Consider the following 72,089-nt stretch of genomic DNA (forward strand, 5'->3'; position numbering starts at 1 on the left):
CACCACCATAAGTCAGGTCTCCTTCCATCACCATTTACTCCCCATATACCCTTTTCTTTCTTCCCCCACCCCCCTTTTCCTCTGGTAATTACCATAATTATATAGGTTTCAGGTGTACATGTCTATAATACACCATCTATATATTGTATTGTGTGTTCACCACCCCAAGTCGAGTCTCCTTCCATCACCATTTACCCCCCCTATATCCTTTTCTTTCTTTTCCCACCCCCTTTCCCTCTGGTAATCACTGTGCTGTTGTCTGTGTATGTGTTGGTTTCTTTTGTTGTTGTTTAATCCCTTCACCTCTTCACTCAGCTCTGCAACACCCCTACCCTTTGACAGCTGTTCTCTCTCTATGAGTAAGTTGACACATAAAATTAAGTAATTATCACAGCCTATGTCATGAATCAAAAATCTTTTATTTTGTAATTTTATCAAATTTTAGTCTCAGTTTAAAAATCAGAGATTTAAGTCCATTTATATAGCTGATTATGGTACATTGGAATTATTGCAGGATTTTATGTACATTTATTTGTTTCTTAGCTTATCAGTTTTTCTACATATAGGTATTCTGTTGCTTGAGATGTTAATTATGGTGTGATTACATTTGGCCTAGGTAATTTCTCATGTAAATTTGCAAGGAAAATACATATGTAATAAATATACTGAAAGACTACAAAATATCTATGAATTTTTTTATTTTGCTCTCATTCATTGTAATTATTTGGCTCTGTACAAAAGTACGGGTTCTTGGTCCAAAATGCCTTCTCCTCAAAGTTTACATTGCTGGTTCTACTGTCCTCAAGTCCTGTGTTTCAGATGAGTAGTCAGATGTCCATTCTTGTGAAATATCTGTTAGGGAAGCAGTGACTCTTGTTATTGAAGGTACATGGATTCAAGTCTAGTTAAACTTAAGATATGGGGAGGAGTGCACATCAGAGGCCATGATGGTACTCACTGACATTCACAGGACAACGAAAATCAAGATCAAAATCTACATTTTATAGACAGAATAAAATTGGAGAAAGAAATGAATGTCTTTGATTGTAATGCTTTTTAGGGTTAAATTCTATAGCAGAAACCAATATCAACAATCATTTTAATGTAAATTACATGTATCATTCAAGAACTTTGAGTGGATGAAGAGATATATACAGAGAAGCAAAGATTTTGGCTTAAATATCACACAAGTCACAAAATTTGAGCACTGCTTACTATAAGCCTGAAGTCTATCATTTAGCTAAGGGAGTGGAGTCTCTCCTAAGACAGATGTAGTTCAAATCCACATTGGGATAGTTAGAATACATTTGTTAAGGGAGTTAAATGGTTTGGAAGTGAAATGTTAACTCAAATATCACAGCTATGACTCATTCCTTTGGCATTGCAATTCTAGAAAAGTAAGCCTGACAGCTTTGCAATTGCTTGACTTAGATCAGTGGTTCTCAACCTTCCTAATGCCGTGACCCTTTAATACAGTTGCTCATGTTGTGGTGACCCCCAACCATAAAATTATTTTCGTTGCTACTTCATAACTGTAATTTTGCTACTGTTATGAATCTTAATGTAAATATCTGATATGCAGGATGTATTTTCATTGTTACAAATTGAACATAATTAAAGCATAGTGATTAATCACGAAAACAATATGTAATTATATATGTGTTTTCCGATGGTCTTAGGCGACCCCTGTGAAAGGGTCATTCGACCCCCAAAGGGGTCGTGACCCACAGGTTGAGAACCGCTGACTTAGATAGAAACAAGCCAGGACAAGACACATACTTTGGCCCCTTTCATAAAAGAAACCCCCCAATTCAAGGGCTTAGAGCAGTAGTGGGTATTTGGACACCACCAAATTATGACCAATTGGAATTTATCTAATTCTTTCTTAGACAGAAGGGAAAGCCCTGAGCAGTGGCAAGAAGGAGATGAAATGAGCCTGTTAGAATGAGTACAGCCCTTGTCTGGCTTTTATGCTGTTACTTCTGCTCTTTTCTGTTGGCAGGGACTCCTACATGGAAATTGCTCATTGGATGGTATGCTACCTCTCCCTGTTCTCGTGCCTTCATTATCACCTCTGGCAGGAAGCAGAGCCTAAATATAAACCTCTCTTGGGGAAAACACACATTTGTCCGACCTTTCATGCCCTTGTCCTAATTTCCTTTCTGATAGCTTGCCCTATTTGTGTGAGCCATCCTTCACAGTGGAATGGTCAAGTTAAAGGGAAAGTCTTTGCTGAACTTACAGATCTAAGTTATTTGGTGCCATTTTAGTTTATGGTCTGAGGCTTAACTTAAATTTAAATAGCAGTAGGGCCAATATACACTTATTGAAGTTAACTCTTTTTTAGAGAAAGTTTTTAATACTAAGGAGTGGCAATTTCCTTAGCCATGTTTATGTTCATCATTTCCCTTGGGATATTATTGGTGTAATACGTGGATAGTAAATAATAAGATGCAGGCATTCAGATCCTGTAACTACCCAAATGTCTTCACCTTTTTCTATTCCCAATACTAGAATGGGGGTAAATGCTTACAAAAAAGACTAAAATTTAGGGATCTAAGACCCACGTCATAGAAAAAACCTCTAGAACTAAATACCAAACTTAAGCAAAATGAGAAAAGTTGCAATCAGTGGGATTTTTTTCAAGGTTTTATTCACAGGCCTGGAAGGCAGCTTAGATATAGTCTCTATTCTTTCTCACTATATGACCTCCAGGTCCCTAAATGGACTACATTGATTTAAAGAATGTTCCAAAATTCATGCAAGATTTAAATTTTACACCATTAGCTATCAAAACATGATAATCCAGTTTTTTGTGCCTAAATTGCAAGATATGGATGTGGACGACATGTGGTTTCAACAAGACGGTGCCACATGCCATACAGCCCGAGAAACAATTCAATTACTGCATGAGTCATTTCCTAGTCATGTAATTTCCCGTTTTGGTGATCAGAATTGGCCACCCAGATTGTGCGATTTAACGCCGTTGGACTTTTTTCTTTGGGTTTTTTTGAAGTCTAAGGTTTATGCCAACAAGCCCATGACCACCCACACCTTGAAGGAGGAAATTGAGTGCTGTATCAATGAAATTAAGCCACATTTATGCAAAAAGGTCAGGGAAAATTTCAACAAAAGAGTGCATATGTGCCAGCAAAGCCGTGGATGCCATTTACCCAATATGCTATTCCATACATAAACCTATACTGTATACTTTATGAATCAATAAAACATTTGCAATTTGTAATTATAAACCTGTGTCTTCTATCAAAATTACTTCTTGCATGAATTTTGGGACACCCTTTATTAGTCTGAGACAAGAAAAATGATTAAATAATTAATTAGGATTTGGAGCCACGGCACTCAAAAAAGTATAAAATATGTTTTCATTGGCTGCTCTGGCTCTTAGCCTATTACATCTGTCTTTTTTTTTTTTACTTATATTGATTCAAACATGGGAATTGCTTATGATATAGATGGTATGATACCCTTCCCTATACATGTGCCTTCATTACCATATCATAAGTTTTAGTTGAAGGAAGAGTTCCACCAAAATGTCAAAGGGAACCTTCCTTGTTATTCTGCAGCAAACTTTCTACAATTAATTGGTCACCAGCTAGGCATGGTTGGGCTGAGGTCTTTCTCTGGTGCTGCCCAGTCTGTGATGTAAATGTTAAAGCCTCCATTCCCACACGAATGTGTTCTATCAACGAAGGAGGACTTGGTAATGTAATGGGATGAGCATTTAGCAAGGCATGAGGTAATTGCTAATGTTCCCATTCTGCTTGCTGATATAGAAGAAAAATGTGGATAAGCTTATTTGACCTTATAACAGAATTTTCAGAGTGCAGGTTAACCACACAAGGGATTCAAGTGGAGGTATCCTATCTAATAAAAGTTAAATATGCAAATTGACCATCACTCCAACACACAAGATGGCCATCCCCATGTAGACACAAGATGGCCACCACAAGATGGCCAAGAGGGGAGGGCAGTTGGGGGGGATGAGGCCTGCAGGGGAGGGCAGTTAGGGGCAATTGGGCCGGCAGGGAGGGCAGTTTGGGGGGACCAGGCTGGCAAGGGAGGGCAGTTAGGGGTAATCAGGCTGGCAGGGAAGTGGTTAGGGGGTGATCAGACTGGCAGGCAGAAGAGGTTAGGGGCAATCAGGCAGGCAGGCAGGAGAGCGGTTGGGAGCCAGCAGTCCTGGATTGTGAGAGGGATGTCCAACTGGCCGTTTAGGCCCAATCCCGGTGGGCAGTCACACATCCCTCTAGGGGTCCCAGATTGGAGAGGGTGCAAGTTGGGCTGAGGGACACACCCCCCACCCCATGCACGAATTTCATGCACCAGGCCTCTAGTAGGTGATAATATCATCAGAGCTCCCACCCTCGCCATCTCGCTTACCTTTCAGGGTATAAAGGAGACCAAAAATGAGTAGGGTGAAAAATGCCATCAGTGAACCTAGGATCAAACACATATCACACATCCAAGTACTATAAAATGGGGCTAGGCCATCCAAAACAGAGTCTGGAAAAGAGAAAAATTTAAAATATATGTGTATATATTTTAAACAAAACCAAATAAAGACTGGAAAATATGCACAAATAAAGAAAACATATCCCACTTAACAAGGGGAAGGAGGAGCACTGACAAAGGAAAATCTGTCTTCTAGCCCTCATTTACTTGTGAGTGTTTTTCCTGGGCCTAATTTGGAATTGCAACTCCAGGCATTATGACGGGATAAGACTTGGTAGTTTAGATGAGCCAGAGGGTGCATGGAATTTGGGCTGAGCCATGAGTGCACACCATGAGGTGTCTACTCATATATCCAGAGGTAACTGAGAACACACTCTCATTTGTTTTCATACACTTGGTTAGGAGCTGCAGAGACAAAATGTTCCAGAAGCATCCTAGAGATAATAAATTGGACCTCTGAGCATTTGGATAAAACAAAATTGTCTGTAATTGCAGCTCAGTGGTGGAAGACTAAATTTGAATATGCAATGTGTACTGGATATGACCATGATATGGAAAGAGCTCAAATTCAATCCACTGAAGTAACAAATGGACAAACGAAGATGAAGGAGACATGATACTAAATTCAAGACTGTAAAATCCTTTTATTGCAATGAGGCCCTAGAAGGACTAGACAGAAGTTAGACATGGTAGTTTTCATTTCATTAATGTAAAACATGGTCACTAAAATGTAAGCTCCAGAAGATCAGGGCCTTTTAATATTTTGTTCATTGTTGAATCCCCAGTATTTAGAAATGTGCCTGGCACATAGTAAGCCCTTATTAAATATATGTTAAATGAATTAGAACTATAAAGACAACATTCATCAGAAATCAGAAACAAGTTTAGATATTTCAATTAAGAGATAAAATCTTATAAAATACCCATATATATTTCAAAAATTGAAAGAGACAATCCAGAAAATATCTGCAGGCCAGAAAAAAAAAATTTAAGTAACATGAGAAATAGCACATATGAAAAAGTCTGGCTTGCAAGAAAGAATAAAGATAAAGAAATTGTAAATATATGGATAAATATAAATAAACTAGAGGCCTGGTGTGCAAATTTGTGCACAGGTGGGGTCTGGCTGGACAGGCCTGCCCCAATGGGGGCCAATCAGGCGGGGGGGGGGGGGGGCACAGTGATTGGCCAGGGGGCCTCACCCCCAACCAGGGTGGGGATGCCCATAGGGGCTGGGATGGCTGGGGGGAGGGGCTGTGGGAGGTTGGGGCCACCGATCAAGGCCCTGATCGAGCAGGTTGGCCACCAGAGTGCACATCATAGTGACCGGTTGTTCCAGTCGTTCCATTCGTTCTGTTGTTCCGGTCGCTTGGCTTTTATATATATAGATAATGCTATATAAAATAATCTTAATATATAAAGAGGTAATATGCAAATTAGGCCCAGACGCCATAACAGGAAGACCATTCACAGGGTGGGCACTCCAGGTCTAAGCGCCATTTCGTCCTGTCCAGGCAGACTCCCCCCGTTGCCCACAGCCAAATCCCAATGCAGACCTGGGGTTTACTACTTTACTGGAGCTGCTCCCCACACCCCACCCCCTGCCCCAGGACCCTGCTGCCCACTGCAGGGCGCCCGGGCAGCATTCTGACAGGTGGGCAGCCCAGGAGAGCCAAGTGGAGCGGAGGCTGCAGGGAACCACGGAGGGGCAGGGCCACAGGAGCCAAGCTCCCTGGGGTCTGAGGAGAGCGCCTGAAGGAAAAGGAAGCTTCCACAGCGAAGCGGCTGGCCGGAGCCGCAGCCAGGGGTTCGGCAGGTGCACAGACAGGCCCCTGCCTGAGGGGCGGCTCCCAGGTTTTGTGGCTTTGGTGAAGCAGCTGGCCAGGAGGCGGGCAGCCCAAGGGGCACAGAGCGGCGCCAATGCGGGGTGCACTGGAGGGGGCTCGGGCCAGAGCAGGGGGCCAGCGGGCGGGGATCTGCCTCGCCCAAGGAAAGCGAGGTTCTGCAGTGGCCCCAAGATGCGGGAAACAAGAGGTTATGACTGCCTGCATGGAAGGACGCCCAGGTGGAGTGGCGCAGACCCGCAGCCCTGAGGCAGGGGTTGAGGGGCGGCGCCACCTCACTGCAGGGGTGCCACACTGCTGCTTACCCCACTGTGGCAGTTCCGGTGAATCTGCCGGTGCTAACTGGGCCTGGCCACGGCCTGTACATTTGAGAGACCGCCACTCCTGCTCCAGCCTTGGCCCCAAAGCAAGCCCATGCCCTCCCCGCCCCCAGTTGCCGCCATGCCCCACTGTGGCATGTGCCTGAAGGGTGAGCAACACAAAAGAAAGATTGGAAGGAACCTGTAAAGCTATTGTCACTTAAATAGGGAATATAGTCAACAGTGTTGTAATGATGGTATGATGCCAGGTGGGTACTGGAAATGTCGGGGAACACTTTGTAAAGTATATGATTGTCTAACCACTATTCTGTAACTAATATAAAACCTGAAACTAATACAAAGTAATATTGAAAGTAAAGAAATGATAATAAGAGTGAAATTTTTATAAATTTCAAAGTTTAAACAAAAGCTGTAAAGGAAGGAAAGGGGAGAATAAAAATAGCGTTTTTCATTTTACCACTTTATTGTCTTTTCAGTACATGAAAAAGACAGTTGTCTTTATATGGTGCTTTTATACTTTTCTAAGTCATTATCTCATTTGATGTTCAGGGCAACTTAGACAAGATAATTATTTCCTCCACTATTCAAAGAAAGGAAATCTTGGTGTCTGGACCCAATGATTCAATCATCAAGCCCTTATTGTAAAGCAGGGTTAGTGAAATTTTCTGTGAAGGGTCATATCTATACTAATAAAAGCCTTGGGGGTGATCAGGCCAGTAGGGGAGCGGTTAGCAGCCAGTGGTCCCGGATTGTGAGAGGGATGTCCTAGTGCTGGCAGTCAGACATCCCCTGAAGGATCTGATATTGGAGAGGGTGCAGGCTGGGTTGAGGAACTCCTCCCACCCCTGTGCATGAATTTCATGCACCGGGACACTAGTAATTATAATAATCTTGTATGAGGCTTAAACAACATAGAATTAAAATTTCCAATAACCATAGTTTATAACTCCATGGAGTTAAATATTAATAAGGTGTTCCAGGTACTTTTTTTTCTTACTCTAAATATCATTTATTGTGCATGTATCTTGTGAACTGATTTGAGTATTTCTGTTTCATAAAAATAAACTTTTCACATATACCAATGTAACAATCCCAGAATATTCTACATTCTAGAGATTAGCAATTACACAAAAGCAACTGTGAGAAGGTGATGATTTAGCTTGATTATATCCTGATCTTAATATTTTACAAGGGTATTTTTTTCACTAAGGAATAGAAATCTGGATTACAATGTTTGCTAACCAAACAGTTTTTCTTTGTCTTTTTTTTCTTCACACCTTGCTGTATTATATCAACAGAGTGCTTTAAGATTTTGACCTTCAATTCAGTTATGCAACATTTTACCATCTCCCTTTGTTCTCTAAAAACAGTGTCATAAAATACATTCCCTTGGAGGTGATATCTATATAGCATAACTTTTGCTCTTTGTATTGCTACTCTGAGGGAACAGGGAAGGAAATGTGTCATCACACATTTGTTACTTTCAATTGCAACTTCATATGTGGTATTTTACAAGAATTTTTTACCCTTTTCCCCATCAAAGTTTCAAATCTCCCTAGTAGTGAGCTTGACATATACATGAATCTCATTCCACTTTCCACTTCTCACTGTTACATAGGTAGCTGGGATATTCTAATAAAATCTCCCAGCATCTACAGCATATCAAAGAATGATAAACTAATAAAATGTCATAGTTACATCATTTGGGTGATAAATATATAAGAAAGTTATTTAAAAATACATCATATCACACAAAATGGTTTGCTTAAAATATTTTTGAAGAAATTGTTTATCATGCTAAAAACAAATCAGTTTTAATGTCAATACTCTTTATTTATAATTGACATTTACAATAATAAATTTTTTTAAATATATTTTATTGATTTTTTACAGAGAGGAAGGGAGAGAGACAGAGAGTCAGAAACATCGATGAGAGAGAAACATCGATCAGCTGCCTCCTGCACATCTCCTACTGGGGATGTGCCCGCAACCCAGGTACATGCCCTTGACCGGAATCAAACCTGGGACCTTTCAGTCCGCAAGCCGACGCTCTATCCACTGAGCCAAACCGGTTTCGGCTACAATAATAAAATTTTACTTCATCAGTTTAATCATTACAATTAAAAAAATCAAATGTTTTGGCCTGGCCAGTATGACTCAGTGGCTGAGCATCCACCCATGAATCAGGAGGTCACAGTTTGACTCCCGGTCATGGGCAGAGATCAACAATTCTTCTCATCATTGATGTCTCCTCCTCTCTCTCCCTCTCCCTTCCTCCCTCAAATCAACAAAAAAACTATTTTTAAAAAATCAAATTTTTGAAAACAAATAGAAATTGGAGAATTCTGTGTTTTGGGTAAAGCACAAGATGTAATTTCTTCACCTATGAATGGGACTACTATGCACTTCTCATTTTGCGAAGGCTGAATAGTCAGCATATGTAAAGCACACAGCAGCTGTGCGCATGCAGTTCTCTCTTCTCTCACTTGCTCAGCACCCATGGATTGTTTCATTCGGAAAGAGGTCATGGAGCTCTGTGACCTATGGAGTCATCAAAGGCCCTTTTGGAATTCACAGTCTTTGAGGGAATAGACTTGTTGGAAGACAAAACAGTCCAACTTATATTATTTATAAAAGGATGTTGAAATAAATGGAAGCAGAATGTAGCTTCTCAGAAGAGATGGCATGAAATCTGTATCTTTAAAGGTAAATAGAGATTTTCAGGTTGAGAATATTATTTGTTAAATATTCCAAATGATGGTTGGTAGATAAATATAGATTTTTAATAGATGATAGATAGATAGATAGATAGATAGATAGATAGATAGATAGATAGTTGTTGCAGCACATATATTGTTATCAGAGAGTTGTTTAGGGTAGTCAGATTTCCCCATACTGTTGGAAAAAGAATGCCATCTTATACATTCTTACATATTACTACTTTCTAGTTAACTTTGACTGGGTTGTCTTCTCGGCTCATTTGTTTGTTAAGATTTGAGGGTTGGGTTTGTAACTGGAGATGCAAATATATGTAATCAGCTTTGTTTGGCGCCAGTTCAGTAATAGATTTGAAAAATCCCTCCCAAATAATAAAGTGATCCTTTTGTTTGCCTTGTCATTGTCTTATGTAAATAATTCCCAGCAACTACAAGTAAATGAAAGATATTGCTAATTCTCAGATACTATCATAATAAGGTACATGATATACTATAATTACAGTTCTAAATAGCATATAAGTATATAGGCAAAATGATAGCTTTCAATAGTTTTGAAACTGAATAGGAAATAAAATAAGTAAAATTATGATTTTAGATTTTTTTCATTAATTTTTCAAAGATCCATAACTCAAAAATGTTTTGAATCATGGGTTTAAAGCCAACCTATAGGTGACATCAGTAATTGTGTTTTGTAAATGAGTGTCTGGACTTCATAATTTTGAATGAAATGTCCATAAGATCTGAAGGAATGTGTCTTTTCCCTTGGTACACAAGCAACTATCACCATGAGTAGTGGCAGACAGACACCATCAGTGCAGTCTAAAACTCTGGGCCTCTAACAGTTCAGGGAACAGAATCTGAAGAATTAGATGTCACCTGACCTCAGACTCCTCTTCTTGTTGTTGCTTTAAAGGTCACTCAGCTTTATGAAAATACCTCCTAGTGAAGAGGGTACCAGCCAAAGAAGAGATGACCTAAAAAAATCTCACTTTTCTAGTTTCACTTACCTTTATCCCGCAGATGCCAGTAGACAGGAAAGATGCTAGCATGCATCAGGAATGGTAAACACTCAAACACAATTTTAAAAAAAATGTGACAGTTTTTTTGTATATCTGAAAAAGAGTCAAAGAGAGAATTAAGAAGGAGGAATTTAGGGATACAGTGGAATAACAACAATGTATCCCTAGATACAGGAAAAAATTTTAAAGGTCTCAATGCTATGTCTACTTAGAGTTATTCATCCTCTGTCAGAGCTCAGGCATTTAGGCTAGGGACAGAGCAGGGTTAGGAAGAATGACCTCTTCTTACTTCTCCCCATTTTGTGCAGCATGTAATCAGACTGGAAATAAGATCTAGAAAGAGTAGGGCCCTGGTCACTATAATCTGTAAATACTTAAGGGCCTAAAGTTTATGGGACCAACAAAATACTAGTGTTGGGAAACTCTGTGCTAGTTCAGACAACAAAAGTGCCCTGGAAGCCAAGAATTTTATAAATGTAAAGGCCTTAAGTTATAATGCAAGGCTCTTCTCCACAGCATCCCTGCTATTCAGACAATCTTTACTTCAATATTATTTTCTAGGGAGCTTACTGAAATGTGAGAAATATCATTTCAAGGCTGGAAAAACACTTCTTATTAAACTACTAGAGGTCCAGTGCATGAATTTGTGCATCAGTGGGGTCCTTCAGCCTGGCCTGTGGGATCGGGCCAAAACCAGCTCTCTGACATACCCTGAGGGGTCCTGGATTGTGAGAAGGCACAGGCCAGGTTGAAGAACCCCACCAGTGCACAATTGGGGCCAGGGAGGAACGCAGGAGGTTGGCCAGCCAGGGAGGGACCACGGGAGGCCTCCAGGATGTGTCTGGCCCATCTTGCTCAGTCCCGAATTGGCCCAGACCCCAGCAGCAAGCTAACCTACTGGTTGGAGCGTCTGCCCCCTGGTGATCAAGGCATGTCATAGTGAGTGGTTGAGCGGCCTTAGCATATCATTAGCATATTACACTTTGATTGGTAAAACAGATGACTGGATGACCGGAAACTTAGCATATTTGGCTTTTATTATATAGAATAATTTCCTATATCAAGCTATATAAAGAAAAGTTTCATTTGCTGATTCATAACATTCCTAGAGGAAAATGACAAGATTGTTGAGTAATTCTAAGACATATATTGCAAATAAAATAACTATAAATACTTGGCTTAGAACAGAGAAAATCCAGAAAGGAATGTGGTTTTTGTTTCTATTTTGTACAGAATCCCAAACAAGATGAACCTAAAGAGGCCCACACCAAGACACATTTCAATTAAAATGCAAAAGGTTAAAGACAAAGAGAGTATCTTAAAAGCAGCAAAAGAAAAGTAGTAAGTTACCTACAAAGGAGCTTCCATAAGACATTCAGATGATTTCTCAAAAGAAACTTTGCAGGCCAGGAAGGATTGGCAAGAAATATTCAAAGCAAGACTCAAAAAAGATGGCGGCTGGCAGGACAGAAATGAGGGAGAGGAAGTGTGTGAGTGAGGGGATGAAAGGAGAGTGTGTGGGTGCGTGTGGTGTGTGTGTGAGTGAGTAAGGGACAGTTAAATCCAACAGGAGCAGCAGGGGCTGGCAGACCAGGCCCTTTTGGACAGAGAGAGGCTACCACCGCTGCGGGCACTCTCCAGACTGCGGGACTCAGGCACGGAACCCACACCATCTTGAAGGGGAGAACGGCCACTTCTAGGAACTCATCAGCACCACCACCCAGACAGGCCTTGGACACTGCCCACGACCCGGCAGGCACTCCAGCCAAAATCCTGCTGCCCCACCTGCAGACCCATGGACCCTAGGACCTCCACCTCCAAGGGTGCACCACTCCTGCAGCAGTAAGTGCAACTTCCCCCTTCCCCAGCCACAGACCTCTGGATATCACAGACACGTGTCTCCAGTGCACAGGCCTCCTGGGCACACCACTCCATAGGCAGCTCTTGGGAGCCACTGTGAGCCCCTGCTGGGTGTGATTTTGTACAGACAAGGGTGAGCTGCCCCACAGTAGAAATTCTGAATTCCCTCTTCCTGAATAACTGCCCACAGACACCCCAGCTGCGCAACTTCAGCACCAGGGCCCCTCAGAGTGCATCAGAGCTCTGCGCTGGCAAACGCACTGCCACAGTCGCACATTTCCAGTGAGCAGGCCCCCTGAGCCATCGACCCACAGGGCACTCTTGGGAACAGCTGTGAGCCCCCGCTGGGTGTGATCTTGGACAAACAGGAATGCACTCACCTGGCAGTTGAAATTCTGAATTCACTCATCCTGGATACCTGCCCACAGACACCTCAATTGCACGGTTTCAGTGCCAGGGATCATCAGATTGCTTCAGCGCGCCATGCTGGCAAACACACTGTGGGTGCCCCTGTGAGCCACCACCACAGGCGCAGCAGCAAAAACTGAGTTTTCACACCCCACAGATGCAGAACTCTGAACACTACAGTCACACGCTTTTTCAGGGCATAGGCCTCCCAAGCACACCACTACACAGGCAGCCCTTGGGCGCCGCTGTGAGCCCCCGATGGGCACGCACTTATACAAACAGGGTCACACTGCTGGGCTATAGAAACTCTGAATTCACTCATCTGGGATACCTGCCCACAGACACTGCAATCACGTGGCTTCAGTGCCAGGGCCCTTCAGAGTGCATCATTACACCCTGCTGGCAAATGCACCGCAGGTGTCCCTGGGAGCCGCCACTGGGGGCATGCATATCCAACCACAGAGGCAGCAGCAAAAGCTGAATCTGCTCACAACTACAGAACTCTGGATACCACAGTTACGCCTTTCCAGAGTGCAGGCCTTCTGAGCCCCACCACCCAAACAGATGGCTCCTGGGTGCCACTCTGAGTCCCCACTGGGCACATGCACTTTCAATCAAGGGCACAAGACAGCAAAAATTGGGGTACCCCCCTCCATGGCTGCTGACTTCTAGACACAGCAGTAGCGCCTTTCCAGCTTGCAGGCCTACATCAAGAGAACCCAAATAGCTCAAGTAAGGAGCTACACTAGATTACTAAGCCCAGGTGCCCTTAGAAATCACACTAGTAGCACCATCCCCAAAAGAACCAGAGTAGCAAAGCAATTGGATCTACAGTTAAAAAGTTACAGCAAAACATGGGAAGACAAAAAAGCAATCCCCAAAGGAAAGAAAAAGACAAATCACCAGAAAGGGAGTTAAATGAACTGGAGGCTAGTAACATGTCAGAGAAAGAATTCAGAGTAATGGTTATAAGGATGCTCAAATGGCTGGATGACAAATACACACAACTCAATGACAAATACACACAACTCAACGAGAATTATAAGGAGCTGACTGAGAATGTCACCAACATGAAAAGGAACCAAGAGGAAATGAAGAATGACATAGCTGCAAAAAAGAACACAATGGAAGGCTTAAACAGTAGACTAGAAGAGGCTGAGGACCACATCAGCGAATTAGAAGACAAGGTAGAAAAAACACACAAACACAGCAGCAACTGAAAAGAAAATTTAAAAAGCAAAAGGAGAGCCTAAGGGAGCTTTGGGACAACACAAAATGGAACAACATTCACATAATAGGGGTACCAGAAGAGGAAAAGAAGCAAGGAACAGGAAACCTGCTTAAAGAAATAATGACAGAAAACTTCCTTGATATTGGCAAGAAAAAACTACACAAGTCCAAGAAGCACATAGAGTCCCAAACAAGATGAACCCTAAAAGACTGAAACCAAGACACATCATAATTAAATTGGCAAACACCAATGACAAAGTAAGAATCTTAAAGGCTGCCAGAGAGAGACAGAAAGTTACCTACAAGGGATCTCCTATTAGAATATCAACTGATTCATCAACAGAAACACACCAGGCCAGAAGGGAATGGAATGACATATACAAAGTCATGCAAAGCAAGAGACTGAATCCAAGAATACTATACCCAGCAAAGCTATCATTCAAAATTGAAGGTGGAATCAGGAGCTTTACAGACAAAACAGGGCTAAGAGAGCTTATTACCACCAAGACAGCAATGCAAGAAATGCTAAAGGGACTCTGTAAAAAGAAGAAACAGAAACGCAAGAAGAAACACAAACATTAAGAATAAAAATGATGACAAACAAGTACTTATCAATAATAACATTAAATGTAAATGGATTAAATGCTCCAATCAAAAGACATAGGGTAGCTGAATGGATAAGAAAACATGACCCATATATTTGTTGTCTGCAAGAGACCCACCTCAAAACAAAGGGTTCACACAGACTGAAGGTGAAGGGATAGAAAAAAGTTTTTCAGGCAAATGGAAATGAGAAAAAAGCTGGGGTTGCGATACTTATATCTGACAAAATAGACCTCAAAGTAAAGGCCATAACATGAGATAAGGAAGGCCACTACATAATACTAAAGGGAGCAATTCAACAAGAAGATATAACTCTGGTAAAGATATATGCACCCAATACAGGAGCACCAAAATACATAAAACAACTTCTGGAAGATATCAAGGGAGAGATCAATAGCAATACAGTCATAGTAGGGGACTTTAATACCCCACTGACACCACTGGATAAATCCTCTAAACAAAAAATCAGTAAAGAAACAGCAATCCTAAATGACTCACTAGATCAGATGGACTTAATTGACATCTTCAGAATATTTCACCCCAAAGCTACAGAATATACATTCTTTTCCAGTGCACATGGGACATTTTCAAAGATAGACCACATATTAGGACACAGGTAAAGTTTCTTCAAATTTAAGAGGATAAAAATATATCAAGCATCTTCTCAGATCACAATGGCATAAAACTAGAAATCAACTACAATAAAAACAATAAAAAAATATCCAACACTTGGAGGCTAATTAGCATGCTATTAAACAATGCTTCGGTTACCAAAGAGATCAAAGAAGAAATAAAAAGCATCCTGGAAACAAATGACATTGAAAACACAACAATCTAAAATCTATGGGACACAATGAAAGCAGTCCTGAGAGGGAAGTTCATAGCTCTACAGTCTTACCTCAAAAACAAACAAACAAAAAAACACACAAGAAAAACTGTTAATAAACTATCTAACCTTGCAACTTAAAGAATTAGAAAGCGAGCAACAAGAAAAGCCCACAGGATCCAGAAGGAAGGAAATAATAAAGATCAGAGCAGAAATAAACAAAATAGAGACCAAAAAAACAATAGAAAAGATCAATGAAACCAAGAGCTGGTTCTTTGAAAGGATAAACAAGATTGGTGAACCTCTAGCCAGGCTCACTAAGAAACAAAGAGAGAGGACCCAAATAAAGAATGAAAGAGGTGAAGTAAAAACTGACCCCACTAATATACAAAGGATTTTTCTCTACTCCAACAAACTGGGCAACCTCAACGAAATGGACACATTCCAAGAAAAATACAAAATCTCAGATATCAGCCGAAGCAATATCTTCACCGACACAGCTCCTAGGGCAATGGAAACTAAAGAGAAAATAAACAAATGGGACTACATCAAAATAAAAAGCTTCTGCACAGCAAAAAAAAAAAAAAAAAAAAAAAATCATCAACAAAACAACAAGAAAACCCACTACATAGGAGAACATATTTGCCAATAACATCTCCAATAAGGGTTTAATCTACAACATTTACAGGGAATTCATACAACTTACCAAAAGGAAGATTAACAAACCAATCAAAAAATGGGCGATGAACCTGAATAGATACTTTTTGAAAGAAGACATAAGGAGGGCCAAGAGGCATATGAAAATATGCTCAAAATCACTAATCATCCAAGAGAGGCAAATCGAAACAATAATGAGGTACTATCTCACACCTGTCAGAATGGTTATCATCAACCAATCAACAAATGACAAATGCTAGCAAGGATGTGGAGAAAAAGGAACCCTCATGCACTGCTGGTGGGAATGCAGACTGGTGCAGCCACTGTGGAGAACAGTATGGAGTTTTCTCAAAAAACTAAAAATGGAACTTCCATTTGACACAGTAATCTCACTTCTAGGAATATATCCCAAGAAACCAGAACACCAGTCAGAAAGGATATATGCACCCCTATGTTCATAGCAGCACAATTTACAATAGCTAAATTTAGAACCAGCCTAAGTGTCCATCATCAGATGAGTGGATTAAAAAAGTTTGGCACATCTACACAATGGAATACTATGCTGCTGCAAAAGGAAGTATCTCCTATCATTTGCAACAGCATGGATGGAGCTGGAGAGCATTATGCTAAGTGAAATAAGTCAGTTAGAATAAGATAAATATCATATGATTTCACTCATTTGTGGATTATAATGAACAAAATAAACCAATGAACAAAAACAGATCTAGAGACAGAGAAGCATCAATCAGATGCTTAAACTTCAGAGGGAAGGTAAGGGAGGGTGGGGGCAAGGGGGAGAGATCAACCAAAGGACTTGTATGCATGCATATAAGCATAAGCGATGGACACCGACAACAGGGGGTGAGGATGAGGGCAGGACTGGGGGAATGGGGGGACAAGGGGGAAAAGGACACATTTGTAATACCTTAATCAATAAAGAAAAAAATATATATTCAAAGCAATGAAAAGCAACATTCTACAACCAAGATTACTCTATCCAGAAAAACTATCATTAAGACTGTAAGGACAGATAAAGAGCTTTCCAGATAAGAAAAAGCTAAAGCAGTTCATCACCATCAAACCAGTATTACTAGAAACATTAGCAGGGGTCCTCAAACTATGGCCCGTGGGCCACATGCAAATACAAATATTGTATTTGTTCCCGTTTTGGGGTTTTTTTTTTACTTCAAAATAAGATATGTGCAGTATGCATAGGAATTTGATCATAGTTTTTTTTAAACTATAGTCCGGCCCTCCAATGGTCTGAGGGACAGAGAACTGGCCCCCTGTTTATAAAGTCTGAGGACCCCTGCATTAAAGGGTCTTCTTTAAGAAGAAGAAAAAAATTTTAAATATGAATAGTAAAGTGGCAATAAATACATATCTATCGACAACTACTTTAAATACAAATGGATTAAATACTCCAATCAAAAGACATATGGAGGCTGGAATGAATAACAAAACAAGACCCTTTCATATGATGTCTACAAAAGACTCACTTCAGAACAAAAGACACACACAGACTAAAAGTAAAAGGATGGAAAAAGGTATTTTATGAAAATGGAAACACACAAACAAAAGCTGGGGTAGCAATTCTTACACCAAGCAAAATAGATCTAAAATAAATAAATAAATAAATAAACAAGCAAGCAGAACAGAAGTAAACTCATAGATGGCTGCCAGAAGGGAAGGGGGTTGGAGGATAGTGAAGGGATTAAGAAGTACAGATTGGTAGTTACAGAATAGTTATGGGGATATAAAGCACAGTATATGAAATATAGTCAATAGTATTATAATAACTATGGTGTCAGATGGGTACTAGATTTATCATGGTGATCCCTTATTGAGTTATAGAATGTCTAATCATTGGATTGTACATGTGAAGATAATATAATTTGCATGTCAACTATAATTGAAAAATTAAAAAAAATATTTAAAGTAAAAAAATATACAAGTCAGGCAGAAAAAAATACTGTGTTTGTTAAGTCAAGAAATACCAGCAATTACAAACAGGAAAGTTCAAAAAGGAAGAATTTTCTCATATTACACTAAAAATTAGGTCTATGAAGGCAAAGACTTTTGGCTCCCACCTCCTTACTGTATTGTCAATATCTGGAATAGTGGCTAGTATCTAGGAGGTGCTCAATATAAATTTGTTGGATAAATGAATAAATAAGTCAAACTGTCTAATAAGTTAGTGACCTCCCCATCACTCCAAGAATGCAAAGGCGTCTTGATACCCATATACAACATGAAGAAGAGCACAATGGTTGGAGCAAACTGTTTGGCATTTAAAATATCTAGGCTCCAATTCTGACTCCATATTTATAGGTTGTTTGAGCTTGAACAATTCACCTAAAAATTCGGATTCTTAATTTCTTCATCTAAAAGTGTTGAAAATAAATAGAACCTACTGCCGGGAGCCGGTCCATGCTTGCTGTTTCAAAGGACCTGGCATATATGGCATACTGTTCTTAAAGTGTTTGCTCACCTTCTTGGCACTATGTGTTTTAACCAAGGTCTCCTCTCTGAGAAAGGTTGTTTCCCCAGGTAGGGATTTTCCCTTGAAGTTAGGGAGGGAATAAAACCCCTCAACTAAGTGCCAGGCGGGTAATTAATCACTTTAACTATGAACAATCATGCTTAAGCTACATAATCTTTACACCCTGGAATGGAGATAAGAAACGCCCTAACCTTTGTAATAGAGATTGATAGGATTGAATCAACTGTTATAAATACAGATGTAACAAGACAGCGACAGACAGAACTTAGAACACAGAACTTAGAAGTCAGAACTCAGAAGACAGAACCTACAGACAGAAGAACTTCGCTGGAGAGAACATGGCAAAAGATCCTGGACTGAACCTGACTACAGAAATATGGCAAGAGAACCTGACTAGAACCTGGTGACCGAACCTGGCTGGAGATCTCAGACAGAACCTGGCTGGAGAACCTAGCGAGGGAACATGGCTACAGAACCTGGCTGGAGAACCTGGCTGGAGAACCTAGCAAGAGAACATGGACACAGAACTTGGCTGGAGATTGTGGCTAGAGATCCTGGCAAGGCTGCTGATCAACTGAACGCTGTCTCCGTGTCATTCCTTCTTCGCCAACTCTGTCCACACCTTTGGGGACCCCTGGACCCGCTGGGGTTGGACCCCTGCAACCTACCACATAGGATTGTTTGGAGAAGTTAATAAGATATTTACTACGAAGTGTTTTTCACATCTGCTGGCACATGATAACTACTAATTCAAAGTTATGCAGGTTTTTATAAATTGAGCAAGTCAAATTGTCTTTTCTTTTTTAGCCTTGTGCTTCCTGAATCATAGATAAATCTAGTTTTTATGAGAGCTCTCAAAAAGCACTTTGTCTTGTGAATTGTATATGTCACTATAGATTAAGTAATCTCCCTAAATCTCCCAGTTCCTCTCTTCCTCCATCCAAAAGAGCCTAGAAATATGACAACTCTTTTCCTTTAGTAAATATTTTGTATGTCAAGTATTTGATGTCATAATTTATCACTTCAGTTATTCACCTTGTATGGTGTGAAGTTCCTAAGGTCAAATTCTTAAGAGGTTATTCTCAAATATACTTGATACCTACTCTGCCCTATGCCTTCAGTTCCCTGAAATTAAGATTCTATTTCCTACTTCTAATGAGGAAGAAAGAGAATATATTTAAGTTAGTTTCATAGGAAGCGCAAAAGAAGGAGTAGGAGGAGACTAAGTTGGACCAAATAATCTGGATATTGGTTCATCTATTTTTCTTCCTCTTATTATCAAAGTAATATATTCTGAACAGTTTGAGTGATAAGTCTATCTATGGTTGCCTATGGAAGTGAACAGAATTACTATTGTTGAAATTCCAAGTGTTAGGAAATAAGTAATGATGGCTATGAAGGGATGAGGACCAACTACTGTTTGGTGGTAACAGGCACTATAGCAGCAGCCTGAGAGCCATATAAGGAGGGAGAATTGCAGCTTAACCTGAAGCATAACTGAAGACATTGAGACCTTCTTTGGCAAATATAGCAGTGAGATACATTCAGATGTGCAAGTTTACACATTTTTTTGTATGAACCTTCTCTAAGCATTTAATATCTGATTGAAATACCTTTTAATCTCAAACACAGAAGAAAATGCACAAAGAGTACTGCATACATCAGGAGCCACGACTCTATACGCCTCATTGTCGACATATACTCGGATGTTAACAGGATATCTGAGAGAGAGAGCAAAATGAAGGTCTTGATAAGTAGGGCAGCAGGATCACAAGACTCCAAGGGGCATGCAATATTGATCTAAGGAAGCAGGATACCCAGTTATGGCCCTTATTACACTCTGTACTATGTATGCACTCTGGGCTCAGACAAGGGCTACTGGCCTGTGTAGCTGGACTAGGGGAAAGACCAGGATTTGGGAGTTATTGTGCAAGGACGGAACAGGACTGAATGGAGAAATAACTTTCTACTTCTGTTCTTATATTCCAGGGGACAAATCTATGGGACGAGGGGAATTACAGGATGGGGTCCTGGGCACCACAATATATGGGGGATTTGGGGAAGAAGCCAATGGCTATGGAACTAGATCAGAAGTGCCCCTCATAAAATTTTAGGAAGTTTAAAATATTTATATACATATAAAAGCTCTGAAACTTCAGAAATAAAACTGCAAAAGTCTTTTGACATTCAATATTTAAATTCCCTGCAGGCTAGGACCAATGTGACAGAAAAATTTTCCAAGTAATAAACTCAATATCCCAATAAAATATATATGTATATATATTTTAAGGTTAAAAATTTCTGAGTGGTGATAGAGCATTAAAGCCCTCAAAGTGCAGAAAATAAGGAAAGTGCAATATCAGTATTTGCTCTGTTTGGTGGTAGTAGGCATTATAGCAGCAGTTTGTACCGTTAAGTACCAGTCACTGGTGACCTGGGTTCAAAAAGCCTTGTGTATGAGATATTGTAAAAATAGACAAGCATTGTTTCCCAGAGAATGAAGAAGGTGAACTTGGAAACAGATAAAAACAAAGTATAGAAGCATACAGGCAATACCTCCATATAATGTAATTTTCAGATGCAGAACACAAAATAAATATCTTACTGTAGAAAATTAAAAACCAGTTTGACGTAAAGCAGGGTTTGGCACCAAACAATTGGAATTTGAGGGACACATGAATTTTAGCAACAACAAATACATAACATATAAAAATAACAGCTCCATTGTCAAGGTATATCATTCACCCCTTACTTGGCCATCACTGGGACAGAATTTGCTCTTTCATTTTATGAAATATTTTTATTCAAATGGAAAAAAATCCACAAGAAAATGACATGGGATCCAAGGTTCTACATTTATACTTCAGTTTCAACAACACTAAATAGGTCGGCTAGTCCAAGATTCCTGAATGACTCAGAATATAAATGTAGGCTTGAAAGGGAAACCAAAAGTAAGTCTCTCATGAAGTAAAAGAGAAAATTGAAATTGTGAGTTAACTAAGGGAGTTAATTTTGGTTTACAAAGAGATGCAAGCACATAAAGTGAGGTTTTGATGAACAGGAGAAAAGGGCTTCCAAGATTTATTTATCAACTTCCTAATTATACTTCCATGACTATGAGGAAAAAGAACATTTTGTAATTCCTTAATACTAAGCCTTTGTGAATTGGACCTAGTTAAACAGTTACCTACTCTTCAGGAGTACTCTAACAATAGGCTAAAATTGACCTGAGATCACATCCAAAGTCCCTCTGGTAGACACTGATGATGTCCCTCAGGGAATGCCCTCTCTTTCTCCTTTTCAACAATAGTCCCCCTTGAGAAATGAAACCAAAATAATTCCCTGTCCCTATGTTAAGCAATTCCACAACAAATCAATTTCCTGTTCTTGTGGTAAACTACGTTGGTGCTAGGCATCTTTCCTGTCCCTATACTATGCAACTGAAAGCAAACAACAATAAGTTGGCTACTGCCTCCAGGAAATGCATGCTCCTGGGAGATAATAACTAAAATAGCTTATTTAACAAAACTAATGATGAACTCATCAAGACTCACTTCAAGACCTTCATATTGCAATGCTCACTAATCCAAAGTTATCTATCTTATATAATAAAAGGCTAATATGCAAATTGTCCCCTTGACCAGGAGTTTGACCAGGGGGTGGGGTCAGCCAGGCAACCGCCTGCTGTCCTTCCCCTTTGCCTGCCCTGCCCAATTGGCCCTGATGGGGTGGGCCAGCCAGACCCCACCTGTGCACAAATTCGTGCACCAGGTCTCTAGTCCTATCTAATAAAAGAGAAAAATGGTAATTGGCGTACGACGATACCCTTTTCATTGGCTAATCAGGGCTATATGCAAATTAACTGCCAACTAAGATTGGCAGTTAATTTGTATATGTAGGCACAATGCAGGGAGGCAAAAGGGAAAGCAGGAAGAAGCCCCCTGCCACTGACAGTGATCGGAAACCCAGGGGAGAGCTAAGAGCTGGGGGGCAGGGCAAAGGCGGCCCTGGTGCCACCTTTGCCCTGCCCCCCAGCCATGATCGGAGAATCAGGCGCCTTTGCCGCCCTGGCCAGTGATAGCAGGAAGTAGGGGTGGAGCCAGCGATGGGAGCTGGGCACTGTCAAAGCTGGCAGTCCCGGGAGCTAGGGGTCCCTTGCCTGGGCCTAAAGCGGAGCCCACAATCGCGGGGCTGCTGCAGCTGCGGGTCCCCGCTGCCCGGGCCGGACGCCTAGGCCAGAGGCGTTAGGCCTGCGCAGGGGCGGAGCCTGCAACCACGGGGAGCTGGGGGTCCCCTGCCCAGGCCTGACACCTCTGCCAGAGGCATCAGGCCTGGTCAAGGGGCCGATCCGGTGATTGGTGATCAGAGGGTGATGAGGGTCAACTCCTCTGGCTGAGGCATCAGGCCTGGGTGGGGGGCGGAGCCGGGGATTGGGGGGATATGATGGTCCCCTTGCCCAGGCCTGAAGCCTGGGTCAGAGGCATCAGGCTTGGGCGGGGGTGGAGCAAGCGATCAGAGGGAGATGGGGGTCCCCTGCCCAGGCATGATTCCTGGGCCAGAGGCCTCAGGCCTGGGCGGGGGCCAGAGCCAGTGATCAGGGGGAGATGGGGGTCCCCTGTCCAAGCCTGACACCTCTGACGGAGGCATCAGGCCTGGGCAAGGGGCCGATCCTGCGATTGGAGGGTGATGGGGGTCAACGCCTGAGGGCTCCCAGTATGTGAGAGGGGGCAGGCTGGGCTGAGGGACACTCCCCCCACACACACCCAGTGCACGAATTTCGTGCACCGGGCCCCTAGTATATATATAAAAGCCTAAGTTACCATTATGATCAGACAGCCAGACGACAGGCCAGTAGCTATGACATGCACTGACCATCAGGGGGCATATGATCAACACAGGAACTCCCCCCTGGTGGTCAGTGTGCTCCCACAGCCAACCTCCCACAGCTGGCCAAACTCCTGTGGTCCTCCCTCCCCCAGCCAGCCCTGATGGCTGGCCAGGCTGAGGGACCCCTCCCATGCACGAATTCGTACATGGGGCTTCTAGTTATATTATAGACTGCAAACTCTAACTAGTTTCTCAGCTTGCAAGACTTACTTTAAAATCACCCAGTATGCCGGGCCAGCATAGCTCAGTGGTTGAGCATCAACCTATGAACCAGGGGCTCACGGTTTGATTCCTGGTCAGGGCATATGCCCAGGTTTTGGGCTCAATTCTTAGTAGGGGGCATGCAGGAGGCAGTCAATCAATGATTCTCTCTCATCATTGATGTTTCCATCTCTCTCTCCCTCTCCCTTCCTCTCTGAAATAATATAAAAATATTTTTAAAAATTTTTTAAGGCTCTCAAATTATAAATATCCTCCCCTAATTACCAATTCTAGAATGCTATTAATGTAAAGATTATGTTCTCTCTTATGGCATTAGGTCTAATAAACTTAGTTTTGCTTGATCAACAGGTTTTCAAGATTTTTAAGGGGATTGATGGTCAACAATCCACATGAACCTGAGTGTTTGAGTTACCATGAAGGAGTACTGCCAATTGAATTATCTGATGATTTCCGTTGTGTTTGAACTGCTGATGGGGGCAGGGTTTTTGTGTAACAGTTAAGCTGTTTTCTTACTTAAAATGAATCCTTTCACTCTGCCTACCTCTTGTCCTTTCCATCCATCTTAATTTGTCTGGGGACTAGACCTAGTCACAGGCTGAAGCACAAAGAACACAGTTCTACAGTGTTGGCCTCTAACCTCTCTGATCATAACCACTCTGTTCCAGAGAAAAATAGCCCTGGATACTGGGTGAGGCATTGGGATCTGATCTTGGATATATCACTTATCAGCTGCTGAATCTTTAGTAATGGACTTTTCTACATGTCTATTTCTTCACAAGGTAGTAATACAGTCCATTTATGACATCCATAATTTTTAAATCAACCTTAATTCTACATATTGCTTTATGTCTTATAAAGCCTACTTGAGTTATTTTATTTCAAATTCAAAAAATATATGTTACCGTCTCTAAATGAGAAAAATCAATGGTCTTGAAGGTTACATGACATCCAAGTTCATAAAGCTAGAAATAGTGAATCTAGCAGTCAAATGACATATAACTTTTGAAGCCTTGAGATGCTAAACAGAATAAGTTTTTTTTTCTTTAATTATTACAGTTCCATCCATTTTTAAGAACAGGCTCCCTAAGCATCTGGTATTTTCCTTGTGTCTAGATACTTAATATGATTTAAATGTTGCATGTCTACAGCAGTTCACTGTTTATAAAGCAATTTCTCATTTGTTATTTCACCTAATTTTATCTTTATTTTGTCATACTGATGAAAACCATTCTTCCTTGGTACAACCAAGCCACAGGTACTCACCTGGTAGGACAATACTTGCCCTTTTCTCTTGACTAGTAACTGGGTTATGAAAGCAGCAAGTGATAGGACCATGGGTACTGTTCTTTAGAAGAACGCTTGTCTTCAGGTGCAATAATCCAGCTCTATCCTCAGAGAAGGTTTTTGATGAGGCTGGAACTATATTCCCTCTGCTGTCTCTCCACTTCATCTGGGGTTGTGGGTACCACCCTCCCGAGTTACACTCCACCACAAGCCCTTTTGTGTCAGGAACATGAACATTAATCTGTATATCCAAGCCTAGAGCTGGAGGAAGAGGGAGAATTGACATGAATTATTGGTGTGGACTCAAGAATAAAAAAGTAAATGTTCCTTTTCATTCTCTGTGACTGGTAGAGTGTACCATAAATTTAATGGTGATGACCACAGATAGGGCAGGGACGACCACCCAAGCTAGCAGGGCATCAAAGTATTAACCATGGAAGAAATGATTGACTTTATGAAAGTTAATTTTTGTTCAACAAAAGACAATATGTAAAAAAAAAAAATGAAGCTACAGACTAGACAACATTTATAATATATCTGAGAAAGGAGTGAGTCCAGAATATTTTTTAAAATGCTATAAATAAATTAAGACAGACAAATGTGGTTTTTAAAATGGGCAAAAGATTTGAAGAGGTGTGAAATTACATATGTAGTAATTTGCTTAAATTATTAGAGCTTTTCTTGCACACCAAAAGCTTGAAAGCACTTTGAATATTCTTTAATAAGGTATAGGTAAAACAATTTCTAAAGCATTCACACAATGGGAAACATTGTAACCACAGAATGAATAGAAAAAATCATATAATAATATGAATTTCTTTCAGTTCGTTTTATTAAGAAAAAAAGCAAGTTGTAAAACAATGTATGTAGTATATTAGCATTTATTTAAAAAGAAGTTAAGGATATATAAAAATTATATACAGATATACGTATATGTCTGTAGGTTTGTATATACATGTATGTATGTATGTTCATGCATATTATGCATATAAATGTAAAATATCTCAAGAAGGAGTAAGAATTAATCACATTAGTTTCCTGTGAGAGGTGAAATTCATAGCTATAAGATTGGAGTATATGGGAGACTTCACTATGCATTCTTTAAATTATTAAATTTTGAATCTTGATGTTTTTATTCAAAAGTAAATAACATTGAAAGAAAACAAAAAATAAAAAATAAATCAACATTTCTACATCACAACCATAATCATTAATTTTTGTAACAATACCATCTCATTAATAATCAAAAAAATTAACTAACAAATTTTGGCAAAAGTTATACAAGATCTTTATCAGTAAACATATCAAATTTAACTGAAATATAAATTGAACTAAAATTAAAAAGGCTGAGTAAATGTTGACTGATATAATAAAGAAACATGACAAATCTCTCTAAACTAGTCTATATGTTCAATTCAATTTTAATCATAATTCCTAAGAGGATTTAACTTTGTAATTACAATTCAGACTATATGGGGCTAAAACAATTTTGGAGAAAGATAGCAAGATTGGAAGATATACCCTATCACAAACTAAGACACATCGCTGTAGTAAATTAAAAAAAGCAGTATTGCATTAGGTATAGATAATTAGATAATGATGACATAAAAAGTAATCATAATAAAAACTCATAAAAAGACCCATGCGGAGGTATGGACTTGGTAAATGACAGAATTACCTTATAATTTTTGGGAATAGTCAATAAATATATATTTTATTAGCTCATTAAAAGACACAAAGGTAAAATCCATATAGATTAAGAATTAAATGTGAAAAATAGCTTCAAAAATTCAAAACAAATATCTTCAAAAATGAGGATAAGAAGGAATTTCTCAAATGTGACACAAATGATAAATTATAATTTGTAAACTATAAATTTGATATCAAAATTAAATCTGCATAAACTAAGTTACCATACTTTTTTAAAAGGCAGTAGACTAAAAAATTTTGCAACATAAATAAAAACTATATTGTAATATCCAGAATAAAGAACAATTCCCACAAATTAAAACAAAATCAGAGAACTCAATAATAAAATGGTCAAAAAAATAAGTCTCTAGTATATAACAAGGAAAACTTTATTATTATTATTAAGGAAAAATTAAACTAAAATGAAAGTTTGCCCTGCCAGGTGTGGCTCAGTAGATGAGTGTTGATCTAGGAATCAGGAAGTCATAGTTCAATTCCCAGTCAGGGCACATGCCCAGGTTTCAGGCTCAATCCTCAGTAGGGGGCATGCAGAAAGCAGCTGATTAATGATTATCTCTCATCATTGATGTTTCTATCTCTCTCTCTCTCTCCCTTCCTCTCTAAAATCAATACAAATATTTTTTAAACTTGCCAAAGTTTAAAAGCATAATAATTTCAAGTCTTGGTGTGAATGTAGCTTTTACATGACTTGAATCAAATATAAATTGACCCAATTATGTTGGTGGGTAACTGCTAATAATTTGAAGATATTTGTACACAATGGCCTAGTAACTTAATTGCAACCTATATATCCTAAAAGAACTCTTGGACATAAATACTACAGTCTAACATAAGAACAGAAATTTGTCTACTACTTTAATGTCCATTGATATGGGAATACATAAATCAACAGTCATATATTTATGGGGTGGAATACTAACTATACTGTAATTAAAGAATGAACTGTACCCACTTGAATAAACACGATTGATATAAAAATAAAAAACTAATAGTATAATCAGGTCAATAGAATATGCATAATGATACTGTTGTGCAAATTTAAAACACACAAAATAATAATATTTTTATGAATGCCTTTGTGTAAACCAACGGAGACAATGAGTTTAATGGTTACTTCTTGGAAAGGGAATAAGCGAAAGGCATCATTGATGAGTACAAAGATGATGATAACTTGGTCAGAAGTAAATATAATAAATTATTAACCAAGTATCTAGTTTATTACATTATTCTATGTATTTTTCTAGACATTATAAAAGTTATAGATTTGTTAAATGCTCTGAGACCTTTTCCTCATGGCCCAGAATCATGAATTCTGGATCATGGGTCCAGAGCAGCACTACCTAGGAAACCCAGGGATGATTCCTCTGCCCTTACCTGCTACCTTCAGATCCACGACGGCCTCTTCAGAGATGTCACCATCTTTAAAGAAACAGTGGTACTTCCCCTCATCAGTAATACTGGCATTATGGATCCTGAGGGTCATTTTGCCCTCTCCCAGGGCATCCTTCAGGAGCACTGTGTGATTTGTATAGTTCTGAGTGCTTTTTCCAGAGAGTTTTTTCTCCTTCTTGTAAATGGAAATTGGCTGGTAGTGATCCCGATACCAGCCCACCTGCATGTGTTCCGCACTCTCTGGTGGGGAAAGCTGGCAGCTGAGCTCAGTGTGCCCGCCTGCCAGGACCACCTGGCGGCTCCTGGAAGTATGCACAGTGAACTGTTCTGTGAAGGAAGTTGGAGAACAAGATTTTAGTGTGAAAGCCACAGAAATATGCTTCACCTAGACCCCCCCACCTCCTCCAGACACATTGGCCTCTTTCTGGTTCTTGATGCCAAGTTCTTTCTTACTCTGAATTTGACTCTCAGGAGTATCCTCACTCTGACCTCCACACTCTGCCTCATTATCTCTCAGGTCCCAGCTTAAATGGCAACTCCTTAGGAGATTTTATATGATTACCCATTTACCATCTCCACTAATCATACCTACATGGTCTTCATAGCACATACCACTACCTGATATTGTTAACTTCTGTCTTTATTTTCTCTCATGGCCCACTAATATGTAAGTCATGCGACAGCATAGTTTTGTCTTATTCCTTTTTAAATTCTCTTCATTATCCTCAGTGCATAAAACACTGTCTGTGCCTACTAGGCACTCTGTAAATCCTTAGCAAAGGAATGGAAGATTCTCCCATTGTCTAGAGGTAGGATGTGAACCACTATTGCCCGACAACATCCTTTACTTATCAAACACACAGCTGCTTTTTTCAGTATCCTTTTTGGTGGATTAAAGATGGCCACAAATTTTTTGATGTGACTTCCATGAAGATAAAGGGTCTATGTCCCCTCCTCTTGAAACTGTATGTTTTGAGATTGCTTTGCTCAGTAGAATATGGCAGAAGATGACCTGTAATAATTTCTGAGCCTGTCTTAAGAGATTAGCAGCTCTCATTCTTTTAATTTATTTCCTTTATTATTTTTTAACACTCTTTTTGGAAGCCATGAGCTGCCAAAATGAAGTCAACTCCCCTGAGTCCAGCATGGCAGAAAGGCCACGTGTTGACATGCCATCTGACAATCCCAGCCTTCCAGCCTACTCCATCAAAGTTCCAGACATGAATGAAACCACCTTGGGTTCTTCAGACCACCCTGCCCACCAGCTGAATACACCTATTGACCTCAGTCTGTGTCACGTGGAACAGAAGAATGTGCTAGCCAGAATTCCTGACCCACCAACTGTGAAATGTAATAAAATGTTGGTTGTTTTAAATCATTCATTTGGGGGGTAACCTGTTCTAAAGCTATAGGTGACTATCACACAGCTCCTCCCATACTCTGAGGTTTTGTTCCTTTCACCTATGGCAAATTCATTCCTGTCTCTGCTGACAATGTTTTTCCTTCTCACCATAAGGAATCTGAATTATCAGACCTAAGGTCTACTGAATTAGAAAAATTTGTGCACAGTTCCAGCTCACACCATCTTCTTTACCTGAGGTTCTACTAAACTTATAGTCACATAAATGATCGTGTTTTGTTCTTAAACATAAGGGGTATATTCATTATGATTTGCCAGTGAGAATTCGAGCATCCCAGGGGAAGATGGTAGACATTTTTCTGTCTCATCTCCTAGGCACATCATTGCAGCACTGTGGATGGAGTCAGGCTGAGAAAGATTCAGTCACTGAAATAACATGTCTTAATCACAAGTTGTTTAAAGCCTCATTTCAATCCTCAAAACTATAACAGAAAGGGTGGAACCAGAAAAACATCAGCGAGAAACCGTCCTCATTTCATTCATTGTCAGTTACCTCCATGATCTTTCTTTTCTTTTTTTTAAAGTTTTTATTTTTTAAAAAAAATTTTTATATATATTTTATTGATTTTTTACAGAGAGGAAGGGAGAGAGATAGAGAGTCAGAAACATCGATGAGAGAGAAACATCGATCAGCCTCCTCCTGCACATCCCCCACCGGGGATGTGCCCGCAACTCAGGTACATGCCCTTGACCGGAATCAAACCTGGGACCCTTCAGTCCGCAGGCTGACGCTCTATCCACTAAGCCAAACCGGTTTCAGCACCATGATCTTTCTTTATTACTGTGATACACCATGAAAAAGAGTAGATATCCTTACCCGAGGTGAGCACCATCTCTAAGAGGAGAAAGGTCACAAAGTATCCAGACACACAGGAAAGTGAAGGCTCCATCACACCTGGAAAATGCAATAGCAATTGTGGGATTGGGCAGCAAGAATCATAGTAACACATACACACACACACACACACACACACACACACACACACACATACACACAGATAATTTTGAAATCCTGTCTTTCTAGAGAATTCCCATTGATGTGCAACCAACTGACTTAGTCAAACCACAAATTCAGACCAATTGAGATGCTCTCTTCTTCTCTTTCTTTCCTGTGCTCTTACTGTGGCTCATTGCCTTCCTCAGATTACTATTCTGAAGGGCAGCTGTGGTAGATGAGAACATAAAGGTATACAGAACCCAGCTATGTACATCTCCACACTCACTCGGCCTCAGCTGCCCCTTGGCCTGAGCCACTTTGTCAATGGAGAGCCCTGGCTGCTGCTTCTGATGTGGCCTCATTTCCTAATGGGGGTATTGTGTGCCTTCTGCTGTGGGGGATAGACCAGCTTTAGAAAAACATTGACAAGATCACTGTAATGGGCAGGCTCTGACAAGCCTGAATCTATGGGATTTCTGGCCTCACCCACTACTTCTACATTCAAAGGAAATGCCACATCAGGGAGGAGGGATCTAGACTTCTCAGTAGCTGCCCAGCAGGGCTAAGTCAAAACACTCAGATGTAAAAGGCGTATTGAAGCATAGTAACCTCTATCTTGTATAAAAACTGCTGTTTGAAATTCTTTGCTATTGTTAGATAGTCCCTTGTCCTGTAAACTCTGTCATTTTTAGACAGTCTCTTATTCTATAACTGTTTTAGCTTGAATAATAGAAAAAGATAAAAACTTAACTGTCAAGCTAGCCATCTAACATAATGGACTAACACTGATAATAATTCCCATATTCGTATGCCAAATGTTTGTTCTTTATGTATATAAGATTACAAACTGTCTGTAACAATAACTCACACAGAGCTCTTTGTAAAATCTGTAGACAAAGAAGCTCAAAAGGTTTAAATACAGAAAACTTTCTGTGTGACTTCACTCAGAGATTTGGAAGAAACACCTCCCTGTGGGCCCGCATGCAATAAACGATTCCTAATTAATTGGCTCATTAAGGCATCTTGTATCTCACTCGCTGATTTATGACACAACAGTATTAACAGGTAACAAGAATAAGCAAACAGATAAATGCTGCTCCTTTCTTGCTTTATTTCCTAATTTTTCCCCTCACTTTTTTAAAAATATGTTTTTGTTGATGTCAGAGAGAGGAAGGGAGAGAAAGGAAGAGGGAGAGAAAAAAAAAAGCCATCAATGATGAGAGAGAATCAATGATCGGCCACCTCCTGCATGCCCCCTATTGAGGATTGAGCCCACACCCAGGCATTGTGCCCTGACCATGATCTTCTGGTTCATGAGTGGACACTCAACCATTGAGCCACACTAGCTGGGCTCCCCCATCCATTTTCTTCCTAAACTGCAATCCCCTTCTAATAAACTCTTAGTAATAAATTTGGGCTCTTTTTCTAGGAACCCTAGATAGAAAAAGAGGAGACACTGCTATGATATGGAGATAGGCATTTGCAAGCTGGATTGAGGGACATATCTGTTCATATATTCAACAGTTAAGCAAAGTTGGGTTGATGAAGTATCTCAAATATGTCAATAAATAAAATATTAGCTTTTACCTGCTAGAATATGGAGTGCTTACATGCAAATATAAATGATGTGATTCCATTTTGAGATTTGTGTTTTGTAATACAAGAATATAAAATGATGTATTAAAGGAGAGAAAGTTACAGGTTAAGTGTCTCTTACAATGGTTTAATCTATCCATTAAAAAGGAAATTGAATTGGAAAGAATAATATAGCTGAAAGCAATGACACAGATTGGGGGTAGATATTTGAAAAACTTCAAATGATAAAAGAGCTCATATCCTGAACATATATGTTAAAATGTGAATTACACAAATGATTTTTAGGGAAGATAGGCCAAAAGAAAAATAGGCAAAGGACCCGAACAGTCTCAACATAGAAAATACCCCAATAGCAGTAAAGATAAGAAAAGATGTAGAACCTCATTAAGAGTCAGGAAAATGCATATTAAAAGCACAATGTAATTGCCACACACATCAGAATGACTACAGTGGAAAAGGCTGACAATGCAAATTTGATGAGGATGAGGTATAATGTGTCCTGGGCATTCCTTGTGTTCATGTCTGGTTTGAGTGCATTGGTACAATGATATGGCGGTACCCCCTTATCTGCAGGGGATACGTTCTAAGACCCCCTGTTAATGCCTGAAACCATAGATAGTATTGACCCCTATATATACTATGTTTTTTCCTTTATGTGCATACACTTACAGCTTCTCTTTGACATATATGTATTGCCAGCATCACTACTCTTACACTTTGGAGTTGTTGTTAGGTAAAGTAAGGGCTACTGGAACCAAGTACTGTGTTACCACAATAGTTGATCTGATAACCATGAGCTGCTAAATGACTAATGTGTGGGTAGCATAAGCAGTGTGGATCCATTGGACAAAGCGATGATTCATGTCCTAGGTGGGATGGAGCAGGTCAGTGCGAGAATTCATCATGTTACTCAGAATGGCATACAATTAAAAACTTATGAGTTGTTTATTTCTGGAATTTCCCATTGAATATTTTTGGGCCGTGGTTGACCATGGGTAATTGAACCTCCTAAAGTGAAACCACAGGTAAGAAGGACTATTATATTTGAAAGCACTTTAACATCTTCCACTCAAGTTGAAAATAAACAGCCTGTGATCCAGCAATTCTACATCTGGGTGCATGATCAAAGAAATGCATGCATATATGACCAGGAGACATGTACAATAAACTCCATGATGACATTATTAGTAATAACTACATTAGGAATATAAATATCCTAACAGTAAGCCTAAATATAACCCAAAATAATATCAACATCCAACAAACAAACTTATAAACAAAATGTTAATAACTGAGTGTTAATCAATTTGTGATTTTACATAGAATTAATATTTTTAGATACTTTGTTTCTTTATTATAAAATTACTTGCATTTCTGCCAACAACAGTTAACATATATAGCTTTTTGCAATTATCAATCGTTAAAAAACAGCAACAAAAATATAAAGTCCTCAGAAATAAATGTACCAAAAATGCAAAAATTTTTATTAGTGAAATTAGGACATTCTAATTTAATACTATCTATTGAAAGATACTACATCAGTATTCTAAAATCCCAGAGACATGACACAGTGTTTATGGATTAGAAAATTCAATATCATAGACTTCTACATAACATATTCTATAGATTCATTGCACTTTCAGTCAAAATTTTGAAGTTTTTGGTTGTTATTTTGTTTTGTATTATAAATCTTAAAATTATGACCCCAAAACATAGAAAGAACAGTGATGGGTCAAAAAAGAGCCAAGATATGGCATCAAATGGACAAAATAAACTGAAAAACAAAATAGAACCAAAGGTATGAATACACGGTACAGACTTGCAATGTCAGAGGAAAGGGGGGAGTAGGGGACGGGATGAAAGAAGGTAAAGGGATTAACCAAAGAACATATGTGCACAGCCCATAGACACAGACAATAGTGTGGTGATGGCCAGATGGAACGGGGGCAGGGGCTGGATGAAGGTGAGCAAAGGAAGGAAAAAGGGGGACATCCGTAACAGTGTCAATACTAAAAATAGTTTAAAATAAAGAAAAAGAATGTGATAAAATGAGTTAAATGATATCATGTGTTATTATAAAATTATTGTAATTTAAAAGAGAGTTGTGATATTAATGTAGAAATAGATGAATAGATAAATCAACAAATAGACCCAAACACACATGAAAACCTGATCGATGATAGAAGTAGCCCTGCAAATCAATTAAGAAAATAATTACTTTCTATGAATGGCGCTGAGACAGCTGCATAGGTGAAGTGGAGATTCTAAGTCTATAAGCTATATATAAGCTAAGTCAAAGCTATAAAAATGTTGAATAATTTTATAGTAATATACTTTTTTCTTTTTTATTGTTGATTCTATTACAGATGTCCCCCATTCCCCTCTGGGAATGTCCACTCCATCCAGCCCTCACTCCAACCTCCCCTGGATCTTCACCACATTGTTGCATATATGTTCTTTGGCTAATCTCTCCTCTTCTTTTTATCCAGCCCTCCCCACCTCCCTGCCCTCTGACATATCAGTCTGTTCCATGTATCCATGCTTCTGGTTCTATTTTGTTCATCAGATTATTTTGTTCATTAGATTCCATGTATCAGTGAGATCATATGGTATTCATCTTTCTCCGACTGGCTTATTTTGCTTAGAAGGAACTCTTACCATTTGGAACAGCATGAATGGACCTGGAGATAATAGTAATATAATTTTTATGAAATTGGAATATGGACAACTTTCTCAAACTATGAATAAAATTGGAATGGAAAATGTTAAACTCAACTCCATTAAATTTAACAGCATGTTTATCTAAAGACATTATAAAGAAAGTAAAATGGCAAGTTCTGATATAGAAGAAGACATTTGAAACACCTACTACTAACATAGGATTAATATCTAACATATACTAATTAATCCTTATCATACAAATCACTAGTTGTCTCTTAAACAGAATCATTTTCTCTTCCTTCCTTAGTAAAGAACATCCAGTGTATATGAAGGAACTTGAACAACTCAAACAAAGCTACATTTTTCAGATTCCTTGTAGCAAGGTGAGGCTGTATGACTGATTTCTGGCCAAAGCAATGCAAACAGAACTATAAACAACGTTCTTTAATCCCTAAAGGCAAGAGGCACACCTTCCTCTCTTCCTCCTTGGAGTCAGACTGAATGTCATCTGACAGCTAGACTTCATATATACCTTGAATCTTGAAGTGGAAGCCAGAGGCAGAAGATGGCGGAGCACCAAGTAAGACAGAGGGAGCCTGGGTCCTTGAATTGACAAAGCTGTCCCACTTGCCTTGGAAACCCGCCTTCGGTCTTCTTTCATCTTGTTTAATGATGAAACTGTCATGTCTTTTTTTTTTTCCTTAAATGGGTTTGGGTTGCAGTTACATGGTTGTTCAGCTTGTTATTCTTTAATACAAATATATTATGAACACTATTTATAGCTATTCAGTATTTACCTTTATGATTTTCTTAAACATGATCAAAGAAAGCCAAAGGCACACATTTCAAGACTGGTCAGCTTCTCGAGATTGTTAAAGACCTGATTCCTCCCAGATATTTTGGATATCCTCCTCACACACCCTTAAACACATATACAACATACACCCCAATGAATGTCTGTGTACAACAGCTTATTTTTCTAGTCTAAGATGAAAGCACATCCCCTCACAGAAAAATCTGAAGGTGGCAACCCCACCCAGTGTGTAGGACTTTGTTCAAACTCACTTTTGCCATCAGGATTCAACAACAATTCTCAAGGACAAGCTTTAACTTGACTTGCCTCTCCTTGAAAATAGAGCATAAAAAATGTTTTTATTATGTATCATAAGATTGAATCACTTAAATTTTCTATGATGAAAAACTCACAATAAAGTATCTTAGGAATATTGTATCTAGGAAGATTTAAATCATGGGTATAATCTTTGAAAATGAAAATATAAAGGATCACCTTTATGTTGTAAAGGCTACCTATAGACATCTCCATAAAAAGTATATTTAATAAGGAAAATTATTTGGAATTTTTCTCTTTAAGTAAAGTTTTTATCAAACACAATTAGAAAATAAAGATGTCAGTGTAGCAGTATTATAAATGAAGAAAAATGAATAAGTGTGGATGATATAATTTACATAGAAAGTGATAAGATGATAAACACAAATAATTTTTTAAATAGTACCCCTTTCCTCCAGCTTAATTAAATTAAATAATGTGTAAGCTCTCTTTGGGGGTTTTTTAAAATATATTTTATTGATTTTTTTTTACAGAGAGGAAGGGAGAGGGATAGAGAGTTAGAAACATCGATGAGAGAGAAACATCAATCAGCTGCCTCCTGCACACCCCCCACTGGGGATGTGCCCACAACCAAGGTACATGCCCTTGACTGGAATCGAACCTGGGACCCTTCAGTCTGCAGGCTGATGCTCTATCCACTGAGCCAAACCGGTTAGAGCTGGAGTTTAAAAAATGTTTTATATACCTAAATAATTAGATAACTACATAATATTCAGGGAGGGGAAAAATTAAAATTTTAAATTATCCCATATTAATATATAGATTCACTATAGTTATAATACAGTGCTAACAGAATATTAGAAATAATAAAATAGTTTAATCTCAAAATCATGGGAAAGAATTAATGTTTACTAATAGCTAAGATAATGATAGAACAACAAAGTTTTTAAATTCATTCTACTGTATATTAATTAACTATAGTAGAAGAAAATACACTCACACACACACACACACATACACACACAGAGTAGTCCTGGTATTAGAAAACTCAAATCCAAATGAAACAGAATAGGGAGTCAAAAACACTACCTTCAGCTTTTGATATATGTGGTATAAGCTGGTCTTTCTCCATTTGTCCCTTCAGATCCATTCTTACCCTTCTTTTCCTTCTTCTGTAGCTTCCTCTGACCTCTACCAACTCAATAATTTGGGATCCTTTACTTTATTGCCTATGGAGGGCATGGATAGGGGACTAAAGATTGGAAAAAGGACCAGCTGGGTGTGGCTTAACGGTTGAGTGTTGACCCTGGAACCAAGAGATCGCTAGTTTGATTCATGGTCAGAGTACATGCCCAGGTTGTGGGCTTGATCCCCAGTAGGGGACATGCAGGAGACAGCTGATCAATGATGTAACTCTCTCATGATGAAGGTCCTCTCTCATCTATGTTTTATCTCTCTATCCCTCTCCTTTTTTCTCTCTCTAAAAATCAATTTAAAAAGACATATTTAGAAAAAAAAAAACATTGAGGAGAGGCCAGACTGTCTCTTTCCTGCTCCCTTTGGTTTTGGCCCACAATTCAGTCAATTGGTTCATTCTCTACAATTACAGATCCAGCTCATGGCCCATCACCCAAGGTCTGGATCTCTCAGGCTTTGGCAACACTATTTTGTCCTTTGTTGTTAATGACGAGGGGAGATAACTCATCATTAGCGAGACCTTGAGGATCTTCTTAGCTCACTTAATTCCAGTTACTCTTGAATAAACATTTTCTTCATTTGATTATCTTCAGAATTTAATCTGAATCTGCCTTATGTTCCCTGCCACAACTGTGACTAAAACAGGTAGAACCATATATCAGTTGAACAAGGATGGATTCCTGAAGAAAATAGCTCACTCTATGAAAAAAAAAAGTAAATAAAAACTCAGGATAATGTGTTTTGTGACATTGGAGTGAAAAGGATTTCTTAATAAGTCCACACAGTACAAACCATATAGGAAAATTAATTTTACAACTTTAAATTAAATATCTATACTAATAACGAATAAATTGTTAAGTTGTGTGAATAAGGCCCTAGCAGGTTTAGCTCAGTGTACAGAGCGTCAGACTGCGGACTCAAGGGTCCCAGGTTCAATTCTGGTCAAGGGCACATGTGGGCTATGAGTTGTGGGCTCGGTCCCCAGTAGGGGGCGTGCAGGAGGCAGCCAATCAATGATTCCCTCTTATCATTGATGTTTCTATCTCTCTCTTCCTCTCCCTTCCTCTCTGAAATCAATAAAAATATATTTTAAAAAATGATAATAATAAATAAATTGTGTGAATAAGAAATTCACCAATGGGTAGAACCAAATAGATAAATCTGTATAAAGAAATTCATAATCTTACTACTAATCAGGTAAATGCAATTTTTCACCCATCAAATGAGCAAATTAAGAAGTTGAGTAATATTGAATATTGATGAAGGTTGGGACAATAGGAGCAAACATTTACAATAGGTAGGAGTGAACATAAACTCATCTATTTTGGAATATAATCTCTTAATTTAGCATTACATTAAGGATTTGTATATTTGTTATATACTAAGGAGATATTTGGGTATATACCTGAAGAAACTCTTTCACAGATGCCCAGGTAGACATGTAAGAGAATGTTTCTCACAGTTCATTTTGTCAATGGATAAAGATGGGACACATTAAATATAAAGACACAAAGATTAAAAGTAAAATCAAAGGACTTGTATACATGTATATAAGCCAAACCAATGGACATGGACAACAGGGGGATGGGAGCATGAGTGTGCGGGGTGGGGGTGGGGGGAGGTTGGGGGTTAATGGGGGGTATGAGGACACATTTGTAATACCTTAACTAATAATAATAAAAAAAGTAAAATCTTGAAAATGACATATCATCTCAACAGCAGACATATCAATTAATATCTTACTATATTATTGTCAGACAACAGACTTCAGGACGAAGTATTAGCAGACATAAAAAGGAACATTTCATAAGATGAAAATATAACCCATCAAGAAAACATAGCAATCATAATAATGTATGCTCCTAATTAGATTCAAAAGACATTAAGAAAAACTGACCAAACTAAAAAAAGAAATAGAAAAATCCTCAACTATAGTTGCAGATTTTAATGTTCCTCTTTCAGTAATTGACAGGAAAAGTAAACTGAAATCAATAAGGATAAAGAAGACTTAAAATCCTATTAAAAATTAACATTATATTTATAGAAGATTATACCCAGAAACTGAACATACACCAAGACAGATCAAATACTTAAAACAAGTCACAATCAATTACAAGCAATTAAAATCCTAGAGAATAAGTCCTCTTATTTCAGGAAAGTAAAATAGAAACCATCTATTTTAATCTAGAAAATAGTCAAATGACTGAAATTTAAACAATGCATTACCAAATAGCCCATGTATCAAAAAAGAATTCAGAAGAGAAATTAGAAAATATTATGAACTAAATGAGAATTAAAACACAGCACTTCGACATATGTAGGGTGCAGCTAAAGCAGAGTTTAGATAGAGAACTGTAGTTTTAAATGCCTATGTGAAAAAAAATTAAAGGATTAAATTCATGTCTAAGCTTCTACCTAAAGGAGCTGGAAAACAGAAGCACAACAAACTTTTAGAAGGTAGAAGAAATTAAATAAAAACAAGAACAGAAATCAATGAAATAGAAAATTAACATGGAGAAAAATCAATTAAATACAAAGATGGTTTTTTGAAAAGATTAACAAAATTGATATAGCTTTTGTAAAACAGCAAAAGAGAATGTGGGAAAGCAAATTGCCAATATCATTTGTGTAAAGGAGGCATTTGGGTAGAAATTAAATAAAGATTTTGAACATTTTATGACAATAAATTCACAATGTACATTAAGTGAACAACTATTTAGAAATAAAACTGACACAAGAAATAAGAAATATAAATAGTGCATTTTTATTAAAGAAATTGCATTTATAATTAAAATATTTTTACACAGAAAACTAACAGCCCACATAAATTTACTAGTGAATTTAAACAAATCAAACATTTAAGGAACAAAATAATACTAAATATATATATATATATATATATATATATATATATATATATATACACATAACCTTCCAGAACAACTCACTTATCATTACCTCATAGTAAAATAAGTCAAGAACTTTAAAAAAAACAACAAATAATGGAATAACAGGAGCCAGGCTTTTTACAGTATAAGAAAGGAGCTACAAATATGGAAAGAAAATTAGAATAGATTCTATGACTTTGTTAGAGTTAGAATAATTGGTTTTAAGGCATGAATTTTAATATATATAGGTAGATAGAGAATAAATGTATAAATATACGTGTATGTGTATGTGTATCTATATATAAGGAAGCATTTATTCAAGGTTTAACATGAAATAACACAAATAAAATTTATAGAAACACAAATCCACATTGAGTCATAACACAGCAAAGGACAAGGTAAAAACAAAACTAATGGTGGATATATACAATTGAACACAGTTGTGTCTTGTACACTAGAAAGTCTTTACCAAATAATTATCTTAGATCAACAGAAGATCAATCTTCAGTGTCTTCCTACAAGATGGCTTACTTTAGCTGCTCCTCCTGTTTTCTCCAATATTCTCCTTTGTATGGCTGGTATGGAATAGTATGGCAGGTATATATATTCTTAGTTATGTAGATATAGACACACATAGATACAGATATTCATACATATATAGTGATAAAATTATATATGTATATAATTCCTTCCTCCCTTTATTCCTTCCTTTCTTTCTGATCTCTATCCACTGAGAGGGCCTAGGAGTACTAGCATTTCAGTAGCATTGAGTATATATAACGCCCAGTTCTTGGTCTCTAAATACCACTCCATTCTCAATGAAACCACAGTTCTTTAGACAAATAACTAATTCCAGAGTCATAGTGTAAAAACAAACACCAAACAAGATGAGCCTTAAATTAATATATGATGGGGACACAGAATTCAGGACTCCCACTGGCTAACTTGGGGCAATTTGAGTTTCAAAGTAGATAATACAGTAGTGGATTATATCTGTTGACTAAAATAGAAACCCATGAGTTCAAACTGATATAAACATATAAATAAATAAATAAGTAATATTTTTCTTACAGTTGAGTACCAACTAAAAAGTAAGTAGGAATGAGGAAAGTAGAAAATCACCCATTTCAACCATCATCATCATAATTAATTTGATAAGTCACAGTAATGAATACTAAGCCTTAGTAGGTAAAAGTAAAAGGAGAAATGAGGTTTTACATAATCTCAAATAATCTCCCCCACAAAATAGTTATCAATAAAAATGAGGGAAATATGTAAAACTTATTTTTGCAATGGAGAAATATGGAAAACAACATTTTAATCAAGTGATCAAAGTTCCTACCAGAAATAGGACAAAACAACATCATATTCCACCAGTTACAATGCAATGAGAATAACATAGGATTAATTATGTTGTATTTCAGCCTAGAGTAATAACTTGAGTCTAATCAAAGAGAAACATCACACCAATCTAAACTGAAGAGTGTTCTACAAAATGAATGTCCTATAATTATAAAAAATGCCCAGGTGACTAAAGTGAAAGAAAAGTTGAAGAAATTTTCCAGACTTAGGAAGACTAAAGAGACCTGAAAAGTAGATATTATGTATAATCTTGGATTGGGTTCTTCTGCTAAAAAGAACTTTATTAGGACAAATAATAAAACTTTATGGAGTCTCTGGGCATATTTATTCTTTGTACTATTTGTACTATTGATAAAAGTTGAAAATTGTTCACTGCATGGGAGAACATATTTGCCAATGTTATCACTGATAAGGGTTTAATCTCCAACATTTACAGGGATCTCATGCAACTTAACAATAGAAAGATAAACAATCCAATCAAAAAATGGGCAACGGACCTAGATAGACACTTTTCGAAAGAGGACATACAGAAGGCCGAAGGACATATGAAAACATGCTCAAAGTCACTAATTATATGAGAGATGCAAATCAAAACGGCAATGCAGTATCATCTCACACCTGTCAGAATGGCTATCATCAACAAATCAACAAACAACAAGTGTTGGAGAGGATGTGGAGAAAAAGGAACCCTTCTGCACTGCTGGTGGGAATGCAGACTGGTGCAGCCACTGTGGAGAACAGTATGGAGCTTCCTCAAAAAACTAAAAATGGAACTCCCATTTGACCCAGTGATCCCACTTCCAGAAATATATCCCAAGAAACCAGGAACACCAATCAGAAAGGATATATGCACCCCTATGTTCATAGCAGCACAATTCACCATAGCTAAGATTTGGAAACAGCCTACGTGCCCATCAGCAGAGACAGAGAAACAGTGATCAGACTATCAATCCCCAGAGGGAAAGTAGCGGGGGGAGGGGGAGGGGGAAGAGATCAACCAAAGGACTTGTATGCATGCATATAAGCCAAACCAATGGACATGGACAACAGGGGGATGAGATCATGAGTCGGGAGGGGATGATGGGGGTTAATGGGGCGGGGGGGCGGGGATAAGGACACATTTGTAATACCTTAACTAATAAAGAATTAAAAAAATAAAAATAAATTTTAAAAAAGTTGAAAATTGTTTCAATTTTTGGGTAATAAAAGACTGTTACTCCCACCCTAAAAATTAGAATGTTGATAAACTATGAAATTATAGTTTTTTAAAGCCCATGAGAGAGCTAAGAACTCAAAGAAACCTAATGAACTAAATTCCAGGGGGAAAAAATCTATTGAATAAAAACCTGCTTCTAGCTTCTTTCATCTCTGGTGGAATTTTCAGAGGGGGGAAATTTACCATGGGCAAAATAAATTAAACTTTTAACAGTTGTATGTGGGCTGAGCTGATTAGCTCTTGCCACAGAGCAAGTCTGAATATAACACCAACTCTTTCCCATGGGAATTCAATCAGTGCATGAGAGTAGCATACAAAAGACTGGGGACAAGGCATAAGAGGTGAGAGAGATCACCTGAGGCATGCAGGATGTCCCTCAAGTACAAGACAGTGGTTGCTGAAGAGTGAGGGAAAGGTAGAAAATATGAGAGAAATTCTTCCTAGAGAGTCATTCATCAGTAGCATTGTATTGGCCTTCTAACAGTTTGGGGCAGAGAAATAGGGCAGTGAAAGATCTTCTAAGAAATGGGAACCGCTAAATTATGACTAGAGAGCAAAAAGAATTCCTCAGTGAACAAAAAAGCTGGTAGTTTAAATATAAATCAGAGAAAGATGTCTCAGAGATCAGGAAGATGACAACTGGGTTGTAGAACATAAAGATATCTCATACAGCTTGCTCCCAGATTCCTTTTAAAGGAAATTCTGATCCCATGCCCAAAGCACTTCAAGTAAGTAGTGAAACTAAATGAAACAAAAGCTGAGGTTGCCATAATGCAGGTCAACTACAAATTAGATTATTTTAGTCCCCCATATTAGAAGCCTGACAAAAGAAGAAACATATCTTTTTATGATTAGAGTTAGCATTCAGTACTTAGAATTAGCACATCATTGTCTGATATGCAATAAAATTTACCAGATATGAACAAGCAATAACATGTGACACATCACAAGAGGAAAGAGTCAGTAGAAGCAGACCTAGAGATGGCTTAGATATTTGATTTACAACTCAAGAACTTTAAGAAAATATAATAAAATAGAATAAAATATCTAGTTAGAAAAGTGACAATATGAGTGAACAGATGGAAGATTTCTTCAGTATTATGGACACTGTTTAAAACATTAAAAAATAAATACAGGATATTATATAGAAAGAGTTAATTTAGAGAGAAAAGGGGGATATATGTAATACTTTCAATAATAGAGATTTTTTTTAAAAAAAATAGTTTAAATGCTTTGATCACAGATAGGACACCACAAAAAAAGGGGTCAGAAAACTTGAAGAGTGAAAACTAGAATCCAAACTGAACTTAGAAGAAAAGGTGAAAAAAAAAGTGGAACAGAACATTTACATCATTAACAAAATAGATGACAAATATTATATGACCATCTCAACAAATGAAGAAAAAATTATTTCACAAAACTCAACACATAATAAAATTTCTCAAAATATAAATAGAATAAAACTCTCTTAGTGTGATAAAAGGTATCTACAGAAAACCTACAGCTAATGTCATATTTAATGATGAAATGTTAAACACTTTCTGTTAAGCTAGAGCATTGGTCCTCAAACTTTTTAAACAGGGGGCCAGTTCACTGTCCCTCAGACCGTTGAAGGGCTAGACTATAGTTTTAAAAAAAAAACTATGAACAAATTCCTATGCACACTGCACATATCTTATTTTGAAGTAAAAAAACAAAACGGGAACAAATACAATATTTGTATTTGCATGTGGCCCACAGGCCGTAGTTTGAGGACCCCTGAGCTAGAGCCTGAAGCAAGTATGTCTGTTGTTACTACTTCTATTTAACATTGTACTTATCCAATTCAGTGCAAGAAGACAAGAGTAAAGGCATAAAGATCAGAAAAAAAAGTAACACTTATTCTATTAACTGATGACATGAATATATGTATAGAAAAAACCACAGAATCTACATAAAAACAAAACCCTAAAGCTAACAAATAAATATAAAAAGACTATAGGAAATAACACCAATAAATAAAATAAATTTTATTTCAGATACTATAAATTATAATTATAAAATTGAATTTAAAAAATACAGTTTATAATAACATAAAAACTAAACACATCAAAATAAATTTAATAAAATAAGTATAGAATTGTTACAATGAAAATTCCAAAACATCTTAGAAATTAAAGAAGACCCACCTGAGTAGAGAGATATATTAAGACTCAGTATTGTTTATAAGTCCATACTTTGAAATTTGTTTATAAACTAAGCTTAACCCCAAAATCCATGCATATTGTTTTGAGGAAATTATATAATACATCAAAATTATATAAGAAAAGTCCAATAATTTTTTTTAAAATAACAAAGTTGAAGACCCAACCCTATTTAATCTCAAGTTGTATTAGAAAGCTATACTAATCAAAACAGTGTTGTATCGACAGAGGGATAGATTTATATATTGATAACGAATTTTTGATAAAGGTTCAAAGTGCAGAAAATTTGGGTCTATTTATGGACTCTGTTATCTTTTGTTAATCTACTAGAGGCCCAGTGCATGAAATTCGTGCATGGGGGGGGTCCCCTCATCCCAGCCTACACCCTCTCCAATCCGGGACCCCTCAGGAAATGTCCAACTGCCGGTTTAGGCCCGATCCCATATCGGGCCTAAACCAGCAGTCGGAAATCCTTCTCACAATCTGGGACCACTGGCTCCTAACTGCTCATCTGCCTGCCTGCATGATCACCCCTAACTGCCCCCCCAATGGCCTGGTCACCCCCAACTATCCCACTTGCTGGTCTGGACTCCCCTTACTGCCCCCCCCCCTGCAGCCTGGTCACCCTACGCAGCCTTTTCATTCATTCATTCAGTTGTTTCGGTTGTGACGGTCGCTTATATATATATATATATATATATATATATATATATATATATATATATTTGTGTATCTTTACATCAATAGCCATATTGTCCTGATTAGCGTATATTGAGCTTTGAAATCAGATTGAGTCTCTCATTTTCAGGAATAACCATGTAAATTTCTACAGATTTGAAAAAAAAAGGCAGACCATCTTCAGCAATTAACTTTTCTCCTTGAGAGAATCAGCGTCTGGCTTATCCCTGGGCTCTGATCGAGACTAGATGCCTCATAATGAGACACTAGGTGACCATAAAGATCTGCACTGGCTCATAACAACAACTGTTAGACTGGCCAACTGGTCAGAATCTTGAAATAGATGAAGTAGGAAGATTAATGACAGGCAGTCTAGTAAAGTTTTTGTGTGAATGTACCACTCACAATGAGCACAATGTATAGAAATATTCATAAATTCTTTGCATAGTTATTCAAGGTTGCCTATTGCAAAGAAAGCCTTCAGTAATCAAGTGGATGAGGTGCCCCATTCTGTGGATGTAAATCAACTTTTTCTTGTGAGCAACCCTAGTGTTTGTTTAATGGGCTTATATTCAAAGCAGCTGTGGTGTGTGATGAGGTCTATGCATGAGCTCAACAAGATGGATTTTCCCTCCCCACAGTTTCTGCCTACTGACATCACCGGTTGCCCAATTGCCAATGGCAGGGGCTAAACATTAAGCCCCATGTTTTCAAGTACTCCTCTGGATGAGAAACCATTCTCCACTAATTGATTATATTGGACCTCTGCCACCATAGTGAAAAAGGACAATTTGTCCTTACTGGAGTGGATAATTATCCCGTATATGCATTTGCCTTCCTTGGCTGCAGTGCTCCTGCCAGATTCACTAAGAGCAAATTTATAACAATGCTTTATTGTTGTCATGGTGTTCCACACAAAATGGTTTCTGGTTCAGGAACTAATTTTACCATAAAAAGTACAGTAATGCCCTAACCGGTTTGGCTCAGTGGACAGAGCTTCGGCCTGGGGACTCAAGGGTCCCAGGTTCGATTTCGGTCAAGGGCATGTACCTTGGTTGCGGGCACATCCCCAGTGGGTAGTGTGCAGGAGGCAGCTGATTGATGCTTCTCTCTCATTGATGTTTCTGACTCCCTATCCCTCTCCCTTCCTCTTTGTAAAAAATCAATAAAATATATTTTAAAAAAGTACTGTAATGAGCTCCTACTTATGAAATTGATGGATCATACCATATATTCCTTTACACAGAAGCAGCTGGCCTTCTGGGTCATTGCCATATCCTATTGAAGACTCAGGTATGTTGCTTGCTGGAAAGCACCCTCTGCAAGGCTGTAACACTACCCCATAAGAATCAGTCTATCTTCGAATCAATGATTTCCATGTGGTGCTTTTTAATTCAATTGCCAAAACGCATGGGTTCAAGACTAGAGAGACAAAAGTGGGAGAGGTTCTCTTACTATCATACCCAATAATCCATTCACTGAATCCTTGCTCCCCATTTCCATAATTTTGAGTTCTGTCAGTTTAAAGGTCTTCTCAAGGGAGGAATAACTTCACAAATGTAAGCAATATTTCCCTGGTAACATGGAAGCTGAGACTGCCACTTGGCAAATTTGGGTTCCTTATACTACTGAATCAATAGACAAAAATGTATTGAAATCCAGTTATTAAAGGGTAATAGACATTCTCAAGGCAGAGAAGACTATGCCTGGAATCCAGGGGATTCTTTTGAACACATCTAATTACTTCAAATTCAGTAGTAGATGTTAATTAAAGACCACAGTAATGAATAAAGGCAAGACCACTAAAGACTCAAATGCTTTAGGAATGAAGATTAGAGTCCCCTAACAGGTAAAGAACTCTGATTCGCTAAAGCAGCGGTTCTCAACCTGTGGGCCGCGACCCCTTTGGCAGTCAAACGACCCTTTCACGGGGGTCGCCTAAGACCATCCTGCATATCAGATATTTACATTATGATTCATAACAGTAGCAGCAACATTACAGTTATGAAGTAGCAACGAAAATAATTTTATGGTTGGGTCACAACATGAGGAACTGTATTTAAAGGGCCAAAAGGTTGAGAACCACTGCTCTAAAGTGAGATAAAGGGGAATCTGTATTAGTTAATGAAAAAAGTTATAAATATTATTTACAGCTTCATAACTAGTTACTGACATGAAGACTATAATAGTTATACCCAATTATTCCCTTGCTGGAGAGGTGTTCAAGCAAACTCCACATAATTTTGGCGGTGGGGGTGGGGAGGAGACTAGGTAATAATGTAGTTGAAATAATGGAAGTCAAATATGATCAGAAGATTTGCTATTCTAAAAAACATGCCCTTACAGAGAACCTAAATAGACACCTCTCCTGAATAGACACATGTCCAGATGGTCAATAGACACTAACTGTCAGACACTAAAACATGTTCAATGCCACTAACTGTCAGAGAATGCAAATTAAAACCATAACGAGATATCACCTCACACGTATCAGAATGGCCATCATCAATAAATCCACAAACAAATGTTGATGAGAATGTAAAGAAAAAGGAACCCCAGTACTCTAGTGGTGGGAATGCAGATTGGTGCAGTCACTACAGAAAACAGTACGGAGGGTCCTCAAAAATTAAGAGTGGGACTGCCTTATGAACCAGTTATTCCACTTCTTGGTATATATCTGAAGAACCCAAAACACTAATTTGAAGGAATACATGCACCCCTTTGTTCAGTGCACCATTATTTATAATAGTCAAAATATGGAAGCAACCCAAGTGCCCATCAATAGACAAGTTATAAAAAACCTGTGGGATATATATATATATATATACATAGTATATATATATATACACATAGTATGTATATATATATATATATATATACACATACTAGGGGGGCCCGGTGCACAAAATTCGTGCACTGGGTGTGGGGAGGGGGGGAGTGTCCCTCAGCCCAGCCTGCCCCCTCTCACATACTGGGAGCCCTCAGGCATTGACCCCCATCACCCTCCAATCGCAGGATCGGCCCCTTGCCCAGGCCAGACGCCTCTGGCCTAGGCGTCCGGCCCGGGCAGCGGGGACCTGCAGTGGCAGTGGGGGGCGCCGCGATCGCGTGGGCTCCGCCCCTGCCCCTGCAGGATGTCTCTGGCTGAGGCGTCCGGCCCGGGCAGCGGGGACCCGCAGCTGCAGCGGCCCCGCGATCGTGGGCTTTGCTTTAGGCCCAGGCAAGGGACCCCTAGCTCCTGGGACTGCCAGCTTCGACCGTGCTCAGCTCCCATCGCTGGCTCCACTCCTACTTCCTGCTATCACTGGCCAGGGCGGCAAAGGCGCCTGATTCTCTGATCATGGCTGGGGGACAGGGCAAAGGTGGCCCCAGGGCCGCCTTTGCCCTGCCCCCCAGCTCTTAGCTCCCCCCTGGGTTTCCGATCACTGTCAGTGGCAAGGGGCTTCTTCCTGCTTTCCCTTTCACCTCCCTGCATTGTGCCTACATATGCAAATTAACCGCCATCTTGTTGGCAGTTAACTGCCAATCTTAGTTGGCAGTTAATTTGCATATAGTCCTGATTAACCAATGAAAAGGGTATCGTCGTACGCCAATTACCATTTTTCTCTTTTATTAGTGTAGATATACTCGTCCATAAAAAAGATGAAATCTTACCATTTGCATGGATGGACCTAGAGGGTATTATGCTAAATGAAATAAGTCAGTCAAAGAAAGACAAATTCCATATGATTTCATTTATATGTGAAATCTAAAAAACAAAATAAGTAAAATTGAAACAGACTCATAGACTCAGAGAAGAGACTGATAGCTGCCAGAGGGGAGCGGGGTTGTGGGACAAGTGAAAACATGAGGGGATTAAGAAGTACAGATTGGTAGTCACAAAACAGTCATGGGGATGTAAAGTACATCATAGAGAATACAGTCAATAACATTGTAATAACTGTACATGGTGCTAGATGGGTACTGGAAATATCAAGGGGATCACTATAAAGTATATGATTATCTATCCCCTATGCTATACATTTGAAAATAACACAAAATAATATTGAATGTAAATAAAATTGAAAAATAAACTTTTAAAAGAAGCTAAATAAATAAATAGATAACAGACCCCTATTTTACATGTTTTATATATTATATATTTTTTACATATTTTATATATTATATATTTCTTTATTATCTGTTCATACAGCTCCACTAGGAGATCATGAATGTGTCCTGTCTCTAAATCATCACACTGTGGCATCTTTAGGGCACTGCTATATTCAGTGTCTCAATATGGCAGCGCCCTAAATCTGAGGGAGACCCTTTTAAATGACACTGGCCAAAAGGAAATATCAGAATGAATTATTGTCTTAAAAAGGAGTATCCCTTGTTCTTATTCTGAACGTGGACACATTTCCTTGCATGTCCTATTTCTATTAGTGTCTGTAACCTATCTGACAAAAGAGAAGGCAAACTTATTTTCTGCATCTGCTTTTCCCAGAAACTGTGTGCCTCTGAACTCATCATGGAATCAATTTACCCCTGTGAGCTTTCCCTAAATAGGCCAGTAGCAAATTTCCCTTTGAGAGCAGAACAGGAGCCAGCATAGTAAGAAAAACTAGATTTTTTAAAAAAACAAATTACAGAATGTACCCTGAGAATGGCCACTGCTAGATTGGAAGAAGAGGATTAGACTACTCACATGTATATGATTTAATCCATTCAAAATTTGAACAAGTCCTTGCTCCCTGGATGTTCCTAAAAGCACCACCTTGATAATGTTGCTGCTATATAAAGAGAAGGAAGCAAGGCAGAACTGCACTGGCAACCAGCTCACTCACAGTGGTGATTCAACTGAGCAGACTCGAGTCAAGCCAAGGCAAGTCACCACCAGCAACAGAAACAGCAGCATAAGTACATCTAAGTAGCAGCCAAACTCCTAAATGAAGAAAATCCCCCGTCAAATATCACATTACAAATTCAATTTTGTATTTTACTTTTTTGTCTGTGATAATTCTCTTACTTCTGTAATTGGAAGTATCATCAATTGTCATTGTTTTCTGAAATACTTAGGAAATTAAAATAATTCTCACATTTGTGGTAAAAAGAAGGGCTTACCCAAAGAAGACACTTGAATCTGACCCATTGGTAATTACGGTCAAGAGGTTAGCAGAGATGAGGTATTTTGTAAGTGAGAGTCCAGAGTGAGGTTGTGACTTCACATCAGCCACTGAGGTGGGCACTGTGCTTGCCCAGCAGGGACTCTCATGGTTCACACTGTAGGGCATCTCAGTGTATAACATGGTCACACTCAAACACACATTTCCCCCATTTGAAGCTTGAACCAGTATCTTGCATGTGTCCATCCGGGACCTTCCAGTCTCTCAACAGTGACTTATTAGAGATTTCTACTGCATAAAGCCCATTAAACTCCACACAACAGCCACCAACAGTTCCTGTTCCACATGTCCAGAGCCCTGTTGGGAATGAGATCAATTCAGCATTGGTTATTGTCATGACAAAGCATAGAGGGAGTTTAGGGTTATGTCTTCATGTGATAAAAGACTAGCTATAGTAGGAAAATGTGTGAGAAAGCCTGATGGTCTAAAGATATGGTCATAAATCAGTATTATGTACTTTAAGATTTCAGACAGGTAAAGCAGGTTTTGATGATGACAAGTGGGTCTAAGAAGGCTAATAAATGACAACTCTTTATCACTGATAAAATTGCTGGCTCAGTTTAAAATTCAAATGGGCTTCCTAATTACCCATCCTTACCACTCCTATCCTCCTGGGACCACCTGAAAAGAAATAGGTGCTTGGACAATAAATATACTGTCTAGGATTTTACACTGGTATGAGTTTAGAAAAGAAATTGAATCCCTGTGGTCACTGGCTTTTGACAAATTATCTCCAAGCAAATTGAGAAAAAAATTTGGCTAATGCTGTCACCAACCAACCATAACACCTTCTCTTCTTTTGATGGGAAGCATACAGTGGTGAAGCAAGAGACCAGTAGTGTTGGGGAAATTTTCTTTTTATGGAAATTACAGAAATGGTTTTCTTAAGTAAGTCTTTCTTCTGGCTGAAATATGTAAAACTAGTTTGTGGTAAGTGGCTGGGGAGTTTTAAGGAACATGCTTCCCTCTTAAACTAACAAGATACAGTACTTTGCTTTGATATGAGTGGCCAAAGAGCAGTTTGGGTGGAAGTTTTTGGAATGAAGGTCAAAGAACTTTGAGACAAGGGCTGTTGGATGGCTTGTCCTTATGGTCATTGGAGCCTCATCTGGTTATACAAAGACCTGTATAGAAACTGAATAGAAACATAAATGCTAATAACTCCTATGTATCAAGTGACTACCAGTGGTCACACAGAGTTAGGTATTTTCTACATATTGGCTCTAGTTCCAACAACTACCCTTCAAGATAGATATCACTGTCCCAAATACATAGGCTAGAGTCAGACATTGTTATCTTGAATGAATTTGAGTGGAAGTGATGTGGAGGTTGGTAGATGACAAAAGTAAGAAACATAAAAGTAGTACTCTCTTGGTTGGATAGCACCAATAACAAAGAAAGATGGGTTTTTACCTGATCAGAAAAGAATTTGACTTCTGAGGTAGTAAATGGGAGGCTGATAAAATGCTGACTCTGCTTCCTGGCTCTGTGGTCTATTGTGGGAGAGAAAAAGCAGTTAGTGACACCCACTCAGTGGGAGGTGGTTTCCATGGGGCTGAGTCAAGTTTTCCTTAAGGGAGTGTATTAGTAAATATTCTCATGAGAAACACAACCAATAGGATGTATATATACACAGCGGTTTATTTTACCTCATGCAATTGTGGGGGTTGTCAAGTCTGAGATGTGTAGATCTGTCCAGGAGTATGGAAACCTAGGGAAATGTTAATGTTGCTTTCTCGGGTCCAAAGGTAGAATCCCTTCTTCTTCAGGGGACCTCAATCTTTTCTCTTAATACTTTTAACTGATTGCATGAGATCTATCCACAAGCCTACTAATTTAAAGATTAATAAAATCTTAAAAATACCTGTAGAGCAACATCTAGACCAGTGATGGTGAACCTATGACACGCGTGTCAGAGGTGACACATGAACTCATTTTTTTGGTTGATTTTTCTTTGGTAAATGGCATTTAAATATATAAAATAAATATCAAAAATATAAATCTTTGTTTTACTATGGTTGCAAATATCAAAAAAATTCTATATGTGACACGGCACCAAAGTTAGGGTTTTTCAAAATGCTGATACGCCGAGCTCAAAAGGTTCGCCATCACTGATCTACACTGATGTTTGACCAAAAACTGGGAACCATCAAATACCCAAGTTGACACATAAAATTAACCAAGAGAGGGAGGAAGAAAGAATTATAAAAATAAGGTGAAGATATGGATAGAGTGAATTTACATAGAATGAGTATACTGGGCCAATAGGTAGAATGAGTAGAGAAAAAAAGAAATGAAAGAGTAAAGGTATAAAAGAATCCAAGAGAAGAAGAGATTGCAGGAATTTGAATTTTGAAATGGCCTACAATGACAATGACAGGAAACATTGTTTTCAAAAGGAAGACCAGAGTGGGGAGGTGTCAGTGCTGTTGGAGGCCTGAGCAGGTTAGTAGACTGAGTCTTTATTACTGTTGAAATGAAGTGTTGCTGTGGCACCATTCTGATTTCTTGGTGAAAATCTTCTCTTACTCAGGAGCAGAAAGGGATGAATCACCTAAGTTGGAACTCAATGTCAGTACCCGCTATGGTCAGGAAACCCTATGCTCTGTAAATGGACTTCAGAAAGATACAAATCGTCTTTGTATGTTACTTGAGTTGAAATACTAGCTACTCCAGCCTTTTCTCTGAGGTAGCTAGCCCACACTTTTAATATTTGTATTGTCAGATTTGAGAAGCCTTTGAGATCTGAGTGGGCATGTCAAACATAGCAGACATCCGCTACTTTCCTACTTTACATGTCTGAGGCTCCTCCAGTCCACTTCTCCCAGGTCAGAATTCAAGTGGCTTCTCAAGCCTTGCCCAGACGTGGCTTACAGGAGCTGTCCATCACTGGGATTTGGTCTGCCTTTGTCTGTGTACCTGCCTGGTATCCCATGTGTGGCCATTGCCTTTGCCATGATCCCTTCTGAATTATTGAGAATGACTCTCTAGCACTGCCCCTTGCCTTGACCCAACCAATTTTGTTGCCGAGGGCACCGCCATGCAGCACTAAAACAAAGCATATGCTAAGCCCTTTCTCAGAGTATTGCAAACAATAGGGTTAGCTGTGGATGCTCAGACACAGCAAAACAAAATAAAACAAAACCCAGCAATTACAGGACCTCCCTACCCAAGCTGCTCTTGGGGGCTATTTTAGCTTATCCTTGAGCTCCTGGATCCTAACCCTGCCAGTCTGCTGAATAACTGCATGCTCAACCCGCCTCATCTGAAGTAGGTCCTAGACTCTTCTTTTATGGACTTCCTGCATCCCCTCTTAAGGGGAACTCCAAACTCTGATGCTCCATAGTCTGTGGGATAACCCCACATACATACCTTATAAAGTAAATGTGGAGTAACAGATAGTCACACTGGCCTGTGTTATAATCCTGCATGATCTTGGGCAAAGTTTCATAAAAGAAAAATATTAATTCTGTTCTCAAAGTATTACTGTATATGTTAAATGGAGCTAAGTCTCATGTTTGTGAAACAAACTACCACACCACTGGACAAAGGTCGTTGCTGAGTCAATTAAATATGAATATGATGAATATGAAAATGACTTTGACATCCCACTTGCATTTATCTGGGACAAGAGGAACTTAAGGACCATTGTCCTGTTCACCAATCATCCAGAGAAACTTGATCATAGCTCAATAGCAAACATGGTAATTCTGAAAGACATGGAGACATAGACCATTCACTAGGCAAAATATTTCTGAAAATGGCAAGTTCTTCCTCTTGCAATTATCTATACTAATACAAGGGTAATATGCTAATTAGACTGGATAGACCAGGCGTCTTCCGGACGTCATTTTGGACATCCTTCCTGACAAAGCTGGGGGTGTAGCCAGCCTGCAAACCACCCACAGCCCCTTGCCCAGGCCAGCCCCGCCCCCCAGCAGGGACCTCCACCCCAACTGGGGGTGTGGCCAGCCTGCAAACCCTTTGCAGCCCCAAGCCCAGGCCTCTAGTATCTTATAAGATACTAAATATATGTCAAAAACAGTTGAATCTGGGGCATGTTAAAGAAATGGACTTCTTACTCCTTCACCTACTCCATTATCCCAGCTGAGTTCTTATTTCTGAATATTTGAGGAGAAAAAGAGAGAAAAGAGTGAGAAACATCATTCTCTCCCTTTGCCTCCAACACATTTCCTTCTTTAGTAGGTTCCATCGATATGGCAGAAAATTTATAAACTGTAAGAGCAGGAGTTATAGTTTCCACAGGCTCTCTGCAGACACAGTATATGTGGAATTATGTGTGTTACCTGAAGTAAGGCTTTTTCTATCTGAAATACATAGAAGATGGGATTGTAGATGGAGAGTTTTAAGAATCATGGTAAATACCCACTACCTGAAATATCAGGGGGAACACTTTGTAAATTAGGTGATTGCCTAACAGCCATGCTGTACATCTGAGATGAATACAAAATAATGTTGAATGAAAACTGTAATGAAATATAGAATTAAAAGGATAATAATAAATGGAATTGACTCACACACTAAAAGAAGCAGGCAGAAACTTTTTTGCCAGGTAGAAGCTTGGACTGAAAGAAGGTAAACAGAGAGCCTAGGAGAGAATCCAGGTTATTCCTGGATTATACTCGACTGACCATAGCATCTACCTTTCCTTACACTGCCATTCCATTCTTTAGATGTGCTGTGTGATTGCTTCAGTTCAGATCTCTGTCCTGGCCCTGCCTGGAATCCTGTTTTCTCTGATCTGAGTTACTGCCTGGTTTCCATAGATCCTGATAGGAAATGGGGGGCAGGAAGGGGAAGGAAGTGGCCAGAATGAAAAGAAGCCTGTGTCTTCCTAGGGCTTTTCATTAAAATTAAACAACTCTGTTTTTCTCAAGCATATATACTAGTAGTTTTGCATTATTTTTAAGTAAGTGTCTTACACCTTTAAAATCCTCATTTTTATTTCTAATATGGTAAAATATAAAGTAGCTCCCCAACTACCTTACAATGGTGATGGTCCTTGAAACAGTCTATGTGAGAGAGAGCTTTGAAAAGAACACAGTGATGGACACAGCTACTAAACAGATGACAATATTTCTGCCTTTATACAACACAATATTCCAGAGAGCCTCCATCCCAGAGATGTATCTTTCCTTCCCAGATTCAATCAATTGTCTGGTATCTAATCAGCAGCAGCCAATCAGATTGTCACCATTTTTATAAAGTGAAGAGCATCTGTGAAGCCTGAATTCATAGGAAAAGAAAGGAGGAATCCCAATGGAAGCAGAAGAAGCTGTTATTTGATATAAAGTTACAGTCCCTGAATACACCAGTCACAGACCAAAGGAAGGACTTTTAGACAGAAAGTTCAAACAGGCCACTTGGATCTGCTTGGTCCCCAGAAGACTTGGTAGCAGATCGTGGTCACTATTGCTGGTGGCAAGAGGGCAGAATCCAGGAGCAATTCTCTTAAAGGCTTCCAGGTCCCAGATTACAAAGATTGAAAGTCTGGTAGCTAATGATATGCAGCATAATTGTGCAGAGGCCAACTTCTAGGAGAACTGACAGAGGCAATAGTTTAGGATCAGAAGTACTGTCTCTCAGGTCAAATTAGAACCAGACAGAGACCTTATTCCAAAGAAAATAGGGTCCCAGGCAGAGCCAGGATAAAAATTAGGACTAAAGAAATCAAGCAGGGAATTTAAAAAATAGAATAGAGGTACAGGCAGAGGTAGATGGCATTGTTAATCTTTCCTTCTAATGACCTGATCATATTCCTAACATCACAGAACCAGTCAAAAAAATGTCTCTGCTCATCTTAAGTTTAGGGAAACTAATGTCCAGAGAGGAACAATGATATGTGAGGAGACAGTGAAAGGATTCAAAAGTCACATATGAATATTGTGGAACTTGAAAGATTGTATGTCATACCAGGGCTAAGCAGTGGGATGAACAGACTGCCAATTCCCTAAAGTACTAGTAAGTCTCTACCATTCACCCTCTTAGTTCCTGGCCCATTTCCCACAGCAACCAGGCCCTTGACAGAAGCACTGTATCAAGAAACAGCAGACATGGAGAAAGAGCTTGGCCTTTAAAAGTAAAATCCCAAATATGAACCAGAGGTTGAGGGGCAGTAGTCACGGGGGCTTTGGTTAATTGGTGAAAATAAAAGGAGGCTACAAGTGGGAGTCTCCCGCTTTAACCCCAAATTGGAGACTTCTACCAGTTTGGGGACTCCTGAGAAGTCACAGGCCAGTATCTGGGGGCATGAAGCAGATGAAAAACTCTTCCAGCAGCTTCAGAAAAAGGAGCTGGATCTGACAGAGTGGGACATGAAATTTACTGAATGTACCTGTGATCCAGATCTTATTTGGGTATCTCTTCTTCCCCAGTGTCCTAGATGAAGAGTCCTTGAACCCTAACTAGTTCCATATTTGGGGGAAGTCCAGAAATCTCTGAAACTTCTATAGAATCAAAATATGCATGCCACTTATATCTCTAGCCACTAAAATTAAACATTCTGTCCCAGTTTAGCTTCCACATAATCCCAAAAGCAGACTTCAGTGATTTTAATAATGTCCACAAGGAATCCAATATCCCAAGCACTTGTAATGTCCATTGCTTTACCAATGACTTGAGGTTCATAGAAGTGTTACATGGCTTACAACACATATGATACTATTATAATGATTTCTTTCTATTTTCTCCTTTTCCTTTTTGACTCTATGTCCCACACAGAGAAAATAATACGTAATTTCTCAGAAGCTTTGGCACTCACTGAAGCCTAGGCTTGTCTGTATTTGCCTACCTCAAGATGATTTAACAAGTTATAGTTTCCAATAAAAGCAGTCTGCGCTCTGAGATAAGGTGATAAAATATCTCACCATCAGCAAAAGAGAAACATATTTTCTACTTAATTTTTTCCTGAAAATGATATTTATAACTTATGAAAATTTTTTTTATCTGAGTTTGGCTAGTTCACATGCAAGAAAGCCAGAAATTGATAAGACCAATCCCCTGGGTGAGGCAGCAATTTTGGCACAGATAAGGTGATTCATGCAAGCTCAGCTAGGCAGATCTTAATCTCCAAAATATAATGTTGTGGGATATTAGTTCTAGTAGGAGAGAAGTGTATATCAGACCACTATTCTGTTCAAAAAGTCTATGAGGTATGTGTGCATGCCATTTCTTAGGTGATAGTGTCAGATCAGGCTAAATGCCTGGTTACAGCAGAGATAGAAGCAGAAAGAAAGGAAGGCCCCAGAGGGATGCAGACACCAAACCATGGACCCAGATAGAGCTTGTAAAAGCTTGACAAGGGCCTAGTGCAAGAACAAGGTAATAGAGAGAAGAAAGGTAGGCACTCTCTTAGTCAATTCAGGCTGCTATAACGAAGTACTATGGACAAGGTGGCTTATAAACACCAGAAATTTATTTCTCACAGCCCTGGAGACTAAAGGTCTGAGATCAGGTGCCAGTGTGGTCAGGTTCTGGTGAGGGTTCTCTTCCAGGTTACAAACTGCCATTTTCTTGTTGTATCCTCACATGGTGGAAGGAAGGTGAGTGAGCTCTCTGGTGTCTCTCTCATAAGGGCATTTAATCCCATTTGTGAGGACTCCACTCTCATGACCCAATTACCTCCAAAAGGCCACACCGATGAATACCATCACCTTTAAAGGTTGGATTTCAACATATAAATTTAGGACACAAAAACTTAATCCATTGCAGGCCCTCAGATAGAAAACATATAATTGGACTTTGTTACATATTCTTGATACACAGAAGGATGGTGACATGGGAGTGGTGGGTACAAGATTAGTGTGTATACCTACATGTGTTATAAATTTGATATCTTTGTACTAAACACCTTTATCATTATGTATCATTGTTGTTGTTTTTTTAGAGACTCCATGAGTGGGTCCGATCAGGGTATATGTATCATTATTAAATCATTATCTCTACTAGTGCTTTTGTCTTATGATCTATTTTGTCTGATATTAGAATAGCTATATTACCTTATCTTTGGTTACTTTTTGCACAGGCTATCATTATCCATTTTTTCACTCTTAACCCATTTTATACTCTTACTAGAGGCCTGATGCATGAATTCATGCATGGGTGGGGTCCCTCAGCCTGGTTGGCAATCAGGGTCAATTGGTACCATGGGAGGTTAGCTGGTGGGGGGAGGGGCCATGGGAGGTTGGCCAGTGGCCCTGATCGGGGTCATCAGAGCTGGCTGGCCAGGGGGAGGGACTGCAGGAGGTTGGCTGGCAGGAGGAGGTTGGCTGTGGTAGTGCACTGACCACCAGGGAGCAGCTCCTGCATTGAGTGTCTTCCCCCTGGTGGTCAGTGTGCATCATAGCTACTGGTCGTTCAGTCGCTTAGGCTTTTATATATATAGGTAATGGAAGTGTGTCTTGCACCAACAACCATATCAAAATTACAATAATCTACAGGAAAACCATCATTCTGAGCTGTCTGAAATATGGTTGAATGGAAGTCCTACAACTAATCCATTAAAGAAGCCACCTTGAGACTGGTAGGAGGGGTGGAGATGCTGAACAGGCTGGTCCCACAGCCCACATAGGGGGCACACCTCAAGTTCCCAGCTTGGGTTCTATGGGCCCAGGGAGGCTGTGCCACTGGACCCTATAGGACACCTACTACATTAGACCACTCTACCAAGCCTGGGAGATGTAGCAGTTCTAACAAATACATAGAAACAAACACAGGTATGCTGCCAAAATGACAATATAAAGAATATGTCCCAAATGAAGGAGCAGAACAAAATATCAGAAAAAGAACTTAAAAAAATGGAAATAAGCAATCTACTAGATGCAGAGTTCAAAACACTGGTTATAAGGATTCTCAATGAACTTAGTGATAACCTCAATAGCATAAAAGAGGACACATCAGAAATGAAGGATACATTAACTGGAAAGAAGAATAATTTACAGAGAATCAGCAGTAGAGTAGATGAAGCTGAGAATCAAATCAGTGATTTGGAATATGTGGAAGCAAACAAAAAAAAAACAAATAAAAAAAAAGAAAAAACCCAATCACAATGGCAAAAAGAAAAAAAGAATTAAAAAAATGAGTATAGTGTAAGGAGCCTCTGGGATAACTTCAAGCATACCACATTTTCATCATCAGTTGTGGGAAGGAGAAGAGAAAGAGCAAGCAATTGAAAAACCTATTTGAAAAAGTAATGACAGAAAAATTCCTAACCTGGTGAAAGAAATAAACATACAAGTCCAGGAAGCACAGAGAGTCCCCAACAAGATGAACCCAAAGAGGCCCACACCAAGATATGTAGTAATTAAAATGCGAGAGTTTAAAGACAAAGAGAGAATTTTAAAAGTAGCAAAAGAAAAGCAGTTAGATACCTACAAGAGAGCTCCCATTAGACTGTCAGCTGATTTCTCAACAGAAACTTTGCAGGCCAGAAAGGATTAGCAAGAAATATTCAAAGTGATGAAAAGCGAAGACCTATAATCAATATTACCCAGCAAAGCTATCATTTAAAATCAAAGGACAGATAAAGACCTTTCAAGATGAGAAAAAGCTAAAGGAGTTCATGACCACCAAACCAGTGTTAAAAAAAATGTTAAAGGGCCCTGGCCCGGTAGCTCAGCTAGTTGGAGTATCGTCCTGCATACCAAAAAGGCTACAGGTTCCTTCCCCGGTCATGGCACATACCTGGGTTGTGGTTTTGATTCCTGGTTGTGGCACATATAGGATGAAACTGATCAATATTTCTTGCTTACACCTCTCTCTCTCTCTCTCTCTCTCTCTTTCTCTCTCTCTCTCTCTTTTTCTCTCTCCCTCTCAAGTCAATAAAAACATATCTTTAGGAAAAGATATAAAAAAAGAAGAAGAAATATTAAAGGTTCTTCTTTAATAAGAAATAAAAAAGATAAAACATATGAACAATAAAATGGCAATTAATGCATATTTATCAACAATTGGATCTAAAAAAAACTAAATAAATGAACAAGCAGAACAGAAACAGACTCATGGATACAGAGAACATTTTGATGGTTGCCAGATGGGAGAAGGGTAGGAGAGATGGGTGAAAAGATGAAAGGGGTTAAGAAGCATAAATTTCCAGTTATAAAAATAGTTATGGGGATGTAAATAAAATACAGCATGAGGGATATAGTCAATATTGTCATAACTATATACGGTGTCAGGTGGGTATGAGATTTATCAGAATGATCACTTAGTAAGTTACATAATGTCTAATCACAGAAACTAATATAATAATGTATGTCAACTGTAATTGAAAAATAAAAAATGACTTAAAAATGAAAAAAAAAAACAACAAGGAGAAATGGAATAGAATATACCCTTTCCTTCTGTGGGTCCCCAGGCCATAAGTCATGACTGATAATGGGGAAAGGAAAAGTTTTGAATTACATAAGCTTTGAACTTTAGGACTTTTCTGTTCATGAACATATGACTTAATAACCTTAATACGGATATTTTTACAACTGAATGTGAAAGATTCAAGATGACATCATGGGACTTGGATAGGAGATTCAGTTCCTTATAGTTGAAGGCAATGATAGAAAAATGGAAACAAAACACCATCTACCAACAACCTAAAGAACAAAATCCAGAAATTTGAAAGATGAGCCACATTTTGATAGAGTAACCACCTGTCTGGTTTGCTCGGAACAGTCCATAAATATGCTTGTTCTTTCCAGAGTAATTATTAACACTATCTTTTATTTTCAGAAGTGCCCCAGCTTGGATGATGACAGAGCTCATTTGTTGAAGGACAAGCAGCTAAAAAGTGGCAGCATTGGAATTCAAACCAGGCCTATCTGGCTCCAAACTCTGTATTCTTTCCACTGCTCTTAAATATTACTAATCTGGACTAGCAGCCTGAATCAGTAAAGTTTCCCAAATAAAGTTTAAGAAAAATGAATTACAATATTTCTTTCAAAACTATACCATACTTCATACTTAAACCAATAATTGTTGGCACATAAAACCCCTTGGGTACTGATCTTAATGAATAAATAAGATGTGCATACAATGTATTATAAGTACCGCGCGCTAACTAACTGATTGCGCCACTGGAGCTCCGATGTGCATACAATGTAAGCATATGGTTTTAAAGAGATTGAAATATGTATTTTCTTAAGTATATCAAACACTAGGGTTTACTTCTCTTTGCCTACATGTTTTCCCCATTAGCCAAACAAAGGTAAAAGTCTAAGTTTTAATGGCATGAATTTCAAGTAAAAAGAGTTCAGATTAAATTGTTTTATGTGTATTAACAACTATTGAAATGGGATCACTGTTCATAAAAGCTTAAAATATCAAGAAATAATTTTAATACCATGTAAAACAGTGTAAACTGTAAAATTTATATATCATTTCTTTTTAAATATCAAATAACAAAATTATGTCCCTTTTTAAAGGGAGAGAAACATGATTATGTATTTGCAAAGAATTATTCCTTAGGGACATATTTTGAAATATTAAAAATGTCTCTGAAAACCACAAACAAAAATGTCTCATGGAAGAACCATTTTGAATTTATTTTTAACCATTATAACAATATATCCTTCTATTTGGAGTATTTGCTCCATTTATTTTTAGTGTAATTACTAATATAGTTGAGATGCCATACATCATCTTACTATTTTTTTCATTTCATTTCCATTTTTTCCCATCACCATTTATTGCCCCAATACCGTCTTCTACCTCCACCCCTTCTCCTCAAGGCAAACACCACACTCTGTCCCTGCCCATGAGTTCTTTTATTTTCTTTTATGCTCATTCCCTCCACACCACCTCCAACCCAATGACAGCTGTCTGTCTGCTCTCTATCTATGATCTGCCTCTATTTCAGTTTGTCCATTAAATTTCACATATGAGTGAAATCATACGGCACTTGTCTTTCTCTGACTGGCTTATTTCACTTAGCATAATGTTCTCCAGGTCCACCTATGCTGTCACAAAAGGTAAAATTTTCTTCCTTTTTATGGCCAAGTAGTATTCCATTGTGTAAATGTACCATAGCAGTTTTATCCACTCATCTACTGATGGCACTTCAGCTGCTTTCAAATCTTGGCTATCCTATATAATAAAAGGCTAATATGCAAATCCACTGAATGCCAGAATGACTAGTCACTATAACCAGTCAGCTCAGTGCAGGAGCTGCCCCTGGTGGTCACTGCACTCCCACAAGGGGAGCACCAATCAGCCCAAAGCCGGGCTCATGGCTAGTGAGCACAGCGGTAGTTGCAGGAGCCTCTCCTGCCTCTGTGGCAGTGCTAAGGAGCAGCGAGCAGAGCGGTAAAAAGCAGCAAGCAGGAGAGCAGTAAGTAGCGAGGCATCCCAGACTGTGAGAGGGATGTCCAACTGCCAGCTTAGTCCCACTTCCCACAGGGATAGGACCTAAGCCAGCAGGCAGAAATCCCCCAAGGCCAGCCTGAGGGACTCCCCTCCAGTGCAGAAATCTCATGCACCAGGCCTCTAGTTGCAAATAATGCCGCAATGAACATAGGGGTGCATATATTCTTTCAAATTTGTGATTTTGGTTTCTTCAGATAAATTATTAGAAGTGAGATTGCTGGGTCATAAGGCAGTTTCACTTTTAATTTACTGAAGTAACTCCATACTGCTTTCCATAGGGGCTGCACTAATCTGCATTCCCACCAACAGTGCACAAGGGTTTTCTTTCTCCACACTCTCACCAGCTATCAGTATGCCCAAAACACCACAAATGAAGTAAAAATTCTGTCAAAGTGAGAAAAATAATTGCAGTGAATATGATTTTTTAAAAAGGTACTTTTCTTCTGTGCGGTGAGATGAATTCTAAATTGGCCCCCAAAGATCTCCACCACTTGGCATTCACTCTCTTGTGTAATCCCCTCCCTTAGAGTATGGGCTGGCTTATCAACCGATAGATTACCTCAGTGTTGAGGGCATTTTACTTCTGTGGTTAGTTATGAAAGATTCTGACTTCCATTTTGCTAAAGCACTCTCTCCCTTGCTGGCTTTGACGAAGCAAGTTGCCATGTTGGGAAACTCAAGAGACAAGGAACTGAGGTTGGCCTCCAAATACTAGCCAGCTAGGAGCTGAGGTGCCCAGTCCAACAGCCCAAAAGGAGCTAAATTCTGCCAACAAACATGTAAGTAATTTTGGAAGCAGATCTTTCCCCATTGAACCTTCAACTGAGAACCTACCATGGCTGTTACCTTAATTAGAGCCTCACGAGAGACCCTAAAATAGAGGACCCACAATAAACTATGTCCAGATTCCCAGCCTAAAGACGGTAAAATGACAAAGGTATGTTGTTTTAAGCTGCCAAAATTGTGGTACGTTGTTATGCAGCAGAAATTTAGAAACAACCTAAAACTCTCCTATAGTATATTCTCACAATCCAAGTATTTCTCCAATACAGGGTTTGTCTGTTTTGTGTGATTTTCTTTTCAAGTTCAGAGATAGATAGTTCAGGTGTAGTATAGTGACTCCATTAAACCATCAAGAATGAAGACATTTTTATTCTTTCTGCTTTGTCATCCTGAATTAGTTGACTTTCATCTTCAAGGTCACCTCATGATCATGATGATTTCTAGAGCTCAAGTCATTAAGTTCCTTTTCCAAGCACAAAGAATGTGGAATAGGGGAAAAGTTAAATGGCATGTGACAGCCAGGTCAAGATCTTTAAATTCTTCCCTCTAGGGCCTAGAGTCTCTAGGCCCACCCAACATCTCATTTGTCACCCCTTTCTGCAAGGAATGCTGTAGATTGTAGCATTTAAGCTGAGTATATTATCACCCCCTTGTGAGTATATCAGTCAGGGCCAAGTCAGGGGACTAAAACCACCCCAGATGCTCAGATATTGAAATTTTAACAAATTATTATTGTCTACAACAGTAGTATGTGGCCAATTGCTCAGTAAATTCTTGGGGTTCAGTAGTAGCAAGTATAAAAAAGCATACCTAGGCTAAGGATGAATATAAAATAAAGAAACTAAAGAGGAAGAAAGTGTTCTGCACCAAGGAGAATATTTACATCTATTTGAAGAGAGCATGGTTACTATGGATACATGTATTCTGCATTGGCACACAAACTGACAGAGGAGTTTGGCCAATTCTAGTCTGTAAAGTGTCCCAGTTCGGATGAAAATATAAGAAGGCTGGAGATGCTCTGTAGAAGTTTCCCAATGTTGCAGAAGGGATAGGCCAGAACTGTTCTGTAGAAGTGGCCTGCCATTGGCAGAGGGCGTATACAGTCTGGGGTTCTCAGGAGTGGCTGCTAGTGAAAAGATTGTGATCTGTAGACATAGTTGGAGCGCATCCACATGGCTTCTCCTGTTGCTGGATGCAGTTTTCCCGTAAAAGTGAATCAGGTCAGGTTGATTTATAGTGTTGCTAAAGTCTTCTACTGATTTTCTGATTACGTATCCATCGATTATTAAAGGAGGGAGTTGTGAAATCTCCAAATAAATATTTGAATTTGCCTATTTCTCCTCATAATTCTATCAGTATTTGCTTCATATGTTTTAAAAGTCTGTCATTAAGTACATAATGATTTAAAATGCTTATGTCTCCTAGTGGAATGTTCCTTTTATAGTTATGAAATGATTCTGTTTATCCCAGGTAATATTCTTTGTCCTGAAATCTACTTTTTTGAATATAGCCACTCTAGCTTTCCTTTGATTAGTAATAACATAATTTCTTTCCCCACCCTACTACTTTGACCTAATTATGCCTTTTATTTAAAGTGGGTTTCCTGTAGGCAGTGTATAATTGCTTTTGGTATGTGACAATCTCTGCCTTTTAACTGAGATGCATAGACCATGTATATTTAATATGATTAGTGATATGACTGGATTTAAATCTACCATCTTACTATTTTTTATTCAATCTACTTATTCTTTTTCTTTTTAACATAATTCTTTTATTATTGAAACTTACAAATATACACAGAACTAAAAAGATTAATAAAATAAACTCCTAGCCTTCAGAGAAATTATGGTCCCACTGTTGCCTTTATTTTGGATTTCTAGATTCTAGGAGTATGAGAGAATAAATTTCTGTTGTTCTAAACCACATGGTTTGTGGTATTTTGTTATGGAAGCCCTGGAAAACTAATACAGTGGGGAAGTTCTTCAACTTGTAAAAGAGTATCTACAAAAACTTACAGATAATATCATACTTAATAGTGTATAACTAGATGCTTTCCTCTAATATCAGAAATAAGACATACGTTCCTCTCACCATTTTATTCAACATGATATCAGAGCAATAGCTAATTCAATAATAAGGTACATATATTTGAAAAAAAATAAAACTTTGTTTGCAGAAGACATCAATGTCTTTGTATAAATTCCCAATAATCAATGCAAACTCCTAGAACTAAAAAATTATCATTGCAAAGTCATAGAATACAAGGTTTAATAATAAACAAAAGTCCATTATTTTCCTATAGACCAACAAAGAACAAATGGAATTTGAAATTAAAAACACAAAACCATTTAAAATATTTCCAAAAAATTAATATTTAGATATAAATCTAACAAAATATTTGTAAGATCCATCCATATACAAAAGAAATTAGAAACCTCTGTTGAAAACTATCACAGATTGAAATAAATTGAAAGTATTTCATGTTTATAGATAGAAAGATTCAATAATGTCAAGATTTCAATCCTTCCCCCTCTAAATCTACAGGTTAATCATAATCCCAGTCAAAATTTCAGCCAGTTGTTTTGTAGGTCATGATAAACTGTCTATAAAGTTCATATAGCCAGACAAAAGACTGAGAATTGCCAATACAATATTGAAGAACAGAGTCAGAGGACTGATACTACCTGACTTCAAGACTTACTACAAAGCTACAGTAATTAAGACAACATAGTATTAGTGAAAGAATAGATTCACAGATATTAACATATCAACTGAAAAGAAGAGAAACCCAGAAATAGGTTCATACAAATATAGTCAACCAATTATTGACAAGGAAGTAAAATTATTTTAATGGCAAAAGTTTAATCTTTCTTTAACAAATGGTGCTGGAACAATTAGATGTCTATGTATCTTTAAGAATGAAACAGTAAAAACCTATACACAGATCTTTCACTGTTCACAAATTAACTCAAAATGGGTCATAGACCTAAATATAAGAATGTAAGACCAAACTTGATAAGATGCAGACTCTTTAACAATTCACACAATACTGATTTGGTGGTGATGTCTATGTTTACAATTTTCCATACCTCTTAATAATTTTCAGTTATCTCTTTGACATTCACTTCCAGCTGAATTCCGCTCTGGTCAGAGACTATACCTCATATGCTTTCAATCTTTTGTAATTTGTTGAGACCTGTTTCGTGGCCCCCTAGTAAATTTGATGTGAATACTTTAAAAAGAATATATATATACTGTTTCTGATGAGAAATCTGATGCTCATCTGTTTACCTAATATTTTTCTTTTGTGAGAGTCTGTCTGTGTCTCTGAAACTTTTAGAACATTTTTATCCCTGCTGTCATTTTTGTAATGGTATGTAACTCTATGATAATTATTTGTTCTACTATCTTGTTCTTATTTTTATCTTATTTGATTGCCTCAATGCCAATACAGAGCCATTTCCTTGTCATTGTTCAGGTTTCAGCTCTAACATCACCCCAGAAAAATCTACTATAACCTCTTTATCTAAATAAACCCCACCTCTCTATCATGGCTCCCCATTTTGTCATCCACATTGCATTTATCATCATCTGATCTTGTTATTTGCTGTCTGTTTCCACTACCAAAATGTAAGCTCAGGGGCGGGAATTTTGTCTTCTTCATAGCTATACCCTCAGTGTGTCTATCAGTTCTTGTAACATGAGAGGTGTGCAGATATTAATTGAATAAAGGCATAGTCATGAGGTACTGGACATGGTGGAATGAAGGAGAGAATGCTTCAGCTTCAGCTCAAAGTTCAACTAGCCTAGGCGCAGCCTCACTGCCAGGACTTCTCATCCAAAATACATCTTCACTCCACAGACAGAGAATCCAGGGTGACAGGGTATCTCTTTCACCAGCTCTCACCTCACCTGCAGTTCCTATACTCCTAGTTTGTTGTTTATGACATCTCTTCGGTACATTGCAGTTCATTGTTTCTCATGATGCTTCCAAACACAATGCTTATGATTTGATCTTGACCGTGCATACCTTCATCCTGTCACCTACCTGTGTTTCAGAAGGGTAGCATAGGTAAGAGCAAACAAAGGGTAATAACTATGGAATTAAAGGGGACAAAATTCCTCTGCTTCTCATTGCAGACAAAACAGGTGCTTTACCCCAGAGCAGGGCTCTGCCAGGATCTTGTCTCTTCATAGACTCAGAGCCCAAGACCTGACCCTCTGCAAGGATCCAGAAAGGATGGGAAACGCTCTGCCATCAGAAAGACTATTTCAAGGGCATCTGCAACACCTATCTCAAATATTATAATACAAGATGCCAGACTGTTAAGTCTAAAAGTCCTTTTTTGGCTGAGAGGACTTGTACATGACTGAATTAATAGTAAATAAGATAAAATCATGTTTGTCCTCTGGTATTTTATTGACCATAAGTGGACACTCTGGCCTTCAAAAGCACAATGAAGTTGAATGGCATTGGACAGAACCGGCTGAGTTCCTTTGAAAAGTGACTAGGTCAAAACTATAAAAATACATGAGTGCCATCTAGAGGTAAAGCTGGTACTGCAGCCTTCTTAAAGGCTGCTCTTGCAGAGGTCACAGAAATTTGTTCTCAGAGACCGCGAATCATCACAGCCTGATGGATGTCCTTACTGTCCGCGAGGGGAGTAAAAAGGTTGTTTTTTTTTACATCTGGATCAAAATCTGCCTCCACCTCCCTGACATCTGCAGACCACAGCAACTTCTTCCCTCACAGTTCCTAGTGAGTTTTATCATTCAATCAGTCCCAAGTCAGAGTGCTGTCTGTCTTCACCATTTTTTTTTATTCCATAAATGCACTTTATTGAGCTTGTATATATGAGAGAAAATGAGAGGCACTAATTTGCACAATTCATAGGAATGATATATCTTCCAATCTCAGGGGAGGAGGTCAGTATTTGGCCGACAAATGTTTTTTAACATATTCTTTCTGTGCAGCAATGGGACCATCTGCTGATGCGTGACAAATCAGCCCTCGGGCTGAAGGGGACATTGTGCAGTCTCTCCCCTCAGGGGGAATCGCCTGTACAGCATTCCTGAAATGCGCTCTCTGCCCTTGCAGGACAGGGTCCTTTGGAAGAGCACCATCTGCGGGACAAGTGAACATTTGCAGGCAGGTCCCTATGCAAGTCGTGGGAGTCAGGGAGAAGCAGTGTTGAATCCCAGCTGTCACTTATGGAATGCACAACTACTGAGCCTCCGGCTAATTATTTCTCCGAGACGATTTCCTAGTTTGCTAAATGGAATGATAATACCTATCTGTGGCCTGATAGTAAGGAACAGAAGAGTATTTACGATATACATATGACCTAGCCCAATTCCCGAAACCAAGAAGGCCTCAGAAAATATCAACTTTTACTATCATTCTGATAATAATAAGAATTCCAATTTATAAGATTAACTCACCTGCCTTGCAGAATTGTTGCGAGGATTAGATTAGGTACACGTATATGACAGACTGCCAAGTGAGACAGCACTGAAGGTTTGCTCATCAAGAGGAGCTGCCACTGGCTTCTGTCTGACAAACATTGTAAGTTTTATCACCTTGAAGTGGATCTTTGATTTCTCTCTAAGCACTTTAGTTGCACCTCTTAGTGGGTACAAACGAAAGACCACAAAGTCCACACTGAATGTGGAAGAGGTGTGGTAATAGGATTCTTGGAGGCTTATAAAGATTGTCCTTTGCAAACCCTCCCAAGATCTGGTTACTTAGGAGAAGAGGCTAGATTTGCAAGGGGCTGAGGAATCTCTAAGAAAAGAGATTAAAGCCAGTCTCTTCCCTTGTGAGAATCAACAAGGTGAAGATTTCTTTCATAGACTGAGGGAACTTGGAAGCATCACCAAACCCTTTAACTCAGCGGTTCTCAACCTGTGGGTCGCACCCCTTTGGCGGTCGAGTGACCCTTTGACAGAGGTCACCTAAGACCATCCTGCATATCAGATATTTACATTATGATTCATAACAGTAGCAACATTACAGTTATGAAGTAGCAACGGAAATAATTTTATGGTTGGGTCACAACATGAGGAACTGTATTTAAAGGGCCAGAAGGTTGAGAACCACTGCTTTAACTGCAAGATGTTCTTGAAGAAGTCAAAGAAAGTAGCTTGACCAGTTCAATGAGAAATAAAAGCCTTGTAACCATTTCTTTCTGCCTCAGACTGGTGAAGGAGGCCATTCAAGCATTGCATCTGGAATATGGTAGCACCCAATCAATAGTGGTTCTTATTACTGATATTGTTCCACATGGTTTCTTGCTAATCCAAGCCAGAGCTGTGTCATCTGGCAGCAGCCTCATCTGGGCCCCGTTAGCAACCTCTCTGTGAATGCTGCCTCAGTGGCTAGGCCAGAGTCCCCTTAGGATGGAGGAGAGACTGCAAGGCAGGGGGCCCAGGCCAGGCTGCCAGACACAGACGGGGCTCAGAATTCCAAAATATTCTTCACACACTTCTCCCTTTTGGTGCATGATTTTCCCTAGCAGGGAGACATTTGAGAAATGCCTCAAAATAATGCTGGCTCTTTGAACATTTCTAATAAGAACAACTTGCTGTAAGTGGTGTATGGAAAGGTGACTGCCGAAGCCACAGATGTTTTTTCCTTTTTCCTTTTCCCCACTAGTGTTATGTTTCTTGTACAGTTCAGTGCAGAATAGAAAGATAACAAACAGAGAAGGGAATGAAGTAATAGTTCTTGTGGATGTGACGAAGTCCAGAGGCCTCGAATGATCTCTTGAGCGGGTTGCATTTTTTTCCCAGTGGACTTGTGTTTGCTACACGGAGAATGCACTTTTAAGGACTTGAAACCACACAGTGGTAACCTCAACCAAATGGCAAATGGAAGGTAAACTGCCATTACTAATTTGCATCTTGATCCGGCAGCATTCTCTATGATGCAAACTTAATTACATTAGACGCATGGGAAATAAATCATATTCCCGTGGCCTATTGTTGGGATTGCCTCATAAATACAAACAGCCAGATGTCTCTTTCAGTTTATTGGTGACAAATATCAGCCTATTGTCCTAATGATGCTATAACATCATCTCCTACCATGGGATACAAATTACATTTAGTGAAATTCCTCAAAAACAATCTGGGGATCGCGGGCAATGGGAACTTGTGGGGTCCAGGAAATAACCCAGGCCACCTTCAGCCTTGGCAGCATCTGTAATCACCTGGGGAGATTAAAAATACGGTAATACCCAGGCCCCACCCCAGACCTATTAAGTCAGAATCTCTTGGGATAGGCCCAGTTATCAGGATGTGTTAAAGCTTTGCTGGTGATTAATAAGTACAACCTAGAATGAATGCCATGGATATAAATCAGCCTCCTGGTTATGCAGGCGAGGCTGAGGCCCTGCGGTGGAGGTGACTGGGAGAGCTCCGACCAGAGCCTCCAGCTCTGCCCCAGTTGGCTGCCCTGCCTTAGCAATTCTTTGCTTTGGTTTATTCTCTCCAGATAGTCCACCTCTGCATCCATGTCTCTGTTTCACTCAATGATTCATCAGATTTGTATGGAGCACCTACTATGTGCCAGAAAACTCCATTGCTGGAATAAGCTCATACCTTCTGGGTGGCCAGAACTTTTCCATTGCAGAATTCCTAAAGGGCCATAAGTAACAGCTCCTGACTGATCCAACCACAAGAGGGCGACAAAAGCCCCACTCTTCTTTGTATAGACCTCTGGACAAATCAAGCGGAGAGCAAACATATTGCAGGGGGCAGGCCATCCAGGGACAGGGTAAGGGCCTAAAAATGACCTCTGATGACCTTTCAGGCATGAGACATTGTGCTATCCACCAGGTGCAAGGCAGTGGGCTATCCCAGATAGAGCAGGGTTCACAGCCAAGTGTCCCTCAGTCCACACGGGTTGATAGTGCACCTCAGATCTTCATCTATAAAAAAATTACAGGAGAACCAAGAGGGCGGCATAGCTAACCACCTGTACTTGCTGCCTCCCACAACCACATCAAAATTACAGCTAAAATACAGAACAGCTATCATCCAGAACCATGGGAAAGTTGGCTGAGTGAAAGTACTACAACTAGAGAGGTAAAGAAGAAAGCACATTGAGACTGGTATGAGGTGTGAAGTCTCGGAACAGACTGGTCCGATACCCAGGTATGCCACCTGGAGGAGCAAGGAGTCCCAGCCCTACACCAGACCCCCAGCCCAGGGTTCCAGAGCTGGGAAAAGAAGTCCCTACGGGGCCATAAGAACTATGGACTGTAAAAACCAGTGTGGATTGGGACTGAGTGACACACAGGCTGCTGGAGACCCAGCGGCTCCTCTTAAAAGACTGGCACCACAAACTGAATTTACAAGCTCTCGCTTGCTCTGAGCTCCAGTGCTGGGCAAGGCTCTGGGGGACCCAGGCACATATGGGGAGAAACTAGACTGTCTGGCATCGGGGCAGGAACTTGGGGGTGGCTTTCTTCCGAACGGAGGTGCTTGCAGTGGTCATTGTTCCATGCTGGGGCCTCCCTGGTGCAGGGCTGACTGGCAGCCACTTCTGTGTGCTCTGCCCTAGTGATTCCCTGAGACCCTGCCCCATCCAATTTACAACCG

The 72,089-nt window shown here is 39.0% G+C and overlaps 1 protein-coding gene across 2 annotated transcripts; it reads right to left on the minus strand.

Annotated features, from left to right (window-relative positions):
• Nucleotides 1–400: 400 nt before the first annotated feature.
• Nucleotides 401–49,980, minus strand: LOC132231112 (putative selection and upkeep of intraepithelial T-cells protein 1 homolog). 2 transcript variants are annotated; one of them, XM_059689665.1, is made up of 8 exons: nucleotides 49,850–49,980; nucleotides 30,193–30,270; nucleotides 27,938–28,282; nucleotides 24,833–25,114; nucleotides 20,074–20,181; nucleotides 10,362–10,466; nucleotides 4,402–4,524; nucleotides 401–852 (listed from the first exon to the last, which is right to left on the minus strand). In XM_059689665.1, the coding sequence occupies exons 2-8, from the start codon at nucleotides 30,263–30,265 to the stop codon at nucleotides 779–781; spliced, it is 1,110 nt and encodes a 369-aa protein (XP_059545648.1). In that variant the 5' UTR covers nucleotides 30,266–30,270; nucleotides 49,850–49,980; the 3' UTR covers nucleotides 401–778. The 2 variants fall into 2 exon arrangements, with proteins under 2 accessions (XP_059545648.1, XP_059545649.1); XM_059689666.1 differs by lacking the exon at nucleotides 20,074–20,181.
• Between the last annotated feature and the right edge of the window lie 22,109 nt (nucleotides 49,981–72,089).

Source organism: Myotis daubentonii, chromosome 3 (assembly GCF_963259705.1).
Source record: "Myotis daubentonii chromosome 3, mMyoDau2.1, whole genome shotgun sequence".
Lineage (NCBI taxonomy): Eukaryota > Metazoa > Chordata > Mammalia > Chiroptera > Vespertilionidae > Myotis > Myotis daubentonii.

Excerpts from the sequence above, each read along its gene's own strand:
- LOC132231112 (XM_059689665.1), bottom strand. The coding sequence starts at position 30,265 with ATGGAGCCTTCACTTTCCTGTGTGTCTGGATACTTTGTGACCTTTCTC. Across the intron at positions 4,525-10,361 it reads CTGGCATCTGCGGGATAAAG|ACTCTGTTTTGGATGGCCTA; the intron begins GTAAGTGAAACT and ends TCTCTTTTCCAG. Across the intron at positions 853-4,401 it reads TCTCCTTTATACCCTGAAAG|ATATTTCACAAGAATGGACA; the intron begins GTAAGCGAGATG and ends CTTCCCTAACAG.